A 60,948-nucleotide genomic window follows, 5' to 3' on the forward strand; every position below is an offset into this window, starting at 1 on the left:
ATAATAAAAACTTGCAATCATGATCTGTTTCAGACGGCATCCAGCTGGGTGGCATCATTAATGATGTGATTCCGCTCCAACCTTGAGAATGATTAACTAAGTTGTAGCCAGCAGATGGCTATCTTATTTACATAACAGGGTAATAATCTATCATTAATTTGAGGTAGAATACTTTGTGAGAACACAAAGATAATCTATTTCTCTTCTCTGGATTTTCTTTTTAAACTTATATAGCGGGACAAATCTTTTCTTATTCTGGGGCTCCCTTCATTCAAAGGCTTCAGTTAAGCTGTCCATTATGTTTTTTCTTCAAATATCCTTTTTTGAAACTTGTTCTTTGCAATCTTCTCTCCATAAATGAATCAAAGCAACAAAGGTTCAAACGTTCAGCTGCAGCAGAACCAAACTTTAATCAATCCCCCCCACAGTTTTTTTTTTTGTTTCAGTTGGAGGAAAGAGGAGGAACTCTTCCTTTTTCAGGTCAGAGGTGGAAGAAGATCCTCCTAATGATCCCCTTCAGAACTTCCACAAGGAAAAGATTCCTGACTGGAGACAGAGTCTCAGCATCGCACTGGACCCATTTTCCAGGATTGGATGAGGTGTTCTAACCTGGAGGAGCAGCAGGAAGTGTTTGACAGATAGGAGCCGCTTTCAGCATCTCTGTTTGCTTTATAGGCTGGCGGTGTTTACCCAGCCAACACACACGCACGCACACACGCACGCACGCACGCACGCACGCACACACACACACACACACACACACAGTGAGATCTTTGTTGGAGCTGAACGGGAAGTTATTTGCTGAGTGTGGAAACAGCAGTTACAGGGTTGGATTTAGGAGAACCGGGTTCTATCTGCCTCTCAGATTTAACAGCAAATACATCTTTATAAAGTGCTTTATTTAAAAACTTTAAAAACATAAGTGCTGTAGGAACATGGCAACATTTGTCTTAAGCTCCAAGTCTGCATCAGAACATTTTCAAACTTATGTTTCCAGTTTGCAGGAGAACGTTCCCTTTCTCATGTTCTTAGTCTTCAGGAGAATTGTCCCCGTTTGCATCTGATAGTTCCTCCTCTTATGTTCTTGTTCCTTAATAATTACGACTTTAGAACTTTGGATAAATGTGGAACTGCTTTGATTTTCTTAAACGTTTCAAACAGGGAAAATGTAAGGAGGATGTCTGGAAGCAGAACCTTTAAACATCCAGGAGCAGAACATGCACATTATTCAGAAGAAGCTGTGTTAAAATGATGGATCTTTAAATTAAAAAATCCACAAACATCAAACTCAAGAGTAATAAGATCCAAACTACTGCAGCCATCACTGAAAATGTTCTGTCTCCTTCATTCTTCAGTGTCATGAAATAGCAGGAACCTGCTAAGGCTGGTTGGAAGGAGGAACTAAGAGCTTGAAACATAAACATGATCCCAGAAATCCAGGAGAATACTAAACATGATACAGGTTTCAGATGTTAGAGAACTTATTTTCCAGGACCCCTTGTTTGATTTAAATGCTGGGTTTTATGTTTTTAACATGAGCTTTTTTTCATTGTTTTGAGGATGTTAGGTTAGAGTATTCCTGACTGTTATTTTCACTTCCCTCTGTCGTTTCAATAAGAACTTGGAGATCTTCCATGCTTCCTGTGTTCCTCCAGCAACGACCATGGTGCTGACAGCATGGACCACTGGCGCCCCCTGGTGGTAGATATCTGAACACCTGTCTGTAAGTGGAGGAAAATGATGAGTTCATGGAGGGGAAATAGAATGAAAATGGATTTAAATTGGAAATTAAACTATTTAAACTTGGATTGAAATTTGGATGAAATCTCTGAATGAAACAAAACTGGGATTGAAGCTGGATTTAAAATGGGATTGAGAACTGAAATAAACTGGGAATGTAACTGGCAAGAAAGCTGTAAGTAAACTGGGAATAACATATTACTTTATCTAGGAATAAAGCTAGAATTAAACTGCGAAAGTAATTGGGAAAGAAGCTAGAATTACATAGGGAATACAGCGGGATTTTAATTGGGAATGACGATGGAAATACTGGGAGTAGAGCTGTATTTACACTGGGAATGCAGCTGTATTTTAACCTATTTGAACTGGGAATGGAGCTCTTTACTGAGTATGGAGTTGGATTGAAACAGAGTAGGACTATATTTAAACTGGGAATGGAGTGGCATTTAAACTGGGAATAAAGTGGCATTTAAACTGGGAATTTATCTGGAGTAAAGATGGAAATTAATCCGAAATGAAACTGGGAATGGAACAGGATGACAGCTCGGCAATTAAATAAAACTGGGAATGAAGCTGGATTTAAACTGGGAATCAGAACTGAAATAAACTGGGAATGTAACTGGGAAGAAATCTAAGTAAACTGGGAATAAATTTATCTAGGAATAAAGCTAGTATTAAACTGGTAAAGTAGTGGGGGGAAAGCTAGAATTACACTGGGAATACAACTGGAATGATGATGGAAATACTGGGAGTAGAGCTGTATTTGCACTGGGAATGGAGCTGCATTTTAACTTATTTAAACTGGTAATGTTTAAATAATAACATACTGAGTATGGAGTTGGATTTAAACAGAGTGGGGGTATATTTAAACTGGGTATAAAGCTCTGTTTAAACTGGGAATGGATTTGCATTTAAACTTGGAATAAAGTGACATTTAAACTGGGAATTAATCTGGATTAAAGATGGAAATTAATCTGGAATTAAACTAGGAATAAAAATGGATTAAAACTGGGAATGAAACTGGAATTAAACTGCGAATGATGTGTGAATTACACTGGGAATGTAACTGGGAATAAGTTTCATTTAAACTGGGAATTAATGTGGATTAAAGATGGAAATTAATCTGGAATTAAACTGGGAATAATACTGAATTTAATCAGGGAATGAAGGTCGAATAAAACTGGGAATGAAGCTGGAATGAAGCTGGGAATGGCGGTTGAAATAAACTTTAAATGTAACTGGGAAAGAAGCTGGAATTACACTTTGAATAAAATGAATTTTAATTGGGAATGAAGGTGGAAACAATCTGGGAATGGATGTGTATTTATAATGGAAACAAAGCAGTGGGCGGAAACGTCCTTAAACTGGGAGTTCAGCTGTATTCTGGGGAGTAGAGCTATTTTAGACTACAAATGGAGCTGTATTATAACTGGGAATAGTGATATGTTTAAACTGGGAATGGAATTGTATTTATACGGGGAACAAGGCAATGTTTAAAAGTGGATCAAAGCTGTATTCATACTGGGAATGGAACTCCACTAAACTGGGAGTGGAGCTGTATTTAAACTGTCTATGAAGATTCCCCGTCATCCAGGTCATGGCCAAGCTATAAAAAAAAGTTTATTAGCAGTATTTAAACTGATGGGGATGGAGCTGTGTTTAAACTGAGAATGAAGCTGAATTTAAACAGTGAACGAGGGCTAAAATAAAATGGTAATACAACTGGGAATAAAGCTAAAATTAAGGGGGAAATAAAACTGACTTTAATCTGTGAATGAAGGCTGAATAAAACAGGATTTAAACTTTGAAAAAGCTGCAATAAACCTGGGAATGTAACTGGTAAAGAACTGGGAATTATGCTGGGAATGATACTGGATTTTAACTGGGAATGACAGTGGAAATAAACCGGGAATGGTAATGAACCAGTGTTTAAACTGGGATTCGAGCTGTATTTAAACTGGGAATGGAGCTGTGTTTAAATGGGGAATGAAACTGGAAAATAAGCTGGGAAAGAAAACCCATTAAACTGGGAATTAAACTGGATTTAAAATGGGAATAAAACTGGAATTACACTGGCAGTAAAACTGGATTCAAACTGGGAATTAAATTGGATTCAAGCTGGGAATCAAACTGGATTTATACTGGGAATGACGGTTTTAAACTGGGAATGAGGGTTGAAATAAACTGGGAATTTAACTGGGAAAGAAGCTGGAATTACACTGGGAACAAATAGGATTTTAACAGAATGAACATGTAAAGCTGCCTGAGAACCAGGTTGTAGTGTATTGCAGATCTCTGCCCAGGTCCCCCTTGAAAATGAGATCCAGATCTCAACGGGGTTTACCTGGTTAAATAAAGGGGAAAAAAATAAATGAATAAATAAACTGGGAATGGAAGTGTATTTAAACTGGGAGCCAAGCAGTGTTTAAACTTGGATTGAAGCTGTATTTAAACTGAGGATGAATTTGTACTGAACTGGGAGTGGAACTGTATTTAAACTGAGAATAGAGCTGGATTTAAACTGGAAATGGAGCTGTGATTGCTGGGAATGGAGCAGTTTTTAAATTGGGAAAGGAGCTGGAAATAAACTGGGAATAGAGATGTTGTCATGACTCAGAAATGAGGACCAAGAATTTGAAGCAGACAGATAAAGACAGATGTGATTCACAAAAGCATTTATTAACGTACGTTGGATCTGCAACTCAAACAAAGCAGGATTTAAACTGGGAATGGATCTGTATTTAATCTGGGGTTTGAGATGGATTTAAATTTGGGAATGGAGCTGAATTTCAACTGGCATGGGGCGGTATTTAAATTGGAAATATGGATGATTTAAACTGGGAATGTAGCAGTGTTTAAACATGGAATGGAGCTGGAATTGCACTCTGAATAAAACTGCATTTTAACTGGGAACGACAGTGAAAATAAACTTTGAGTAGGGCTGCATGTACACTGGGAGTGGAGCTGTATTTAAACTGGGAATGGAACTATGTTTAAACTCGGAATAGCGCTATATTTAAATAGTAAGGTAAACTGAATTTATGATGGAAATGAAACTGGAATTACTGTGAATAAAACGGGATTTTGATTGGGAATTAACCTGGATTTAAGCAGGGAATTAAACTGGATTCAAGATGGCAATGTAACTGGATTTAAGCAGGGAATGAAGCTAAAATCAAACTGGAGATGAGGGTTAATATAAATAAATTAGAATGTTACTGTGAATAAGGCTAAAATTAAACTGGAATGATATTTAATATAACAGGGAATGGATGTGCCGTGTTTAAACTAAGAATGGGGCAGGATTTACTCTGGGAACGGAGCTGCATTTAAACTAGGATTGCAGCTGGATTTACACTGAGAATTGTTCTGGAAGTAAAGGAGGAATGATGTAGGAATGGAGCAGAATTTAAACTGGCAATGGAGCTGTAATTAAACTGGGAATGTAGCTGTGTTTAAACATGGAATGAAGCACTGTTTAAACTGAGAATTGAGCTGTATTTAAACTGGGAATGTAGCAGTGTTTAAATGTGGAATGAAGCACTGTTTAAACTGAGAATTGAGCTGTATCTAAACTGGGAATGTAGCAGTGTTTAAACGTGGAATGAAGCACTGTTTAAACTGGCAATGGAGCTGTATTTAAACTGGAAATGTAGCAGTGTTTAAACATGGAATGAAGCGGTTTAAACTGGCAATGGAGCTGTATTTAAACTGGAAATGTAGCAGTGTTTAAACATGGAATGAAGCAGTTTAAACTGGCAATGGAGCTGTATTTAAACTGGAAATGTAGCAGTGTTTAAACATGGAATGAAGCGGTTTAAACTGGCAATGGAGCTGTATTTAAACTGGAAATGTAGCAGTGTTTAAACATGGAATGAAGCAGTTTAAACTGGCAATGGAGCTGTATTTAAACTGGGAATGTAGCAGTGTTTAAACATGGAATGAAGCAGTTTAAACTGGCAATGGAGCTGTATTTAAACTGGAAATGTAGCAGTGTTTAAACATGGAATGAAGCGGTTTAAACTGGCAATGGAGCTGTATTTAAACTGGAAATGTAGCAGTGTTTAAACATGGAATGAAGCAGTTTAAACTGGCAATGGAGCTGTATTTAAACTGGGAATGTAGCAGTGTTTAAACATGGAATGAAGCGGTTTAAACTGGCAATGGAGCTGTATTTAAACTGGAAATGTAGCAGTGTTTAAACATGGAATGAAGCAGTTTAAACTGGCAATGGAGCTGTATTTAAACTGGGAATGTAGCAGTGTTTAAACATGGAATGAAGCAGTTTAAACTGGCAATTGAGCTGTATTTAAACTGGGAATGTAGCAGTGTTTAAACATGGAATGAAGCCGTTTAAATTGGCAGTGGAGCTGTATTTAAACTGGGAATGTAGCAGTGTTTAAACGTGGAATGAAGCACTGTTTAATCTGAGAATGGAGCTGTATTTAAACTGGAAATGTAGCAGTGTTTAAACGTGGAACAAAGCAATGTTTAATCTGAGAATGGAGCTGTATTTAAACTGGGAATGTAGCAGTGTTTAAACATGGAATGAAGCGGTTTAAACTGGCAATGGAGCTGTATTTAAACTGGAAATGTAGCAGTGTTTAAACATGGAATGAAGCAGTTTAAACTGGCAATGGAGCTGTATTTAAACTGGGAATGTAGCAGTGTTTAAACATGGAATGAAGCAGTTTAAACTGGCAATTGAGCTGTATTTAAACTGGGAATGTATGAGTGTTTAAACATGGAATGAAGCCGTTTAAATTGGCAATGGAGCTGTATTTAAACTGGGAATGTAGCAGTGTTTAAACGTGGAATGAAGCACTGTTTAATCTGAGAATGGAGCTGTATTTAAACTGGAAATGTAGCAGTGTTTAAACGTGGAATGAAGCAATGTTTAATCTGAGAATGGAGCTGTATTTAAACTGGGAATGTAGCAGTGTTTAAACATGGAATGAAGCAGTTTAAACTGGCAATTGAGCTGTATTTAAACTGGGAATGTAGCAGTGTTTAAACATGGAATGAAGCCGTTTAAATTGGCAATGGAGCTGTATTTAAACTGGGAATGTAGCAGTGTTTAAACATGGAATGAAGCCGTTTAAATTGGCAATGGAGCTGTATTTAAACTGGGAATGTAGCAGTGTTTAAACGTGGAATGAAGCACTGTTTAATCTGAGAATGGAGCTGTATTTAAACTGGGAATGTAGCAGTGTTTAAACATGGAATGAAGCACTGTTTAAACTGAGAATTGAGCTGTATTTAAACTGGGAATGTAGCAGTGTTTAAACGTGGAATGAAGCACTGTTTAAACTGAGAATGGAGCTGTATTTAAACTGGGAATGTAGCAGTGTTTAAACGTGGAATGAAGCACTGTTTAAACTGAGAATGGAGCTGTATTTAAACTGGGAATGTAGCAGTGTTTAAACATGGAATGAAGCACTGTTTAAACTGAGAATTGAGCTGTATTTAAACTGGGAATGTAGCAGTGTTTAAACGTGGAATGAAGCACTGTTTAAACTGAGAATGGAGCTGTATTTAAACTGGGAATGTAGCAGTGTTTAAACATGGAATGAAGCAGTTTAAACTGGCAATTGAGCTGTATTTAAACTGGGAATGTAGCAGTGTTTAAACATGGAATGAAGCCGTTTAAATTGGCAATGGAGCTGTATTTAAACTGGGAATGTAGCAGTGTTTAAACGTGGAATGAAGCACTGTTTAATCTGAGAATGGAGCTGTATTTAAACTGGGAATGTAGCAGTGTTTAAACGTGGAATGAAGCACTGTTTAAACTGAGAATGGAGCTGTATTTAAACTGGGAATGTAGCAGTGTTTAAACGTGGAATGAAGCACTGTTTAAACTGAGAATGGAGCTGTATTTAAACTGGGAATGTAGCAGTGTTTAAACATGGAATGAAGCACTGTTTAAACTGAGAATTGAGCTGTATTTAAACTGGGAATGTAGCAGTGTTTAAACATGGAATGAAGCACTGTTTAAACTGAGAATTGAGCTGTATTTAAACTGGGAATGTAGCAGTGTTTAAACGTGGAATGAAGCACTGTTTAAACTGAGAATGGAGCTGTATTTAAACTGGGAATGTAGCAGTGTTTAAACATGGAATGAAGCAGTTTAAACTGGCAATTGAGCTGTATTTAAACTGGGAATGTAGCAGTGTTTAAACATGGAATGAAGCCGTTTAAATTGGCAATGGAGCTGTATTTAAACTGGGAATGTAGCAGTGTTTAAACGTGGAATGAAGCACTGTTTAATCTGAGAATGGAGCTGTATTTAAACTGGGAATGTAGCAGTGTTTAAACATGAAATGAAGCACTGTTTAAACTGAGAATTGAGCTGTATTTAAACTGGGAATGTAGCAGTGTTTAAACGTGGAATGAAGCACTGTTTAAACTGAGAATGGAGCTGTATTTAAACTGGGAATGTAGCAGTGTTTAAACATGGAATGAAGCACTGTTTAAACTGAGAATTGAGCTGTATTTAAACTGGGAATGTAGCAGTGTTTAAACATGGAATGAAGCACTGTTTAAACTGAGAATTGAGCTGTATTTAAACTGGGAATGTAGCAGTGTTTAAACGTGGAATGAAGCACTGTTTAAACTGAGAATGGAGCTGTATTTAAACTGGGAATGTAGCAGTGTTTAAACGTGGAATGAAGTACTGTTTACACTGAGAATTGAGCTGTATTTAAACTAGGAATGTAGCAGTGTTTAAACGTGGAATGAAGCACTGTTTACACTGAGAATTGAGCTGTATTGAAACTGGGAATGGAGCTGTTTTCAAACTAGGACTGCAGCTGAAAACCATGGAAGCAACATAACATCCAGGGAGGAGACACTGTGACTCAGGCTGCAGGAATGAAACCGTTTGTTTGGGATGCCAGCAGGAACACCCTTCCTGCTCAAGGCTCAAACGGTGCAGCCTTCACAATAAAAGCATCAGAATGAGTTCGGGCTTTTGGGTCAGGACCTGGTGGAGCTGAGGTCCATTATTTTTCTTTTTAATTCCCTTTAAAAATAGTTTTCTCTCCTTTCTTATCGTTCTTGTTGTCGGACTATTTTATGACTGGTGGTTTCTTTTATGAAAGTGGTTGCTGCAGGTCTCTAATTCAGATCTCCGGTAATCTGTTAGTTCTGTCCTATCCGCATAAAGGTGAGGTTAGTTCTTGTTTTGAAGGTGGGGCTGAGGTCTCACCTGGCAGCAGCTCTGATGCAGAGCCCCGCCCTCCTGCTTTAACTCACCTGTAACCTGAGCTGCCTCTCCTAAAGCAGCTGCACCATGTCGGGCATCGCGGCCACCCTGCAGCACCAGCGGAACCAGGCCCAGGGAATCGGAACCAACAGCCATGCTGTCAAGTACCTGAACCAGGATTACGAGGTTCTGAAGCAGCACTGCTTAGAGACTGGCCAGCTGTTCCAAGATGACACCTTCCCGGCTCTGGTCTCCTCTCTGGGCTTCAATGAACTGGGCCCGAACTCTTACAAGGTCCGGGGGGTGTCCTGGAAGCGGCCCACGGTGAGCTCACATTAAGTTCTGTTTGTTTTCACACCTTTTGATCCGAGGAGACTTTCAGGTGTAGGTTGTGATGTCAGCTCTGCTCCTATTGGCTGATAATCAATTTAACCTTTGATTTGATTGGCTGACTGTAGATCAGAAATGTGACATTAAAGTGTTTAATGGCACATTAAGCATGCAGTCAGGTCAGAATCAGGTGTGTTAACTGAACCTCATAGACGGAACTGTGATGAAGGAGATCCGATTCTAACAAGGCCTTCTAGAGTTCCTGGTTCCAGTTGGATGGAGAGAGGCTGACAGATCTGAGATCAGGTCTTGTGATCTGCAGTGACGCTTCTAGTCAGACTCCTTTAAACCAACCTGTGACCTGAGTGGGGTTACTGAGCCAACATTTCCACACTGGGTCCAGATCTATCGAGGGAAAATTGTTCCAATATATTAGAAAGTAAAGAACACTGTTCAGGAAAGGAACTTTGACAAAACTTCTCAGTCAAAATAAACTCGGATGTTAATTTAATTTTCTCTTTTCAAATATTCTTTGTAGATTTGCTTGCATTTTAGGGATTTTTTTTTATTTCATAATTAGGCTATCTTTTTACTTTTTTTGTGAGACTGGGTTTAAAGAATTTTTTAAAATTTGTGAAACTTAGTCACCCCCCCCCCCCAAAAAAAAAAAAAAAAAAAAAAAACAGGGGGAAAAAAAAGAAAAAATTGGACTTTTTAAAAAATAAATCTGAAAAAGGATTTATTTAAAATGGACGTAAACCCTTTGTAAAATATTATGTTGAGCTTTTGCACCCACATTTGAATTAGATTTAGACAAACTTTGTCATTTAAATTAGTCTAAACTTTTTTCTTTTTTAATTAAGAAGTTTTTCAAAATTCCATTCTGTTCAAAAATGCATTTTATTTTTTTTTTGCTTTTGTTTTCTGCTTTTATTAATTTTGGAGCAAATTTTACAGCATAGTGATTTTTCTAGAACCGAACCAACCCTTCGGATCTGCTTGTTTAGTCTTTAAGATCATCTCTATTACTTTAAACTAAAGGCACATAAACGGACCAGACAGAACCGATCTTATTGGACCAACTCAGATCTGTCTGGATCAGACTACTGATGTGGTTTGGGTTTGATCCGGTTTCCCTAAAATTTCGTAGAGTTGATCAAAAATCAGCTGATATTCCAGATGGAACAGGGTGAATCTGGAACTATAGAACCTAGGGGAATGAGTTAGATGGATTGGTTCAGGTGGGAAATGGCTGTACAGATGATGGAGATCCCACAGAACATCCATGACCTTTGACCTTGTTAAAACCCAGTTTAACCCACTGATACACTGACAGTAAGGTTGAATGGTTCTGATTAGAAGAACATGACCTACATGAGAACTAACTCTATTATTATGTGAGGAGGATGCTACCAACCTACCTGAAAACTCAGAAATTGTTTTCTTTTCTGTATCTGGGATCTGAAGGAGAGCAAATAGAACCTGTCCTGCAACAGACCTTTCTGCTCTTTAAAGAATTAAAGCAGTCTTTTTTTTCCTCCTGTTTGGGCTTCAGATTAATGTTACTCTGGTCCTTTTCCTGGTAATGGATCTGTTTCTGGACGTTTCTGTTATTGAACTTTAAGGCCATCATTGGGCTGAACCGGGTCTGGTGGGTTGGTTCATCTTCCTCTCAGCCTCGCTACAAAATTTCTGCTTAATTGATGAACAATCTGGTTCCTGGCGGCCACAGTTAAACTGGTAGGAATTCCTCACTGTCTCCTTCTGGTTCTGAGCAGAAGGTCTTCCTCCCTCTGAAGCAGAAACCATCCTCATCATCCTCATGGTGTTTGTGTTTGCAGGAGCTGACATCGGGGCCAGAGTTCATCGTGTCTGGAGCCAGCAGAACCGATATCTGTCAGGGAGCTCTTGGTGAGAACTGTTCTTTAGGAATAAGACTGGAAAAACTGGTTCCAGGGGAGGGAACGCCCTGACAGCACAGAAAGCGTTGATTCCTGGACGCAATCCAGGAAGTACTGCAGGTTTTTTAGTCAAAGGTGGTTAAAGTCATCTGGATCTGGGTTTGGTTTTGAATCTGGATTATAATCTGGACCTTAGCTGTGGTTTGGATCTGGGTTTGGTTTTGAATCTGGACCTGGATCATGTTTTTTTATTTAGTTATATCTATTTTTATTCCCAGTCTGGATTTAGGTATGGATCTGGATCCTGATTTGAGTTCGGGTCTAGATCTTGACCCGCATCTTAGTTTGGATCTTAGTTTTGATTTAGGTCCAGATATGGATCTTTGTGTGGATATGGGTCTGGACTTGGATCCTAGTTTTGGTCTATTCTGGGACTGAATCTGGGTTTTGGTCTGAACTTTGATCTAGGTTTGTGTCTTGGACTAAGTGTGGATCTGGGTTTTTCCTTGCCTGGATGTTAGAGAAATCTGTTTTTACATGATAATCAGAATCTGTTGCCACGGAGATTCAGAGGCGTTTAAAAGCGTTAGTGTTATATGGCTCCATTTGTGGACAAATGTGTGCATTATGTCCTCAGTCCAATGCTAAAGGGCACATTAGCTTTACCCATTGCTGAGCAGAACAATCAGAACATGCAGCTGAGTTTTGAATAGGTTTAACAGCTAGGTGAGCTCTAATAAAAGAAAATGAGCTCCTCAGCAGTATTATATGTTAGCTTTATTAGAATGAAAACTAAAATCAGAACCTCAAAACAAGATCAGATCTACATGTTCTACATCTAATAAACAGAACTAACCGAAGAGAGATTGATCCGTTTTATCAGACACCACACAGAGTAGCTTGATTTTGAGAGTCATTTATCCCATGAAGGCAAAAGATTTTTTTTTTTTTTTTATCTTGAAAATGTTTTTTCAGATATTTTTACAATGTTTTTCAAATTCTGTTTTTCTATACCTTTTAGTTTCATTTTATTTTTATTTTTTTAACTTCGGTTGGTTCCCTGCAGGGATATTAGTAACAAGTGTAGCAACGAGTGAAATCTGTAATACAAGATTTGGAAATAATGCATTTTCTAAAACTCTGTTTCCTCCCTAAAAATGTAATCTGAGAAATTAATTTAATAAAAATGACATCTTAAATATACTAGATAAAAAAAATTAGACTTTAGAAATTAAAATCAGAGAAAAATCAGAGAAAAATAGAATAACAAACTAAAATACTGGTTGAACTTTTGAATACACATAAAGCAATTTTTTTTTATAAAGACATTTTTTCAATGTTCTATTTTTTAAATGCATTTTCTTTTAATTTCCTTTTTTGAAACATTTTCTATGCTTTCAATACCAATACCAACATTCAGAACTTCTGCAGGTCATTTTTGTAATATGGTGTGGAGTGGGTCACCACCACTAATATGGAGCAGAACCAAGTTAGACTGTTGGAGCGGATGGAGTCTGTGAAAGCAGCACATCAGAGCAGCTGCTCTTTCCTTCAGGTTTCAGATCCAACTGCTTCTCCACTAGCTTAACTGAGGCAATCTGATCTGAGGAGGTCCAACAGAACTGAGAGGGTCCAATTCACAAGGTCTGACTAGACTGAGGTGGTTCTGAGTTCAGACTAGAATCAGCTGACTGGATCACCTTGTGTGACTCCTGAGCTGTAAGTTTCCTCTCAGACAGGTGTGTCTGTGTCGCCCATATGAACAGTTGAGCAGGTAGGTGGCAGATGACTCATTCTGGTTTCTATAGTAACGGAGAAAAACAGAACAGCCATTCAGAGCTCAGAGCAGCCTCCCCGTGTATAAAGATGAGATGATCAGTAACATGACAATTTGTGTTGACGGTGTGATTGAAATCATACCTTTGGAAAATTAATAAAAAAGGAAAAACGTCTTAATCAGCTATGGTGGACTCCACTTTAGTGTGCATATTTTCGACGTGTGTCTGTTCCAGCATGTTAGATTGAAAAGATTATAGGAGCTCCTCAGCAGCTATCAAGTAGTAGCTATAAAAAGTGATCAAGTATAAAGTAAGCAATACAATAAAAAGAAACATCAGCAGATGAACTAGACTTGCAGTCAATATTGGTGAGGTGTTTAAATTGCTTAAAGAAAGCACAGAAATGAAACAAAATACTTTCTGGAAAAACGATCCGGAAATAAGTAAAACTTTCTTAAATTAGGTGTATTTGCCCTTAATTTGAGTAGGTAAATGAGGTAGTTTGCCAATGGAATAAGTATTTTATTCTTAAAATAAGATAGTTAGATAATATGCACTTGAAATAAGACAATGAAATTGAGTTTTTTTATTTTAAGTGTAAATTGTCTTGTTCCATTGGCAAAATTTCTCTTTTACCTCCTCAATCCAAGAACAAATGCACTTATTTTAAGAAAAAATGGCTTATCTATATTTCAATTTTTTCCAGTGTGTCAACTAATGCCTGTTAATTCAGTTACTAAACTGATACAGAGAAATTTTCAGAAGATACCAGTAAGACTAAACGGAGTCCAGCAAAGCTGCTCTGTTTCACTCTTAAACTTTTAATGCATGTTATTTTAGAAAAAAAAAAAGAATGAACACAAAGATGGTGGTTTGACCAATAATAGCCATGCTAGCTGCTCATTTGCGATGCTAAACAAAGTTGGCAAAATCCTGGTTTGCAGTGATTGGTCTCTCATAGATTGTGGTCTGTGCTCCTGATATAAGATAAAAATATATATATTTTCGATGTAAATTATACAGATAATTTCAGTTTAACAATAAACAAGTAAAGAGTAGAGTGTTGGGAACCTAAGGCTCCCAGCTATTAGTCTTTGGCTGGATTTAAATACCACAAATTGTAGATCCTGGCTTCTTTTCATCACCTTTTGTGCGGTCAACAGTAAGAGGACTATCAAGGCCAGAAAGGAGTGCCATACTGCTGTGGTGAATCCATACAGCCTTAGTGTTACTTGCTTCATGATGCAACAGAATGATGCTGGCCAACTTAGGACTACAGCCCTTTGGAAAAAAAACTACAAAAAACCCCCCAAAGCTACATAAATGTAAAACCCAAAACATATGAAGGTGAGCACATTAGCATGTGTTACACTGAGAACAGGTGGAGAAATGATGTATTTTTGGTAGAGGTGGGTTAAGCCGAGATGGTCTGTCACTCAAAGGATTGTGGACAACTTTATTGCTCCAAGCATCGGCTAGGAACGTCAGGAGGTCACTATGCCAACTCCAACTCTTGGCTCCTCTCGGCGTCACTGAACCAACAGAAGGAAACCGTCCCACTCAGTCACCCTAAACCATCCGTTTATTTTTACACATTTCTGCCCGTCTTCCAGGCGACTGCTGGCTGCTTGCTGCCATCGCCTCACTGACCCTAAACGAGGAGGTTCTGGCCCGAGTCGTCCCTCATGGACAGAGCTTCAGCGACGGAGAGTACGCTGGAATCTTCCACTTCCAGGTAGGGAAAGGTGGGATGGGACTAGAGTTGGAGGCTGGCTTTACTCCTGTTAATCGGTCCCTTCTCTGTATATTCTTCTGTTGGTCCGTCTGTCTGTCCTTTCATCTGTCCTTGGTCTGTCTGTCCATCTGTAGTTCTGGCAGTACGGAGAGTGGGTGGATGTGGTTATTGATGACCAGCTTCCATGCAGAGATGGAGAGCTGCTGTTCGTTCACTCTGCAGAGGGAAGAGAGTTCTGGAGCGCCCTGCTGGAGAAAGCCTACGCTAAGTAAGAGCCCCCCAGGTTGATCTTCTCGGAACATTCTTCATGATGATGATTTAGAAGTCAGAACAGAACCAGAACCAGCATGTCGCTCTCTGACTGCTGTGTTCCACAAGGTTTTGTTCTGTAGGAGACCCTGTTGAGTTCAGTAGTTTATGGTCAGGTGGATGCTCTTATTCTGTGGATTTTGATGATCCGGTCCAGTTCAATAAGTCAGAGGTTCTTCTATCAACCGCCACAGGACCGAGCTGATGTCATACGTTCTATGGTTGCAGGTTGAACGGGTGCTATGAGGCTCTGTCTGGAGGAAGCACCACTGAGGGCTTTGAGGATTTCACCGGAGGAATCGCTGAGGTCCACGAGCTGAACCAACCCGATCCGCACCTGTTCCACATCATCCAGAAAGCTCTGAAGCGTGGATCACTGATGGGCTGCTCTATTGATGTTAGTGACCTACAACACAATAACCCAAATCATAGAACCCGAGATGGACCTGGCTCAAAGCTGGTTGATGCTTCACTTCATGATGCTTTATACTCGCGTAATATTTTTAATCACTTCCTGGTTGCTCTGGTTCTGTCACTGGATGAAGTTCAAACCGGTTTCAACCAAAGATGAAACTGAAGCTTTATGTTTGGGTATCTCTTTTGTTAAGTAGGAGGTTCAAACAGAAACCTTAAATCCTGGAAGTTCTGGTTTAAAAAGCTTGATGTTCTGAATAGGTTGGATCCAGAAAGGTTATTCTGCCTGAATCTGGTTCTATTAGTAATTTTTATTCTTTGATTTTTATCAGGTTTTATAACCAGTTCTTCAGTACTTGGGTTCTTCTTTTAGCTTTTCTGCCCAGAACCCAGAGACATATTACACAACACTGAACCAGAACCAGATAATGGGCCCACTGACCATCTAACCCTGGTTCTGTTTCAGATCACCAGCTCAGCCGACTCTGAGGCCATCACCTCCCAGAAGCTGGTTAAAGGCCACGCCTACTCTGTGACAGGTGCAGCTCAGGTGAGGACACGCCCACATCAACAACCAAACTCTGATTGGTTCTGCCTGTTAGAGTAACTCTGATTGATGATTGGTTGTAGGTGGAATACCAGGGAGACATGGAGAAGCTGATCCGTATCCGAAACCCCTGGGGTCAGGTGGAGTGGACCGGCGCCTGGAGCGATAAGTAAATAAACCCCAAACTTATTAGCGCCTGATTTATGGAGGGTTAACGGGGACAAGATGAAATAAATACATATAGAATATACACGTAAATGTGTAGTGAAATAAATTAATAAATGCGTCAATAGATAATTAAACGTACAGTTAATTGAATCATTAAATTGTAAAATGTCCAATTAAATTATGAAATGTAAAATAATTAAATGTGCCGGTAAATAATTAAATATACATTTTGAATTATGACATTTATAAAAGATAAATTCATTCACATATACATTTTGTCATTTAATTCCTTGCATATTTCATGGCGTTTGGCAACTACTTATTAAACTCAGTGATTTAACGACTATAGCTCTCTCCATAGAAAATCTGATTGGTTTTTCTCATTGAGCAGGATTAGGCAACTTCTTCCTGTGTTATTTTATTTTTTTACTCTGAAGACAATATCATTAAAATGTTGGACAAAATTTCAAAAAGGTTGTTCCGTATTTTTCCAGCACATTTGGTGAACAACTTCAGCTTTTATATCTCTTGTTTGGGCTGAAATATAACGAATAACTCTGGCTCACTTTCTCTCATGAACTTTTCAGAGACCAAACCAATGATGCAGAAGCTGGATTTTCTCACTCGGTGTGCTGTAAAGCAGTTGAAACAACCTTTGTAAAGTTATTTACAATTTTTCTCACGAAAATGTTGTCTATAGAGTTAAAAAAATAAAATAAAAACGGGAAGAAGTTGTCTTATGTTGCTCATTGAGAAGCAGCCAATCAGATGTCAGGGATTCTATCAAAGTGGCCCAGGTCCCGCCCACTGATTTGGGTGAAGTTTAAATAATTTCATGAGTTTTCTGTGCAGGTGCCATTAAAATAATACACAGTGAAATAATTAAATGTTTATGTGGATGGATTCAATAAAAAAAATTACCCTTAATATTAACTGTAATAATGTAAACTGTGTATTTATTTTAATTTTAGTTTTGCATTTCATAATTTAATTATACATATCCTTATTTATTAAAGAAATTGGTACATTTAAATGTGTAATGTATGTTTATTTCACAGTACATTTGATGATATATGTATTCAATAGTGAATGAAATTATAGTACATTGAACAATTTATTCGTACATGTATTTTATAATACATTTACACCTATTTATTATTTAATGCTTTGTTTATTTATTTTACTTTGTCCTGTTTAACCCTCCATACAATTAGCAAACCTAGGTGGTGGGAGGGAAGTTTTCACATGGCGCTCAGGACCCTGAAATCATATGCGAAATTTCCTTAAAACCGGTTTCCCTGACTCTGTGTGTGATACCTGTGTAACCATGACGACCTTCTGTCCACAGCTCAATGCAGTGGCGTTACATCAGCGATGAGGACCGAGAACGTCTGAGCCATCGCTCAGAGGACGGAGAGTTCTGGTAAGACCTGCCGTCTTTCCTGTCCCACCTGGACTAATGTTCCCCAGTCCAACCCTCAGCGCTGTCTTACAGGATGTCGTTCTCCGACTTCCTGCGTCACTATTCCCGCGTGGAGATCTGCAACCTGACGCCGGACGCTCTGAATGATGATGATGTTTCAAAGTGGGCTTTGTCCAAGTTTGAAGGTAGCTGGAGGAGAGGGTCCACAGCCGGCGGCTGCAGGAACTACCCCGGTAATTGGCTACGCCTGCAACGCCCCCTGCACTCTGACAGTTGTAACCAGCTTGAGGGTGCTGAGCTCCAAAATTTTCACATCTGATGCCAGCTTATTGTCTGTGACCCACAGACTCTTTCTGGATGAACCCTCAGTTTGTGATCCGGCTGGAGGAAGAGGACGATGATCCGGATGATGGCGAGGAGGGCTGCAGCTTTGTGGTGGGTCTAATCCAGAAGAACCGCCGACAGCTGAGGAAAGTTGGGGAAGACATGCACACCATTGGCTTCGCCATCTACGAGGTGAATACACTGGTATCCAGAGCAAGGATAAAAACCCTAAGGTTCTGGTTTGTTACTGAACTGGATCAGCATTGGTTCAGACAAGTTTGAAGGACTGAATTATTAATAAAATGGATTAAAATCAGATGTTTCAGGTAGATCTTTAACCACATTCCACAGTTTTTTGGTTTCAACCCATTTTCTACTTTTGCAGGTCCCTGATGAGGTACGAGCTGGATGCTGACCTTCAGCAGGAAGCCCTTGTTCTCCACCATGAGTTTTTATTTTTTATTTTTTTTTTATGTTATCTTAATCTGACCTGCTGTCCCTGTCAGTTTTCCGGTCGGAGGAACGTCCACCTGGACAAAAACTTCTTTCTGCGCCACGCCTCCGCCGCACGATCTGAAACCTTCATCAACCTGCGGGAAGTCTGCAGCCGCTTCGTTTTGCCACCAGGAGAGTACCTCATTGTCCCGTCCACCTTTCAACCAAACGAGAATGGGGACTTCTGTGTCCGAGTGTTCTCTGAGAAGCAGGCGGACTTCCAGTACGTTCCACTGTCTGAATGTGGTGTGCCCCACCTGCTGACTGGTAAAGGAAACACTTTTAATGTGGTTCTGTTTGTTACTGTAGAGTGCTGGAGGATCCTGTCGAGTCCCGAGTGGAGAAGGTGAGACTTGTTCTTTATCTGCTTCCATCTTCTCCCTGGAGAATTGATTTCAGGACGGAAAAACAGCAGAACTGATGCCATCTGTGAAAACATGTTTAGACTGGACAGAATACCTTTGGGCTTTCTTTGTCTCGCTGAACATGAAGGCTGATCAAATTTCTTCTCTGATTCAGATCGAGATCAGCGAGGACGACGTGGACGACCGGTTCAGACAACTGTTTAAACAGCTAGCAGGAGGGGTGAGGCGATGAGATCTGCTGATTGGCTGATTAGAATTCCTGCAGTCTGACGTAGAACTGATCAAACTGATGGACTCTCCCTGCAGGACAGTGAGATCTCCGTCTGGGAGCTGCAGAAGATCCTCAACAAGGTGGTGACCAAACGTAAGAAACCCATCCAATCCATGCCTGCGCTTTGGTCCTCCACCATCTTGTTCATAACCTGCAGTTATTAATGAGGGTTCAGCCTGGCCCACCACTGTAAAAATTTATCTAAGTCAAAATTGAATTGAATAAGTATTTTCTTTTAATATGAGTAGGCTTAATAAGATGATCTACTGACGGAATTAGTAAGTTTGACCTTAAAATAAGATGATTATTGTATCTAATCCTATAGGTGTTGGTTACAATTTGCAATACCCATGATTTATAAATGACAAAGAGTCCACTTATTAATGATTAACAGATGGTTTATTGATGTTTGATTCATTTATAAACTGTATCTAAACCATTTACAAAAGGTAAATACATATTTTACAGATTTAAGGTAAGCCCAATGGTGTAAAGTGAAAAAAAAAAAAAGAAATATTAAGATTAGGTTCAGGTCTTAAGACAACTAATGTTAGCATTAGGGCTAAACTAATAATGCAGAGCAATATAAATTAAAGTCAGATTAGGGTTAGGCAATAAGCCCGCTGATGTTAGGGTTATGGACAAACGAACATGGCAAGGCTATATTATCAGTTTTTATAAATGGTTTAGATGTAGTTTATAAATGTTTATCAACCATAAGCAATCTGCTTCAATAAAATGTCTTTTTACCATTTATAAGTGATAAGTATTTTCAAGTGTTGCCTATTTATTATATAGATAATTATGTTTTACAAAATGTAGTTTATTACACTTCAATAAGGTTATACAGACCAATTAAGAGGTTCTATCTTTCTATCCTAGGAAACCAGCTGATTTCATCCAGTCATTAACTTGGCAGGATTCTCTTCTCCTAGATGTGAATTTAGAGAGGGGAGATATTAGCTTGCATTGTATTAATTCTACAGTGAACCCTCGCGTCAAGTATGCATGCAGCGACAGTAAAGAGAAAAATCAGCTTTAACACAAAGAAACATCCAGGATAACCTTACTATGTCATAGAATGTAACGGTAAACTAGCTGCATATGTGACTGTCTAGGAAAGGTTTTCCTGTTAAAAGGATACAAAGAGAGCACATCTATTTAGTCTCTGTAAAATCTGAGCCCTTAACACTATAAAACAGGCCTAACACCATCATCTGTAATCAAAGGTGTTGATGGCAGCAGAGCGGTTGATATTTTGCTCCAGGGTAGAGTCACGGCCAAGAGAATATCAAGTTAGGGGTTGATCTACTGTACCAAAAACAGCAGAATGGGAGAATAGGGATATAAAGAAGCAAAATGATGAAAAGTGGTCCCTATGTCCTCTAGCAGTTTAAGCCTATAGTAGCATAACTACAGCGATGGCTCAGCCTATCCTGAACCATTGTAATTATAAGGTTTATCAAAAAGGAAAGTTTTGGCCTAGTCTTAAATGTAGTTTTATGATTAATGAGAGAAATAAGTACTTCCATTATTGTAATTCAATTATTTGAAACTTGGAGTCATTTCTGGTCGCACATACACAAATAATTTTTATAGTATGGATTACACCATCTCAGTATCCTTCTATGTCGTACCACATCCCCTGCGTTCTTCCCCATATCTATGAAGCCTTACTGTGTTTTTTTTTGTTCCTCTTCAGATCCTGGTAGTTCTGATCGCATCATTAGTCCAATATGTCCCTTATATCTTATAGTTTAAAATAAAATCTTCGGTTTTCTGTGAATCAGATGAAGCTGATTTTCATCTGTTGTTAAAGGAACTATATCTTTTTTTTTTTCCTGTTAGGGTTAAGCAAAAGCTCTTCCACAGTGTATTAGCTGTTGAAGAAAACAAACTAATAAACATTTGACTAATTGATTAAGTGACTGAGGGAACTTTTCTTTAGTTGGAACAAGCAGACAGCTTTTCTCTGCCCATGGCACAATGAGGGGTGGATTATTTTCTTGGCAGCAGATCCTCCAGTGCATGCAGAAAACCATGGCTGCCTAAATACCAGGGAAAATGACAATATCTCCACTGCCTCCCATCCAAAACTGCATTGGAGTAGAAAATCTGATGTAGATGGGCCTGATGTGTAACGGTTATCACCTCTTACTCCAGGTGGAGAATTTTGCAGCATCCCTTTGGAGTTGATTTGGACTGGAAACTAACTAGTAGTTATGCTAGATTAAAAAATTTTGGTATTTGTTGTTAGCAACTCATAGTTGTTAGTTACTTTCTGCTTTAATAGCATTTTATCTAACTGTTGGATGCATGAAATGTTGCTACAGAGGATTGTTACTATGCTTGTGAGTTTAGAACATAAAAAACATAAAAAAAAAACGGTTGGGGGTTAGGGTTACATGATCATAGTCTTGAACGTTACTTAACATACTTTACCTTTAAACAGCAGCTGTTTCAAAATGTATAGTTTATAGTTGTGGTTTTCACATTGAACAGCAGATTGTAAACTACAATTACTTTGCATAACCACTAGAAGAACCAGTTTAACGAGGACAAAGGTTTTTGCTAACACCCCTACTGGCTGTTTGATGGGATCTAATTAACAACCCAGCCTGTTGAATACTGCATTGTTTCCAGTTTTTTTTTTTTTTTTCACTACTTAACTGATGTAATAAATGTAAAATAATTAAATCCTTCTCAAATTAAAACCTTTTAAAAATATATAAAGTTCAAAGTAGAAACAGATGTAGTTAATTACAGTAATGTGAGTTAATATAACCAGTTTCTTTCCACCCCTGACGGTCCGTCTCCTTTTTCCACAGGGTCCGACATTGTAACCAGTGGATTCAGCGTGCAGACCTGTCGCAACATGGTCAACATGTTGGACGTATCCTTATAGGTCTTATAGATGGAGGAGTCAGTAACAGGGCTCTTATTCTGAAATCAACCTGCTACTAATGGGGGCTTTTAATATTAACAATATTTAATTAAGGCTCTTATTAACATTGTTTTTAATATAATGGGGCTCTTCTAAAATCACACACCGTTATTAAGTTGTCCCTTATTCTGAAAACACTGTCATATATCTGACTCTTATTTGGAAAGTACTCTATCAAAGTTTATTACAGAACCTTTATTGTGAGATGAATGAATTTCCTCCATGTTAAACAGGAAACAGATGCGTGTGTGTTTGTGATGCACTTGTATAAGAGGGAGGACCATTTTTCCAATTTCACCATCACAATGAGGACCAGCTGTTGTAAAGTGAAGACATTTTACTGGTCCTCTCAAGGTATTTTGCTAATGGTTAGGTGCAGGGTTAGGTCGCTGGGTTCAATACTTTTCTAAGCAGATCCTAAACCTGGACCACAGAAAGATGGCAGTGGGAAACTAGGTCTGGTGGAGTTTAAAATCCTGTGGACCAAAATCGAGAACTACCTGGTGAGTTTGTCGCAGTTTCTCGGACACATCTGAGCTGGGTCCTTTCAGACTAAACTGTCACCCGTTTGGTTGTTGTAGAAAATTTACAGGGAGCGGGACGTGGATAACTCCGGGTCCATGAGCTCTGTGGAGATGCGGACGGCGGTGGAAGAAGCTGGTAAATCTTCTTTGTTTCTGACATGTTTGCTTTTATGTCGTACAGTTTATCCCAGTTTATTTATTTTTTAACAAGCTGTTGAGTTTGATTCTGATCAGAAAATGAGAACACTTTTTCAAATAATGTTAGGGTAAAGTCTCTGGAAAGCTGCTCATTGTGGCCAAGCAGATCCAGATGATGTTCTAGATGCCTGCTGTGCCGGTCCAGGTTCTGATCCTGCTGGTCTCTGTTACAGGGTTCAGCCTGAACAGTCCTCTCCATCAGGTCTTGGTGGCCCGTTACGGCGAGCAGGATCTCACCATTGACTTCGACAACTTTGTGGGCTGTCTGGTTCGTCTAGAAACCATGTTTGGTGAGTTCTGGACTAGCTGAGAATGTTTTTTTTTTTTTTTTTTATAGTGAGTCTTTCCCCTCATTTTGTCCTCCTCTGTGCACAGACATGTTCAACACACTGGAAAAAGACGAATCTGGACGCGCGGAGCTGAACTTAATGGAGGTAAGCTTCAGCTTTGAATATATAAATATAAAATCCGGAGGTTTTCTGAGTGGGACAAAACCGATCCGGTTGTAAAATAGCTTTTAGGGCTTTACTCAATTTCGGCCTTTTCGTGGTTCTGCTCTGGATACAGAAAACTGGGTGTCCAACAGCTGCTATTAGCTTGTGGGTTAAGCCGATCAGCAGAAACTCTTACCTTAATTAGACTGGTGTTGGCGCTGCTTTAGGATTCAAAGCATGACTTTTGTAAAAACTGGGCAGAGAAAGCTGCTTTGCATTTCCCTACATAAAGAATAAATTCATTCTTTATATAGGGAAACGTACAGCGGCTTTCTTTACTCGGATAAGAAGCAGCTTGCAGCAACGGATGGAGGAGAGGCAGCTTTGTGTTACCTTATGGAGTCAGTTTCATTTAAAAGATTAATAAATAATCCATACCAATGGTGGAATGACTTCCAAGCGGTTATTTAATTTTTCTGTTTAAAGGGGTGAGGAGGGGTAAAGCTGGTTGGGGCCGTGGCCTCTCAGAGTGATGCCTGTGCCCACCCTGGACTGGAAAGTGTTTATTTGATCAGGATTTAGTTTTTCTCACTGTAGAGTGACCAACTTTTCATCATTCCTATCTTTGATCTGTCAATCACACCATTCAACCAATCTAAACAAAAAACGAAGCCAGCGTGGAAACCAACTACACATAGAGGGCGCGGGTCTTTGAGGCAGCAGTGGTCACCATAGCTGGTGTGACACGAAATTGCAGACTGTTATCACAAAAGCTAATGGAAATAAGAAGTGAGGAGGAAGTAGCACAGTTAATTTCTGTTGGAAGCTAAGAAGTCAACAGAGTAAGCATTCATGCTTGAAGAGTTAGCTGCATTACTGAGGCACTAATAGAATAATTCAGCCAAATGGAAGAAACGTGATAATATCACAGTTACAGCAACTTACAATAACAAAAAAAGTTCATGGTTTGTATTTATACTTCTGTCTCTGACGGAACTTTGGGAAATAAACTTTTCTATTTGTTTCTGATAGAGCTGGGTGGAGTATTCAAAAAATGCACTTAAGTCAGAGTAGCACTATTTCATCATATGTTTACTCGGGTAAGAGTAAAAAATGGCCTCTAAAGAAATTACTCAGGCGAACAGGTATTTAGTAAAAACGCTGCTGAAGTATTGAGTAACTGGTCTATTTGCTATACAGACCATAACAACTGATTTAATACTTTACATTATGTAAAGATGTACAATTTAACAAAATATTAAATTATACAATTTTTTTTTCAAAGAATAAAATAAAAATAAACATAGTGTACAGTAATTACAAAAAGAAAGAAATTAAGTGAGATGAATACTCTTCAAAGTATTTTTTTTTCTTAATTTATAAAATTTACAAAATTGTGCATATTTCTTTCATACAAGCCTGTTTTAATCAAGGGAAGTTACTTCCAATGGATCGAGCAGCCAAAAGTTTTACTCGCGCAGAAAATTATATTTTATCATATTTTTACTGGAGTAAAAGGTACAATGCTGTAAAACTTCTCATAAAAGTACTTTTTTTTTGTTTTTCTCAAAAAGTTACCCAAGTAAATGTAACTAGTTACTACCCACTTGCTTCTAATGCAATAATCCTTAATAGATTTCCTGATGGAAGAGAGACAAACAGTGCATTGCCCAGGTGATGCTGCAGTCATTGTGGTCATTTTTATCAATGTATGTGTTTAGGCTGATTTTTTTAACTTTTGAGTGACTAGAATGAATGCAGCAAGTTGTTTTTAAGTGTTTTTTTTCTTCTTTTTTTGAATGTTATTGATAGTAGGAGAGGCCGGGAAAGCCATTTTTAAGCCATTTTAAATATTAGGTGAGGAAGTGTGCCCTCCTGAAAACATGGAATGTCCCCACTTTAATTAGTTCCTGTAGCCGGGTCTGGGTAAAGCCCTCCATCGCAACAGAACTACCTGCATTCTAAAGATGCGTTCAGGGCCAATGGGAACGTGGTGAATTTTCTGCATAGTTTCCCTGCTTGACATTTATTTATTTTATTTATTTGAATGCACATTAATGAACATCAGTATAAAAACAAATGTAAATATGCCGGATTTTAGCTACAAAGCTAGTTTTCATCTGTAGTCCCTAGGCAGGCAAATACATAAGAAAGAACATATAATATGCAATACAAGCATTTTAGCTCCCTGTTGCAAAGGATCTGCAGGTATTAGCGTTGGGTCGGTCATGAACTGATTTTGTTAAATGAGCCCAAAAGTTGTTTGAACAAACAGAATCAGTTCACTATTATTAATTGATCCGGTACTTTAGTTTAGTTAACATCGACCTGAGCCGGTAGGGAGGAAACTTCTGCACACAAGTGTCTGTTACTCAAAACTAACAGCTAAAGTTTTTCATTCTAGTGATTCAGTTCACTCAAATAACTTTTTCTCCCAATTCTGGCTAGTATGGCAAGCTGTTTTAACATTTAGCCATAAGTTGAATATCTATGTAACAGTAAAAACTGAAGTTACAGATAAAAGTAATTCCCTGTTAACTAGGAAAGATGCTTTCGCTGAAATCGGTAATGAATATCCAGTTTGATTATTATATCTAAAAAAGCTTACCATACATGAAGATGCCACAGTAAACTGGTGCTGAATAGCTTGTTGGTTCCTCTTGTGTGTTCAGCTCAGCTGACCTGGAGTTTATCGAGCAAAACACTGAGCTTTATTTCAAGTGGAAAGCTGAACAAAGCTGTTGGTTTCCCTGATGCACCAGTACCGCTCCCAGTTCCTCCAGCTGCTCCAACCTTGTCGATTTCTAAAATAAAAATCTTTGCATCCATTGCGTTCCTTCAGCCTACATTACAACCACATCAAGTCATCTGATTGGTTTGAATTACCAAAATGCTCTGCGGAATTTTTTGCAAACTTTCCCTTAACCCACTCAGTGCGTCCACTGCACCTATACTCTTCATGCAGCTTTGCTCTAAACACCAGATGAGCTTGAAAGGCATCCTTCAGATCGCCAACTGTTCCATGACTCCTGAACTCGCCTTTACATCAGATGAACACACCTTTAAAAATGCTTAATTGTTTCTGCAGATGGGTTTATTGATTGATAACTGATGTTTGTTTCCTACAGTGGCTCAACATGTCCATGCTCTGAAGAACAGCCGGGTTCTGGTTCTGATCCAGGATGGATGACGCAGACCCAGATGGATGTTTTCTTCAGTTTTTTTTGTAAACGCTCATGTAACCAATAGTGAATAAATAATCAATAAAATGATCAGTAATTCCAAGTTCAGCTTTTATTTCTTCTATAACAAAGAAATTTTCTCAACAGTTCATAAGTTTGTGATCAGCTTCTTGTCCAAGCTGTGGGCGGAGCCTCTGTGACATCACTGTTTTGTCTTCTGGCGGGCGAAGTCTTCAGCCCACCGCAGTGCCTCTTTGATGTCACCAAAGCTTCCTGTTCCCTTGGCGACAAGAGCTGAGCCTCCGGCACTTCCTCCAAGTTGGCGGCAAACTGCCACCGCCCAATCAGAGGCAGGTAGGGTGGAAGACTCCTGCAGAGGAAACGGACAGCCAATCAGAATCCTCCCTTTCCAAGAAGAACTCCACCCCCCAGTGATACCAGCAGTGTTACCTTAGGAACTTGACAGGCACAGAGAATTTTCCCAGAATCCTTCTGGTGAGAAAGCAGCATCACATGACTGAGAGGAGTGGCGGCACTCAGCTGGTTGACGGTCTTCATTAGAACCTGGAACAGAACCAGAACTAGTCAGTCGGTGTGGACAGAAAAATCTGGAGACGGCAAATCCAGATTGTATGGAGGGAAATTTGTTCAACTAGACCTTATAAATGGAAACTGAAATGGAAAAAAAAAAGGAATCCAAATATTTTACTTTGAAACATTTTTTTAATTAAAGGTTTTGAGTAATTAAGCTGTTTTCTCAAATAGTTTTCATTTTTGCAAAATGTATTTTCATCTTATTTTTTTCATTTTTTGTAAATATAGTTTTACATATTTTAAGGACATTGTTAGGTGTGCCTCATGCCAAGAAGCAATTCATTAAAAGTTGGTAATGATACAGATCATGAGCAAGTTTTATCTATAGGCGTAAGTCACAATATGGGGCAACATTTGCTGCTTGGCAGAGCTCTGCACTCTCAGAGGGCTTTTCTAATTCTATATTTTTCCTGTAAAAGTTCCTTTTTTACATGTTATTGTCTTCACCTTAAGCTCTTACAAAAAGCTCGTTCTTGACGAGCAAATTGACAAAAATGGTTTGCTAACGACCAGCAGACAATAGAAAAGTGTCTTTGCTCCTCACTCCAGAGGAAAGCTCCCACCCGGAAGTGATAAGTGTGATTTGAAAAGAATACAATGCATAAAACTGAATCTCGAAACACAAAGAAATGTATTCTCTAAAAATTAATTTTGAAAAATAGAAAACAGTAAAGCTACTGTGAAAAAATGTTTCCATTTTAATTTACTTTTAATTTCTAAATAGCTTTTTTTTGTTGCAAATTTCCATTTACAAAATGTGTTCTTTGCAAAAACAAGTGAATAAAATTCCCTCCATACCAAGTCGCCCCTTATGGGTCACAGATCTGACCTGGCTGGCTAAGAGATCTGACCCCTATAGGCCCGTCTGGACTATAACATTTGATAATCAGGACCTTCTCAAATGCCGACTGGTAATAGTTTCTAGTGGTAGCAGGATGCAGGAGCTTGTCCTCCAACCAAGAGGTTGCTGGTTTAAACCCCAGCTCCAGCTTTTATGTCAGTGGGCTAGACACTTTGCTAATGGTGATCGGAAGGCCCCAGAAAGCCTTGCTTCTGAGAGGAGCCCCAGGGCGACTGCCGCCATCAGTGTGTACACAAATGACTGAATGTGGTGTGGTCCAGTCTCCCGATGTAAATAAATGTCCTAAGTACAGCCCATCTACCATTTTCATTAATAATAGCCTGTAATTAATCAGTTTAATTTATCAGTTTAGGCCCGGTTCTACCCACCGACAGCGAGTCCGTCTCCACACAGTCTACCAGCAGCTCCTTCTTGCCATTCTTCTGAAACAGGACCGCTGCGTTCTTTGCAGCCTGAGCGAAGCATGATGGAACAGAGTGAGAGAGCAGCCCGTGTCTTCAGGTATGGCTGATGACACCAGCTGGTGCGTTCTCACCTGTTGGGTCTCCAGTTTCCTGATGAGCGTGTTGATGGCTCTGAGCATGGCTCGCAGTCGGGCCTGCATCTCTCTGCGCTGCCACTGTGGAATGGGGGTGTTGTCTACAGACTGCCAGACACAGCACAGGATTTAGCAAACATAACATCTTTAGCAGCAATGCATTATTGGCCGAGACCTACATCAGACAGGGTGCTAGCCTCCTTGGAGAAGTGATGGGCGGAGCCTAGGCTGGAGGGGGCGGAGTCGGAGAGTCTTGCTGATAGGGAGTCCACTTCCTGAGATAAAACTCGTCCCATGTCCCTCGCCTGGAGAAACATCAGAATTTCATTTCTATGTCGTACAGATTCGGCTAGAATCCACGTACAGCAGCGGTTCAGTCCAAACAGATCAGCTGCTATACAGACCACTGGATATACAGGCCTACAAACTGCAAGCAGACTTCATATCAATACATACCTCTGCTTCATATCAGTTGGACTGAGGTGTTTGCTGCTACATTTAATCTGGTTGGGAGGATATTAACAAAAAACCTCTGATTGGTTTTATATGAGGGTTCCTGGAGTGCCCTAGCCTCGTGAGACCATCCTGATCTCGCAAGCTTTCAAGATTTCACTCGCTAATCAGTCTGGAGACTCTCCGATGAAGAAAATTTGGAGCCGTTCACCAAACGAACGTCCAATCAGCGTTGGCTTTGAGGCGGGTTGAAGTGTGACACAACGAGAAGCGCGACAGTTCAGTCTAAATGGCGGCTTCAGCCGATGAGACTAGCGTTAGCGTGGCCGTCGAGCAAGTTTTATCGGAATTACAGAGTATTTCTTCACTGAAAGAAGAGCAAAACACTGCTCTGGAGGCTTTTCTCAGAGAAAAAATATGTTTTTGCTCTTCTCCCGATCGGTTTCGCCAAGATTAGCCTGGCTGTTAGTACGTCATATGCTTTGTTGATCTGATTGGTTTATTTGGCCCGTCTATCACCAACATAGGCCAATCAGCTAACCAGTATTTTCGCCCCTTCCCAAAATTACTTCTACGGAAGGTTTCCAGATGGAAATGCAGAGCAAATCCATCTGGAAAGGAGGCCACCAATGTCCAATGCAGGCTGAGGAACAATATGGTGATCAAAAGCTTGTACCTATTGGCTAATACCTGACTGTCTGTGTTTACAGGCGCAGCTTGGAGGTATAAGTTTGATGAACCATGAAGCATCCTATAGGTAACCACTAGCCTCACTGCTAGGCCATCCTGCTACAGATCCAAGCTTCGCTTTCCAAAACAGAGATAATCACTTTTAAATTAAACTCCTCATATGGTTTTTTATTATGTATGTGAACTTGAACTGGGACAGAAGAAGGTGCAGGGATACTGATGGAGGTTTAGGAGGACTTTGCTTAGGAAAATAATGTTTAAATTCTTGTTAACCCGACAGAGGAAAATACGAGGAAACTAAATGTTGGAGATTAGGATTTCCAGATGAAATTTTCTTTATTTTCTTTATTGCAAATGATGCTGATCATTGTGGAGAAAGTCCTGGCACTAAATATTATTTGACTATATTTAATCCTATATTTGGAGGAAGTAAATGCAAACCTAAAGTCTTTTAGAGACAGACGTGTAGAAAAATGATGTCAATGCTGTAGGTCTGGAGAATATACCAGTCAGAGACCTTTTATTGCTAACTAATGCCAACATAACCATTTTACAGGACTAGGAAATGACTGGTGAAAAACCCAAAGGAATCAAAACAGAAAAGGTGAAGAGAGATAAGATCTTTAAGTAGATTGTTTACATATAGAGTGTGCACAATAGAGAGTAAACGATGGAGTAGAGTAAGTGGTTGGATGACAGACTGAAGAGGCTCAGATGCTGACAATGTTCATCAGATAAACTAGATGCTTGTTTTTTTCCTGCAGCAGACATAATGACTTCTGGAGTGGAAACTGAGATCTTATCTTCTTTAGAGACCAAACGGCTGAAGAATTTTCTGCCGTTTGGTATTTTTCATCTATTTATGGATTATTTTATTCTGGTACAAAGGGCCTTTTTTGATTTATAGGAACAAAGTGAAACAAAGTTATAAGTTTCTCCTAAATAGGACATGAACCAACCAGCCCATCAGTCAGGATGTTCGGGGGCCATATTTTATGGAGGATTAAAAGTGCCAAAATTAAATAAATAAATACAGCATTAAATAAATAATTAAATGTGTCAATAGTTAATTGAATGTGTAATTAAATAAATAAATGTGTCATTTATTAATTAAAACCACGTCACTAATATAAAGTGCCACAATTAAATAAATAAATGCAGCGATAAACAATTAATTAAATGTGTAATTCATTAAATAAATAAGGAATTAAATATATAAATGTGTCATTAGTTTAATAAAATACATCTTCATTTTATAAAAAAAAATATATATAATTATTTCAGTGTGCATTTAATTATTTCATGGTCCTGTGTCGCAGTGCATCGAAACCATTAAAAGAATCTGTCAAACTCACCCATCAAAGTTAGGGGGCGGTTATCTAACACCTGATTGGTCACCCTGTACATTAAGGCGAAGCAAATCTATACAGAGACTCGATTCGCGTTAACTTCAACGGAGAGTCTCCAGACTGATCTGCGAGTGAAATCTTGAAAGCTCGCGAGATCAGGATGTTCTCACGAGGCTAAGTGCGGACAGGGCGTATGGTCAACTCTGGAAGCAATGTGAGGAAGATGAATGATAAATGATTTAACAATGAAAAAACTTGGACAAACTTTATTGTCATTTTGTATACACAGAGTGTATACAAAACGAAATTTTGTTTACATTAAGGGCTAAATTACAGAGGTAATACATAACATTCCTTACTTCTTCAAGATTTTGTCTTTGATTGTAAAAAGCTTTGTTTCCACACCACTCTTTTTCTAATTTATTCATTATTTTATTGCGGTTTTTAATGTAGATCGATTGTGTATTTAATATATCATAAAACATTTTCTATTTTAAAAATTCAAACAACAGAAACTAACTCATAAATAAATAAACAAAAACTACAGCTGGTAGAGGACATCGCGTCCAAATATGGTATGGGTCGGCCAAGTGGTCAGTCTCCGCCTCTTTCTATTGGCTGCACAGACGTCCACCTCTTCCATATAACAAAATAACCTCCATGTGGTATATGTTCTTGTAACTGGCTGAAAACAATGAAATTATCTAACTTGTTGCAGATCCACACATAAATGATTATTTCAACAGAATATCTAGCCCTTTCTAACAGTAAAGTGTGTCTGATGTGTTTAAAAGCAGCAGTGAGATCTAACATAACCAGAACAGAGACGCGCCTCCACTTACTGATTCCCACTAATGATGTATGAAGTCAGAGGGTGATCTCACCTGGACAGCATCCTGACCCGTCACAGCCACGATGCGGCTGATTCCTTTCACCAGCTGCTTCTCTGAGACGATCACAAGATCCTGGATGGTGCTGGTCTGCAGCAGGTGTCTAAACAGAGAGAGACCTGGGATCAGAGATTACAACTCTAGATTAAGACTCAATAAATAAACCCCGAAATTAAAGACTTTAGACTCAGATTTAAACCAACTATAATGGAGAGAACAATGTGATGGTAAACTGCTGTCAGTAACTGCAAAGACAGGAAATCTGGAATTTGATATTTACCGCTTTTAATCTCATCTTTTAGATATATTTTATCCAAATAATAGAAGTAGAAGTAAAGTAAAGGTTTTCTAGTTTTTGAGGGATTAAAAAACTAGAAAAAAAATACAGCTGGTAATAAATATCAGAAAAGTTGAGAGATGATTAAATGTTCCTGTTATAATTCATGGCTGAGGACAAACAGTCCAGGTCTGGATTTTAAACCACAGCAATGAAGACATAGAGGAGACCTGACCAGGAATGAAATACTTTACAACATCCCAGTTAAACTCCCAACGACAGATTTGTGAGAAACCCAGACTGAACCTTTAAAAGTATCTGATGCTTAGCAAGTAGCTTCAGTCCAGCTAGAAAGCAGCAAACAGGCTCTAAATCTGGGTGTAGAGATGGTGTCAGACCTGAACCTTCAGAGGCTCATAAAGACAGGAACAAAGTCGGCTTTCTATTACGTAAAGAGCATCTCCAGGATTAAAGGACTAATGTTGAAAAACTACTTCATTCATCTTTAGTAGAATTAATCCCTGCAGTGGTGTCTTCAAAAGTCTGCAAAATAAGTGGATCAGAAAGCTGCAGCTGATCCAGAATTCTGCTGCCTGCATCCTCACTAGAACTAGGAAAGTAGAGAACATGAGCCCAGTTCTAAAGTCCTTCCTATTTTGGAAAAATAATACAAAAAAATGAAAATCTACAAAAAAGACAAAATGTAAAATATTTGTTGAACTTTTGCACTGACATTAATAAAACATAAATTACTCTTGGAACATTTTTTGTTATTGAGACATTTTTAAGCATTTTATTTTTTAACATATTTTGATCTACTTGTTTTACTATCAAAAATACTGGAACAACTTTCTTTTCATCCAACCAGGAAGAACACAGCAATGTGTCATAATGTGGGATTTCCTGAAAAGCAGCCAATCACAGGTTACTTCCTCCCTCAAAATGATAAAAGATGATGTGAGCCACAGAAACCTGATCAGAGAAGATGGATACCGTCATTAATATAAAATATTTGGGTCTGGTTTTTCTGAATCAGCACTTAAAAAACATGCAAAATGAGCATGGAGAATAAGTTAATGTTGCAATAAGACGGTTGTTTCCTTAAATTTAAACTGTCTGACTCAGTGGTTGTGTCTATGAGCAGGAAACCTCATTGGCTTTGCTTCCTGATGGTGTTAGAGGCCGTTTGCTAACAGTGGACAGCAGCTTAGCGTCTTACGTTCCACAGCAGAGTTCCACAGACGTCTCTCTCTCTGTTCCACCGTCCAACAGTTCCGACACTGGAACCTGGAGCGACACCACCCGAACTGGGTCCGGATACACCTGCAGAATGAGGAGGGGCCGAGCATCAGCACCCCTGAGGAGGCAGCTGAGTCCAGGAGGAGGTCTCTGCTTACCTCATCCACCGTCCTCAGGCCCTGGATGGTTCTGGCTTTCTGCAGCGGAACCTCCAGGCTGTAGACCACCTGATCAGCGGAGATTATGTCATTGACACACGTTTCTACCTGCTGCAGCTGGGAGGAACTGAGAGAACCCTGAGGAGAACCCAAAGAACACTTCAGGAAAGGCAGATCCGCTACCGCTCAGTCGGTCACTCAGCTGATTAAATGGGTCAGAACCTTCATGCTGAAGTCGAAGCGCAGGCGGTCGGCTGATATGTGAGAACCTCTCTGTTGCACAGATTGACCCAGAACTTTCCTCAGAGCGAAATTCAGGATGTGAGTCGCTGTGTGTTTTGCCATGCAGGACAGCCGGTGGGCCTGACGGAGAGACGGGACCGGGTCGGATCAAAACGAGGTTCCATATTAGCCTAATGAATACGTTGGGTTTTGTTGTGGTACCTGGTCGAGGTGCAGGTGGACCTGGTCTCCGGTCCGCAGCTTGTCTGCAGCAGTGATCTGATGGACCACGTATCCTCCGGCCCGGGTCACCGCCTCCACCGAATACAGAACATCCTGTGCAACAGAAAGGCTTGAGTCATCCAGAACCTCATACCGGATCGTTCCCATAATGCTCTGCTCACCTGCAGCCCGTCCCGTGTCAGGTAGCCCTGGTCATGTGACTGCCCCCCCTGCTCTGAGTAAAAACGGGTTCGGTCCAGAATGACTCCGCAGCGCTGACCCTCGCTGACCTCCGGAACGAGCGCCTGACCATTATACAGAGCCAGGACTGTGGCTCGGCATGCTGGGAACACTGGGAGGACGAAGGAGAGGCGTTACGGCCGTCAACCAATCACAGACCATGTCCCGCCCAGCGGCGTACCGTATCGCCCGTCCTCCAGCTGGTACCGGTACTTCGGTGTGTCGTCGGTGTTGGGGACGCCGCTGCGTTGCAGCTCGGCCAGGCTCAGGACGTCCGGCAGGAGACGGGGCCTAACACCCGCCTGCTGCTCCAACAGCATCTGAGACAATGGCATCATCAGTCACAACATCACTGATCTCCTTCACAATAAAAGCTCAGACGAAAGCCCTCCATGATGGAGGCTGATTCAGTCCGACCCAGAGCTGGTCGGCAGGGAGTCTTCCACCGAACCGCAGCGTCACCTTCTGGTTCTCAGAGATAAGTCGGTCCAACTCCAGACGGTCCACCTGGACGCCTCTCTCCTCCAACATCAGGTCCACCAGGTCCAGAGGAAAGCCCAAGTCACGGTGCAGAGACCAGGCCACCAAGGCTGAGGAAGAGCCAACAGGACGGTTTGTGGAGGAAATGGGTGCAGATTATTAATCAATAATCGCTAACTAACCAGGAAAGGGGCTTCCTGCGGCCCCCATCCGGCTGACGGTTCTCTGGATCAGCCGGCTGCCGTGCTGCAGAGACGACAGGAAGTGAGCCTCGTTCTCGTTGATGACATCAACAATCTGAAAGAGAGGATCCTGATGACTACTTCCTGTTTGAGGGTCCGCATGCTGATGGTGAAGGAAGACTCACCCGGTCCGCCTCCCGGGTCAGGTCTGGGTTTGTGTCGCCCTGCCGGCAGAGCGAATGGTTCAGTCAACCAGCAGACAGTAAACCCACCACATGGTTGTGGTTCTGGCTAGATCAGTCTCGATGTTGATTCTGATCAAACTGAAATCTCCTCAACCCAAAGGCATGATGGGAAATGTATTTTACCAGGATATGAACGACTGTAGGAGCCAGGCTGGCCAACGCCCCCTGTGGAGCCTTCAGAACCTCAACAGAGAACCGGACCGCCCGCCTCAAGATCCTCCTCAGCACCAACCTGAGCACCAACAGGAAGACGGGTGAACGACACTGATGTTAGACATCATCAGCGCTGCCAGCTGATTGGCTGGACACTCACTCGGCTCCGGACATCCCAGGATGGATCCCGTCAGCGATGCAGACTGATAAGGTACGGATGTGGTCTGCTACCACCCTGTAGGCCCGATCCACCTGGCCCTCGTCCGCCTCCCCCGTCCTACCGCCGTAAGGCCCCACCCCCGACCTCTGATAACACAGATACATGTCACCATGGTGATGGGCCGGCCTTGTAATGCGCCTCTGGGTCTGCGTGTACCTGGTGGATGGCGTCCAGCAGCGGTGTGAAGAGGTCGGTGTCGTAGTTGGACCGTTTGCCCTGCAGGATGCTGACCAGTCTCTCCAGTCCCATCCCAGTATCCACGCTGAACTGGGGCAGCAAGCGCAGACTGTGGTCCGCCTCCCTGAAACAGACCAGGACCTGAGCTAAACGGAACTCAAACATGAACCGGGTCCTGGGCTAAGTGAGTGCTAACTAGTCTGAAGGAACTGGTCTGAACTGGTCTGAGGTGATTTCAGCTGAAGGAATTCAGTCTTATCAGTATGGAGTGAACTTCGTTCCACTATTGTTGTTTTCAATATGGAAAATTACCAAAAAAACTGCAATCCAAAAATGAAACTTTGAAAAACCTTCAGAATCATAAATGTTGAGAGAAACTTTTTTTATTCATTTTTGCCGATATTTTGATCTTTTTTTTTTATATATATACAGGTGCTGGTCATAAAATTAGAATATCATGAAAAAGTAGATTGATTTCAGTAATTCCATTTAAAAAGTGAAACTTGTATATTATATTCATACATTACATACAAACTCATATATTTCAGATGTTTATTTTGTTTAATTTTGATGATTACAAATGACAACAAATGAAAATCTCAAATTCATCATATCAGAAAATTAGAATATTGTGAAAAGGTTCAAAATTGATGGCCCCTGGTGCCACACTCTAATCAGCTAATTAACTCAAACCACCTGCAAAAGCCTTTAAATGGTCTTTCAGTCTAGTTCTATAGGCTACACAATCATGGGGAAGACTGCTGACTTGACAGTTGTCCAAAAGACGACCATCGACACCTTGCACAAGGAGGGCAAGACACAAAAGGTCATCGCTAAAGAGGCTGGCTGTTCACAGAGCTCAGTGTCCAAGCACATTAATAGAGAGGCGAAGGGAAGGAAAAGATGTGGTCGAAAAAAGTGTACAAGCAAGAGAGATAACCGCACCCTGGAGAGGATTGTGAAACAAAACCCATTCAAAAATGTGGAGGAGATTCACAAAGAGTGGACTGCAGCTGGAGTGAGTGCTTCAAGAACCACCACACACAGACGTATGAAAGACATGGGTTTCTGCTGTCGCATTCCTTGTGTCAAGCCACTCTTGAACCACAGACAGCGTCAGAAGCGTCTTGCCTGGGCTAAAGAGAAACAGGACTGGACTGCTGGTGAGTGGTCCAAAGTCATGTTCTCTGATGAAAGTAAATTTTGCATTTCCTTTGGAAATCAAGGTCCCAGAGTCTGGAGGAAAAGAAGAGAGGCACTTCATCCACGTTGCTTGAAGTCCAGTGTAACGTTTCCACAGTCAGTGATGGTTTGGGGTGCCATGTCATCTGCTGGTGTTGGTCCATTGTGTTTTCTGAGGTCCAGGGTCAACGCAGCCACATACCAGGAAGTTTTAGAGCACTTCATGCTTCCTGCAGCTGACCAACTTTTTGGAGATGCAGATTTCATTTTCCAACAGGACTTGGCACCTGCACACAGTGCCAAAGCTACCAGTACCTGGTTGAAGGACCATGGTATCCCTGTTCTTAATTGGCCAGCAAACTCTCCTGACCTTAACCCCATAGAAAATCTATGGGGTATTGTGAAGAAGAAGATGCAATACACCAGACCCAACAATTCAGAAGAGCTAAAAGCCACTATTAGAGCAACCTGGGCTATCATAACACCTGAGCAGTGCCACAGACTGATCGACTCCATGCCACGCCGCATTGCTGCAGTAATACAGGCCAAAGGAGGCCCAACTAAATACTGAGTGCTGTACATGCTCATACTTTTCATGTTCATACTTTTCAGTTGGCCAACATTTCTATAAATCCTTTGTTTTTATTGGTCTTCAGTAATATTCTAATTTTCTGATATGATGAATTTGAGATTTTCATTTGTTGTCATTTGTAATCATCAAAATTAAACAAAATAAACATCTGAAATATATGAGTTTGTATGTAATGTATGAATATAATATACAAGTTTCCCTTTTTAAATGGAATTACTGAAATCAATCTACTTTTTCATGATATTCTAATTTTATGACCAGCACCTGTATATATATATATATTTAACATTAACCTACATGGCCTATAGAAAATGTTTTATTGGGCTTGAAGGGAAGAAAACATCTGTAAAGCCGAATTTGAAAAGAATGTCATTGGTAAAATTCCTTTATAAAATAAAAGTTGAAACTTTAAAATCTGTAAGAAAATTTTTTTATAAATGTGAAAGAATAAGAATAAAAAAAAAGGTGTTTTAAAAAATTTAATCTGAAGAGCAGATTTACCTATTCTTTACCTTTTTTTTAAATTAAGATTTTTTTTGTTTCATTTTTAGAATTAATTTTTTTCATATTTTATTTCCAAAACATGTTCTTTACAACAATAATTGAACACAATTCACTCCATAAATTAATCCAAGAAGGAAGCAAAAGGCTGGTCCTCTATGGGGCCAAGTTGGGAATGTAACATTTCATCCAAAATACATTTCTTTTTAACAGAAAAGTTATTTGGAAAGTGGAAAAAAGTTTTTTCCCCCCTGTAATGCAAAATGTTTAAATAGTTTGTAGAATGTTGGCATATTTACTGCTCTGAGTGGGTTGCTTTTTCAGCTAATGGCTTGTGTTAAAGTCTGTATACCCCAGTTAACCAAAAACTAACCAGAAACTGGACGCGCTGCATCATCAGTGTTGGGCATGTTACTTTGAAAAAGTAATTAGTTATAGTTACTAGTTACCTCTCCCAAAAAGTAACAGAGTTAGTAACTGAGTTACTCCACAATAAAAGTAACTAGTTAGTAGTAAAAGTAACTATTGCGTTACTTTTGCGAGTGTATAAAATTCCTTCCACTCCTTAGAAAGCTTCCTGAACCGATTTTACTAACAATCCTCTGGACACTGCAGTCCTTTCATGTAACGCTTTTTCCTTCCACTCAACTTTCCATAAATATGCTTGGATACAGGAACAACCAGTAAAAAATTCTGAGCTTTTTAAAAATATTTTGTTTTGTTTTAGATTTGATGGTTTGTGTGACCTGCACCTGGTCTCCAGCTGCTGGGGGTGAAAACAGACCTGTTGTATTGGATGAAGACCAGGTTCCAGATCTCCACCACCTCTGGACTGTCCGCGTTGACGAGCCGAGCAGCGTCTCGGCCCCCGACGTGGTCGTAGTGGATCTCGGTGCAGGGGCCGCAGGGCCCCGTGTCACCCATCTCCCAGAAGTTATCTTTCAAACCAAACGGCAGGACGCGAGCAGGAGGAACCCTAGAAGGAGGAGCCGGGTCAGAGGATTCAGAACCGGGTCTGGGCCCAGCTGCAGACAGAGGTGGACCTACCCCAGGTCCAGCCAGATGTTCCGCGTTTCCTCATCAGCCAGCAGACCCGATGCAGCATCTCCACCAAAATACGACACGTAGAGTCTTTCAGGTGGTATCCCGTAATGCTCTGTGAGGAGGCTCCAAGCCATCTGACAAGCCTCTTCCTGTAACACACACAGAAACACACTGAAGCTCCGCCTACTGCACACAGAAAGCCACCTGGCGAAGGAAAAAGCCTCTCCCACCTTGAAGTAGTCTCCAAAGGACCAGTTCCCAAGCATCTCGAAGAAAGTGTGGTGATACACGTCCCGACCCACGTCATCCAGATCGTTGTGCTTGCCGCCGGCTCGGACACATCTCTGACTGTTGGCCACGCGGCGGTATGACGCCATCGGGCTGCGGGGGTCCACCGTCCCCAGGAAGATCGGCTTGAACTGGAAACACAAGAATCAGAGCTGTTCAGACGGATCAATTCCTCAGGAGGGGTTCTGGCAGTGTTCTGGTGCTCTCGGGCCCAACGTCTAAAAACCAAAGTCTAAATGACGTTAGGTGTTTAGGGAGGTAGAGTAAATCTAAAGATATTTTTACATTTTTTTTTCCATAGACTTTCAATGATGGAAAGAAAAGCTTAATAACTATATGACTTGGATTCATCTCTTAATCTTGCATTGAAGAAAACGCTTACTGACAGACTGACTCCTATTACATGACATTTTATGTCTGGGAAAGCATCTGAAGGCGGCGATAACTTATGTTCTGAAGTGTTGGGCTGGTGATCTTTCACTGCTAAAAGATGATTGCTTTAGGGTCAGTACTTACTTACTTACTTACTTACTTACTTACTTCCTTACTTCCATCCATCCATCCATCCATCCATCCATCCCACTTATCCCAAACAGGACAAACGACCATTCACTCATACCTAAGGAGAATTTAGAGAAGCCAGTTAACTTAACACCTTCTTGCAAGGCAGAAACCATAGTAATCAGGACTAAAATAGCAGCTAAATCAAAGCTAAAGTAGATTTAACCTTTTTTACAACAGTTAAAGCTCTCTGCTGGGACTGAGACATAAAAGGGGATTAGAATTCTTTCCACCTGAGAACCCCAGAACGGTTTATTGGCTGGAGGTAAATTATCTGTGAATGAAATTGAATAAAAAGCACATCATTTTACTTATGACTCAATTAAAAGAGGTTCTTTAAGGATTGCCAAATGCACAGCGTTCCAGGAATCTACCAGGAAACCCCCTGAGTGAGAAAGAGAAAAGGGGCCCCAAGATTTTCATGCATTTAGTTCTGATCACCTATATTCAGGATATTTTGTTTGTGTGTTTCTGTCTGTCTTTTTTGTTTTCCCATTTGTGAAATCCCAATTTAGCTACTTCTTTCTTGGGAAAAGTAGAGGTGAGCGAGCAGATCAGTTTGAACTCTAAAACAGGACGGTGTCTGGTTACCATGGCTACGCTCACCCTTTCCCTGAACTGTTTTCAAAACATAAACAGGGAGTTAAAAGTGTTAAAGAGTTAATGTGCTATTATTCAACACTGGATTAAGGTAATTGATATGATATTAAATCCCAATAAGGTAAATCCAACAGTAGGAAAACGTTAAAAGAATTTTGCTTTGTTTAGTTGGGCATTTCTTTTAATAATTTAGTAATGTATTTATTATTCAATGCTAAATCCAAATTTGTTAAACTCATGACTTTAAAATTACTAATACCTCAGTAATAATTTAAATTAAATTCAGTTTACTTATATAGGGCCAATTCACACCTTACAATTTAACCAGATCATACATTCAAATTGATTCAAAGTTTTCTATCTAAGGAAGCAGACATACAGAAAGAAGCAGAGATACAAAAGACGACAGTAAACCAGCTCCACAGGCTGCCCTGTCCAGGAAACACAGCCAGGAAGATGACTAACTGGATGTAAAGAGAGCAAATCCAGTTAGTCACAGTCAGAGAAACAGGCCTACACTGAAAAAATAGAACCTTTTTAGGTAAAAAAATAAATAAATAAAAAATCCATACATGTGTAAAGCAAAATTACTTGTGACTTACTTATGACAAATAAATAAAATATATTTTTATATTTATCTGGAGTTATTTAAGGTTTAAAATCCAGATTAGTGAAGCACCACTACCCTTTCTACAAAGTTAAAGAAGAATTTTATTTTGATCAGACAGTAAGTTGATATTTTTATAGTGAGTATTTTCTATAATAAAATTTAGTCCATAAGTCTGGTGGGAGAAAATTGACTTGATGTGCCTCTTCAATAAACACCTGCAAAGAGACACCTGAGACATCCAGAGCTTCCAGGACCAAAACCAATAAGTATATATTTTTTATTAGTGACAGTCTCTGACCCAACTGCAGGGAAATCTAGGTTTCTGGGCTGAAATAGATCTGTACATAAAAAAAAACTAAAAAGTAATTCATTCCAACTGGACTGACCTGGTTCATGCCGGCGTTCACGAACAACAGGCTGGGATCTCCTCTGGGCCGGACCGGAGCGGAGGGAACCACCAAATGTCGGTGTTTGTCCCGGAAGAAGTCCAAGAAGGTTTTGCGGACCTGTGCGGAGGGCAGGCTGCTCAAAGAGCGCTCCGACCCGGGCGAGAGCCGCCGGAGCCTCTGGAGCTTCTGGAGCAGCAGCCGGGACATCTGGATCACAGTGTCACCGCACCAGAACCGCCCGGGATTATGATCAGCCTCAAGGACTACAGGTTGAGTCAGTGCGCATGCGCAGTCAAACTCCATTCTTCTTTTACTGATAATATGAAAGATGAGCGCCGTGTCGACACCTTGTGTTGAAATGGAGCTACTGCAGCAGATGAAGAAAAGGGTTTTTACAAAAAATTACATAAAAGATTAAGTTCTACTGTTTTGGGGTTAATAAAATCAGGATCCACAAATCAGCCACTTTTAAACAAATTCCTCTTAAATAATTTTAGGTTTAAATATTTATAACAAAATTAGATTAGATTAGATTCAACTTTATTGCCATTGCACAGGTACAAGGCAACGCAATGCAGTTTAGGTCTAACTAGAGGTGTGCAGCAACATTCCCGAGTTTGCAAATACATTGTCCTCCGATCACATGGGATTTTTTTTCCTCTAAAAAAATATTTTATCATTCAATGTGAAAAAATCGGTATGAGGAAGGAAATACAAATTCTGAACTATTTTAGAAAAACAAAAATAAAAGAAATTTGATGTCAGATAAAAAAAATATTATTTTTCCTCCCATGGTCAGAGTTCCATCAGTGAAGGAAAAGTCTGGTGGAGACATGCCTCCCACCAGATGAGTCTCTGTGTCTCTCTGCTCTGGTTTCCTCTGGAAGGAGGTTCACCTGTCATTAAGCAGGCTCTCTTATTATTCTGATCTGTCACAGCCATAACGGGATCTTCAATATCTCTAAACCAATCAAAATGCTGAAAAATAAGATATAAGAGTCAGACATGATATTCCGAAATGATTTCACAAAGAAAAAATATTCATCAAATGAAGAACATGATGGAGAACCCTTAATTTAACCTCAGGATCATAAAATGTTTTTTTTCTTCAGTGGAATTGAAATGAAGAGTTTCCATCAACAGTTTTTCCTTCATAGGGTTGCCAAGTTTGAACATTAAAATCCAACATTGATTAACAGGTTCTGATTTTACTGTTTCTCCACCACAGACTATTCTATTCTATTCTATTCTATTCTATTCTATTCTATTCTATTCTATTCTATTCTATTCTATTATGAATGATGAACGTTGAAGATGATGATGAAAGAACCAGCAGGAACAATTATGACAACGTTAGAAATGATGAAGGTGTAAAATGTTTATAATTTTTCTTATTATTTCATTAAATTAGTACAGCCATTCATTTGATCCAGTTAACTGATCCGTTCATTCGATCCAGTTATTTGATAATTCATTCGATCCAGTTAATTGATCGGTTCATCCGATCCAGATAATTGATCGGTTCATTCGATCCAGTTAATTGATCGGTTCATTCGATCCAGTTAATTGATTGGTTCATCTGATCCAGTTAATTGATCGATTAATTCGATCCAGTTAATTGATTGGTTCATCTGATCCAGTTAATTGATCGGTTAATTCGATCCAGTTAATTGATTGGTTCATCTTATCCAGTTAACTGATCCGTTCATTTGATCCAGTTAATTGACTGGTTCATCTGATCCAGTTAACTGATCCGTTCATCTGATCCAGTTAATTGATTGGTTCATTCTATCCAGTTAATTGATCGGTTCCTGTGAACATTTCAGCCTCTCGGTTCCAGTCTGATATCCATCTAGTTGAAGCTGCCCTGAGCGTGTCGACCCTCATCAAATTTAATTCAAATCATTTAAATTAAATGTGTTGGTTTCGTCCCATTTCTAACGCAAAAATGTTCCCATTCGGGTGTTTCCGATCCTCTCTTGGTCCTTGAACGTCTCGGAAACAAGACCTTGCAGAACCTCATCAGACCTGATTAAAGCCACCTGGAGGCGCGCGCGGCCCCCTGAGCGGAAGTCTCCGAGGTCAGGAATTGTTTCGTGTGCGTGGAGTTTGGTTCGGTTTGTTTCGGCGGGATGCAGAAAGGCCTGAAGAAATATTTTGTAAATATGGACGAGTACCTGTCCAGTCTGGGTCTGTATCGGAAGATGGTTGCGCGCGACGCGTCCAGTCTGTTCCGGGCCGTTTCCGAGCAGGTGAGTCTGCGTAAACCTGGGAGGGTTCTGGTCGGAGGATCTTCTGGGTATCTGCTTCTGATAAATGTATGGGGCGCCGTTTGTAAAGTTAAGCTACGGAAGAGGTTCAGGGCCACTGGAAAAAATAAAAAAAGTTAACATCTTAATTTTTTTCAAACATTATTTCTTAATATGACTGTCTCTTTTTTTCCTCCAAATTCTGACTTTTTTCTTCCGAATTCTGACCTTTTTTCCTCCGAATTGTGACCTTTTTTCCTCCGAATTGTGACCTTTTTTCCTCCGAATTGTGACCTTTTTTCCTCCGAATTGTGACCTTTTTTCCTCCGAATTGTGACCTTTTTTCCTCCGAATTGTGACCTTTTTCTTCCGAATTCTGACCCTTTTCCTCCGAATTCTGACCTTTTTCCTCCGAATTCTGACCTTTTTTCCCCTTCGAATTCTGACCCTTTTTTCCCCCTCCGAATTCTGACCCTTTTTTCCCTCTCCGAATTCTGACCCTTTTTTCCCTCTCCGAATTCTGACCCTTTTTTTTCACCTCCGAATTCTGACCCTTTTTTTCCCCTCCGAATTCTGACCCTTTTTTTTTCCCTCCGAATTTTGACTCTTTTTCCTCAGAATTTTGACTTAGAATTCGGACTCCTCAGAATTCAGACTTTTTTTCCCCCCCTCAGCATTCGGACTTTTTTTTTCCCCCTCAGAATTCTGACTTTTCTTTTCCCCCTCAGAATTCAGACTTTTTTCCCCCTCAGAATTCAGACTTTTTTTCCCCCTCAGAATTCGGACTTTTCTTTTCCCCCTCAGAATTCGGACTTTTTTTTCCCCTCAGAATTCTGGACTTTTTTTACCCCTCAGAATTCTGGACTTTTTTCCCCCTCAGAATTCCGGACTTTTTTCTCCCTCAGAATTCCGGACTTTTTTCCCCCTCAGAATTCCGGACTTTTTCCCCCCTCAGAATTCCGGACTTTTTCCCCCCTCAGAATTCCGGACTTTTTCCCCCCTCAGAATTCCCGACTTTTTTCCCCCTCAGAATTCCGGACTTTTTTCTCCCTCAGAATTCCGGACTTTTTCCCCCCTCAGAATTCCGGACTTTTTTCCCCCCTCAGAATTCCGGACTTTTTCCCCCCTCAGAATTCCCGACTTTTTTCCCCCTCAGACTTTCGGACTTTTTTCCCCCTCAGACTTTCGGACTTTTTTCCCCCTCAGACTTTCGGACTTTTTTCCCCCTCAGACTTTCGGACTTTTTTCCCCCTCAGAATTCGGACTTTGTTTCTCTGAATTCGGACTTTGTTTCTCTGAATTCGGACTTTGTTTCTCTGAATTCTGGCATTCATTTTTTATTTTTTTTTAAGATCTCTTTTTATTAAACACAAAACAAATGGTTACATTATTGGCTCAATATACGTTTTTTTTAACATTACAAATCACACACCCTCCCCCCACCCCTCAGAACTACTGTGCGTCTACCTACAAGATCAAAAAGTAATAAAACAGTCAGAATCATTTATATACACATATATATCTTAGACCAAAAAACAGAGGAAAACAAAAAAGCATCAAGCCGTAGCCATGTCTCTTTTAGAGACTAAACATTCCCTAGCCCTATTCTGACTAAAGTCATAATTCTGAGATTAAAGGTTTTTTTTTATTTTCTTCAGTGACTCTAATCCTCTTCCGTTTTAAGCAGTCAAAAATTTTAGGCAATATTTATGGTTATTTGGCGTGTTTCAAGAGAAAAATAAGGGATTTATTTTCTTTGCAAAAAATATTTAGTTTGGAGCTAAATATTTAGTTTGCAAATCAAGGTTTTTAAAACAGTCGTGTGTGTGTGTGTTTGTATTTATGTATAATTTTTTTTGTTAAATACTTAGCTTCAAACGAAATATTTAGTTTGCAAGTTAAATGTTTAATTTTTAGCAATATATTTATTTGACAAAGTAAGATTTTTTATAAATGAATGAATGACTTGGAAAAAAATAAACCCCTTATTTATCTCCTAAAACATGCTTAATAACCATAAATATTGCTCCTTATTTTTCACTGCTTAAAGGAATAGTACACCCAAAACATGATTAGCCTTCATTTTCTACTCACCTCCATGCTGAACAACACTCTGGAGTACTTTTTTGATATCTCAAATGCATCTGGAGATCTGGGAGGCTTCTTGCTGTCTGCTGACATTCAAATAATGGAGGTCCATGGCGCCCGAGACAGAAAGGTCCATAAAAGTCCACAAAAACGTGTCAATATTCCTCCATACTGCTCGTCCAATGTAATCCAAGTGTCCTGAGTGGGTAGCATCCAGAATTTACTCGAAACGAAGTCATTTAGAATGTTTTTAGAGCATAAACAGTAGTGTATAGGATTTCCTAATAGCGCCCCCATGCGCGCTCACGATTCTACGGAAGCCGGCAGACCAAACCGGAAGAAAGTGCGCATTCAGCGTCTGGTCTGCCGATAATGCAAGCGTAGAAGAAGAAATGTGCTGTTTACCTGTGCAAAGAAAGAAACAACGAAAGAAAAATGTCTGAGGACTTCAGTGTTGAGGAAGAGCATGAGTTCTTTGCCGAGCTGAATGCGCTGGTTTGGTCTGCCGGCTTCCGTAGAATCGTGAGCGCGCATGGGGGCGCTATTAGGAAATCCTATACACTACTGTTTATGCTCTAAAAACATTCTAAATGACTTCGTTTCGAGTAAATTCTGGATGCTACCCACTCAGGACACTTGGATTACATTGGACGAGCAGTATGGAGGAATATTGACACGTTTTTGTGGACTTTTATGGACCTTTCTGTCTCGGGCGCCATGGACCTCCATTATTTGAATGTCAGCAGACAGCAAGAAGCCTCCCAGATCTCCAGATGCATTTGAGATATCAAAAAAGTACTCCAGAGTGTTGTTCAGCATGGAGGTGAGTAGAAAATGAAGGCTAATCATGTTTTGGGTGTACTATTCCTTTAACTTTACAAATGGTGCCCATTATGTTAGACCTGGCTTTTTAATTGAAGACTAAGCAGAACGAGGGTCAGAGGTCACCTGCTGGAGCCGAATGGGTCAGCTGCTCTGGTCAGAACAGGACCACCCTTACGCTTTTGGGCCCGGTCTTACCTGTTCTGTTCTTTTCTGTCTACAGCTTTATTACTCTCAGAACTATCATCAGAAGATCCGACAGGATTGCGCAAACTTCATGAGAGCCAACAGGTGTGACTTTGAGCCGGTAAGTTCATCACTAATGGCTCTATCAGAACCGGGGAAGTCCTAATACAAACTTTATTTAATCATAAATAATTCCACAAACTGTGTTTGGAGGAAGGAGGAGTACATCCCAAGAACACCATCCCTACGAAGCGTGGGGGTGATAGCATGATGCTTTGGGGCTGGTTTTCTCCACATGGGACAGGGCAACTGCACTGTATTAAGGAGAGGATGACCAGGGTCATGTATTGTGAGATTTTAGAGAACAACCTCCTTCCCTCAGTTAGAGCACTGAAGATGGGTCAAGGCTGGATCTTCCAACATGACAACATGGCACTTAGCCAGGATAACCAAATAGTGGCTCTGGAAGAAGCATATCAAGGTCTCCAGACTTAAACCCAATAGAGAAACTTTGGAGGGAGCTCAAACTTTTGTGTCTCATCGACAGCGCTGAAACCTGACTGTTGTAAAGAGGATCTGTTTGGAAGAATAGGCCAAAATCCCTCCTGCACTGTGTGCAAAACCGGTGAAAAACTAAAGGAAAACGTTTGACCTATGTAATTGCAAACAAAGCCTACTGTACCAAATGTTAACATTGATTTTCTCAGGTGTTCATACATATCATACATAGGGATTTCTGGATTTATTTATTTTTTTTTTAAGATTGTGTCTCACAGTTGACATACACATAAAATGATAATTTCAGACCTCTCCATGATTTCTAAGTGGGAAAACTTGCAAAATAGCAGGGTGTTGAAATACTTATTTTCCTCACTGTACATTTTTACTTTGAGAAAAAAGCAGAGAAAAAGTTGGGGGATTATTTAACAAATCCTGAAGAATAGGAGAATGGATGTCCTCCAGCAGTCTAAGCCTATAGCAGCATAACCGTAGAGATGGCTCAGGATAACCTGAGCCACTCTAACTATAAGCTTTATCACAAAGGAAAGTTTTAAGTCTACACTTAAAAGTTGAAAGGGTGTCTGTCTCAAGGACTAAAGGGCCTGTCAGACCTTGACGATTTAGACCAGCATATGCCTGGTGTACGAAAAACCTGGTGAAAACGCTGGCATACATTGTATAAGTTATGGGTACTTTGGACAAGTCATGAGCATGCTGAATTACGCTGGCATACAGTTAAGTTATTTGATCGTTGACGTAAGTTAAAGGGGTCATAGAATGATTATATAGGGCATTTGGTGCTGGTTCTTAAGGTCTCTGAATAGTGTGTAACATTGGTTGGGCTGAAAATGGCTTATTTGCTGTTCTATGAGCCGTACTGCAAGCCTGGTTAAAAGCCCCAGAATGAAACGACTGGTTTTCTTCCTTTTATGGTATGCTCATGAATATTTAGATGACCTGTGCGCTGATTTACAACGAACAAAGCTGCTGAGCAAAGACGCATCATAGCAACAAGCACTCACTCGCTGAAACATCAAATTGTTGATATGGTAGGGTGACCAGACGTCCTCTCTCTCCCAGACATGTCCTTCTTTTCATACCTAAATGTCTGGGGGAATTTCAAAATCTTCCAGGATTTTGGTTGACTACAGTGCACCACGTAGTCGAAACACACCTGGCATTCGAACCAAGCAGTCAGCTCCGGGGAAGTTCCGGGAACCTCGGCGCAGAGGGGGAGGGAGCCGGCGGGTGATGGAGCGACCAGACCTGAGCGGGTGACAGTAGCTGTGGCACGCTAAGGCAGGTGGGTGGAAGCCTACCATCACCGGGTCGGGTTCAGACGTTCCGTCCCCGGTTGGCTCCGGTCCCGGACCAGGCTTGGAGCTGATGGCTCGGTTCGAGTGCCCAGTCCGGTCCAGTCCATGGCCCAGCAGCCCCTCAGGACAATGGCTTGTGCTTCATTTCATGGGCATTACGCTGCCGTGTGTTATGCATAAGTTGGGCCGTCGTTGGACATAAGTTCTGGACTTGTTATGAATATGCAATGTATACGCCCAAGATTGAAAAAAACATAGAAAGTTCCCCATATGCCAGCATTTTAGGAGATTCTAGCACGTCCGACATCTAACTCACCAAGGTGTGACAGGGCCCTAAAGCTGGTAATTGGTTCCACAGGAGAGGAGCCTGATAACTTAAAGATCTGCCTCCCATTCTACTTTTAGAAATACTAGGAACCCCTAATAAACCTGCAGATTGAGAGCGAAGTGCTCTGTTAGGAACATAAGGAACAGTCAGATCTTTCATATAAGACGGAGCTTGGATATTTAGGGCTTTATATGTGAGAGGTAGGGGTAGATGAAAGACCAAGTCCTGCCAGATGTCTTATCTTTCGGTCTGTCTAAATCTGTTCTCGCTGCAGTTTGTGGAAGGGTCCTTTGAGAAGTACTTGGAACGTTTGGAAGATCCAAAGGTGAGTCCCCAGGCCTCTGTCACACGTATACTCTGGATTAGATGAGCTCAGTGTGTGTGGGGGGGGTTTGTGTTTGCAGGAGACGGTGGGTCAGGTGGAGATCAAGGCTCTCTCTCAGCTCTACAGGTGAGGACCAGTCTCATGAGTAAAGCAAATCACATGGTTCCAGCCTATTCAAGGTAACCTTTTGTCTTTGACCTCCAGGCGGTGCTTCCTGATCTATCGTTACCCCGGGAAACCAGCTACGGTCATCTCGGAGAACGACTTTGTGGATAAGGTGAGAGCGCTGAAGAAACACTTTCAGACTGGTCACTAATTGGCTGCCGTTGACACCAGTTTACTGTGTTGCCTAGGTAACCCTGTGCTGCTCCATCAATGGTCACTATGATATAATCTATGGGAGGAGCTACCCAGCTTCAGCAGCGCTCTGCCAGTGTGAGTGGGTGTGGCAAGGGGGTGAGTCAGAGATGATTCCGGGGGTGTATCTACCTGCTCAGGTGTGTGTCTGTGTGCAGCTCTACTCTACGAGCTCCTCTACACTCGGGTATTTGGAGTGGAGGGGGCGGAGCTCTGCCAGGCCATGGAGGCCTTTAGGGCAGGAGGGCGTCGGTATAGAAACAGCCCATCTGTCTGCAGTGACGTTGATGTAGGCTACGACGCACCGGAGGACCGAGCGCTTAGGTGACGATACATTACACCTCCGGCTTTCTGACTGGATCCCTGTGGTTATGTGATTTCAGCATGTGTTGGTTTTACCTGCAGAGAGGACGTGGAGGCGGGGGGAGCGGCAGAGGAGGGCAAGGTAAGAATTGGCCGGCAATGGGCTCTGACCGCAGGAAGCATTAGCAGAGATCAGCTGATTGAGTTCTCTTTAAGAACTGTGAAGTTATGTTGATGCTTGTTCTCTGTAGTTATACTGGTTTCCATGACTGGAAGTACATATATATATTCAGCTTTTAGTGAATATTTTTAAAAGAAAGCAGCTGGAAGTCGTCTGAATATGGACCGTCAAACTGGGACAGCAAAGATCTGCCTGAACTTAATTTGCTTGCAGAAGATACTAAACCTGGAAGTTACAGGTCTAGCGACCCTAGTGGCTAAAAAATAATGTCAAGTAGATATTTATTATTTTTTTTAATGTAATTTCTTAAATATTTATAACATTTGGGGCTGCAAAGAAGTTTTAACTGGACTGAGGGCAACAATAATTTTTGGATCGTAAATTGCAGACCCTTGGCCCATCACTGTGATATTGGTCCTTTAATACCCTAAAGTTGATGTAATTTCTGTTGTTTTTTTTTTGTTGGCCGCTGAGGCTCCTCCGACCTGCAGATTGTCTTTGCCCTACAAGGTTCTGAAGTCTCTGGATGGAGACGTTTACAGGAACCTAGAGTTTGACGTGTGGCAGGACACCTGCAAAGGTAACAGGAAGTTGCATGACTTCTGAAAACAAACCCTAGTTTGGCTGGTGATTGATTATTGAGGACTTCTGTCTACTTATGGATCTTAGTTTGAACCTCCTCCTAGTGAACACAGTCATGTCCCTCATAAACATGGAAACAGAATAGTTCATACAAGACTGGAACTAGATATAACGGACTCAGAAATGCTCCATATTTTTAGGATGTCGGGTAGGAGTGAACAACAGTTGTAATCCAGTTACTTTGCTGTGACAGAGATGCAGAAGACAGACTACATGGTGTTTGCGGGACGGCAGTACTTCCTGGGAGACAAGTGCCAGGTAACGCCTCATTTTCTGTGGGTCTTAGAATTGAGTTTGTTTTTTGGCTGTAGATCATCAGACAACTTTCTTTCAGTCACAGATTCCCTCTGCAATGCAGCCCCGGGTAATTTCCACAAGACAAAAAAAAGATCTGATGATGGGATTATAAAATAAAAATTTGATGTAAGGAAATTGTTCTTTGAAGAAAATTTTGGCAAAATGAGCCATGTTAATTGCCCGGATAAAGACCTGAAGGTCCCTCCGGTAAAAGAGCTTTTATTAGTTAGTTTTTAAGTAATTGTAGTCTTGATTTTTGGTATCAAATTTAAAATCTGGTATCATGACAACCATGTCATAAACTTTAAATCAAGTTTTGATTTGGTCAGCCTAGACTTAATCATTAATATGGTGCTGTATCAACAGCTTTTCAGGCTTCCTGGAGGATTCTTAAAATGGTTTGGGCTAAAACTGAACAACAAAGCAGTTTAATTTCCGTTTGAGAACAGTAAGTTACTTCAAAGAAGAATCTGATCAAGACGAGTTTTACAGACGAGTGGACTGGGTCTTAGGAAGAAAAATTAATGGACAAGGAATAAATAAATCTATACACTCTGTATTGGGGGCTTGTCCGGGATACACTATCTTAGTTTCTTTTCCTGAAAGTTTGGCTTTTCAATAAAGGTTCTGAATGAACCAAAACAGACTGTACATCAAGCTTCAATCTAATGGGTTTCAGGTCCGTTTGGAACCAAAGGGAAAGTACTACAACGCCTTCATCCAGGAAGTAGGAACGCACTCAGCAGCAGTTACTGTGTTCATCGAGGAGCTAGGAGAAAAGTAGGAATTAGTTGGTTATGAACCCAGACACCGGTTCCATATAATGCTTTTGGCTCCAGAATTTAAGTTCTTGGTTGTGGTAATTTTTTGCAGACACCTAGTTCCACTGACGGATCTCAAACCAGTAAACCCAGTTCCTGCGTGGAACGTGGCAGCTCCTGTTAGGAAGGGAGAGCTGGGTAAGCTTAAGGTTCTCAAAGTGTTTGGCTATTTTCTGACCGATCCCGGCCTGTTGACATCATCCTCTCTCTACTAGACCCGGAGTCTCGAGGTCAGCGACATCAACGCCATCGATACTTTAGAAAGTCTCGAGGCAGCAATGGCATGAAGGGGGCAGAGTTACTAATGCCACCACCGGTCTCTTATGGAGGCGCTGTCCCCTCCTCTCTGCCCCCCCGCTTCCAGCCCGCAGGTCATCCACGTCCACCTCTTCCTCCCTCACCAGGGGCTGTAACATTTGATCCCTATGCCCCCCCACACCACCACCCTCCAGGGGCAAGAGCCTCACGCTATGGAGTGTCAAGGTAAGTCTGATGTCGTCCAGCACACACTTCATTTCACCAAGGATGATCCTGCTGATTGCTTTACGTTTTTGTGCTTTTGTGTTTCTTCGGCCACCTGACTTGTTGGTTTGGGTTTGAAGTTCTGCACGTTTCCTGAACCGACAACTGATTGGTCCCCAGCTGTCATATTATCACCCATCCAGGAGATATTACCATGACTATGATAACTATGCCTTCAGGTCCCGGTAAACAGACACAACCAATCTTCAATGTTAATGTTCTCTTCCAGTTTGAATAGTTGTTTGATCTTGACCTGCTGATTGGAACAAGAACACATCTGTTCTGCAGAACAGATTGTTTAATGACTTCTAACGTTTATACAGTCGCAGTCGGCGCCACTTGGTGGCTGTCAATAAGGAATGCCAGTTTGGGTTTCCAGCTGAGGCAGTGGACGAATCGGCTGATATGGACCCCCCTGTTGCTTACTACCAGCTGGAAGATTCCAATGAAGGAGTCTTCCCTGCCTTGCCGGTGAGGAACCAGAAATAACTGACACTTCTAAACAGGTTGCTTTCCAGCCTAGAACCATCGATTGGTTGATGTCGAAGCTGCCGTGTTGGTTTTCTCTTGAAGACACAAAGTCCTCAACAGAACCAGCTTCCCCAAGAAAGGTGGTGATGGGGGAGTTCTTATGTAGTTGGGCAATAAAATAGTTTAGCAATCACCTTTGTCCATCACTCCACATGAGTGAAGCAGCAAGTCTCCTCCACTCCTGGATCCAGTGTTTTCCTTTGGGATCTGACGACCTGGGTCATAGAATTAGCCAAGACCTGAAGGTGGTCTTCTTCAGCTTGAAGTAAGTCTTGATAGTGGCCCAATTAAACATGTAGGGCAGAATGAGAAAATGATTTAAAATCTGTGTGATCGATAATCTACAAGACGCTGAGCCCACCTCCACATCGGATCTGACTGTCCACTTAGAGGTAATGCTGCAGGTGTGATGATATAATAAACATTTGGCCTCACTTTCTGCTAATGCATGTTTTTTTATTTAGACTTGGACAACCTAATTGTCATTATGTATACAAAGAGTGTATACAGAACCAAATTTAGTTTTGCACAGCTTTCAGAAAGTGAATTAGCGGCAGCTTAGCAGTGAAATTAACATTTCCATTTCATAAAGTGTAGCAATGATCAAATGTAAACGGAAGAAGAATATGGTGCAAAGGGCATTGATGTGGAAGTTCAGAGCAGTGCAAAAACAAATATATATGGTGCAAAAATGCAATAAAAAAAAAATTTTGAGTTGTTCTATTTATGTCAGTGTGATGCAGAGTCTTGATTTGTGACTTAAGTTTTTTTTGTTCTTTTTTTATTTTTTTTCCAGCAGTTCAGCAGTGGGGAAAAGCTGTTACTGGACCTGCAGTGGATGCCTCTTCTCAGAGGGCAGCAGGGAGAACAGTCCATGGTGGGGGTGTAAGGGGTCGCTGATGATGTTACGGGCTCTGTGCGCTGGGATTACATTTCTTTAATGGAGGGAAGAGGAGCCCTGATGATTCTCCCTGCTGTTCTCACTACTCTTCTCGAATTCTTCCGGTCTGCGTCACTGAGGCAGCTAGTGAGAATGCCCTCTATGGTGCTTCTGTAGAAGGTGGTGAGGATGGGCGAGGGCAGGTGGGCTCTCCTCATCCTCCGCAGGAAGAACAAGCACTTCTGTGCCCTTTTGACCTGTGAGGTGGTGTGAGTGAGGAGGTTTTCTGTGATGTGCACCCCCAGGGATTTGGTGCTGCTGACCAGCTCTACAGCTGAGCTGTTGATGAGCAGTGGAAACTTCACGATGTGATTGATGGTTAACCAGGGGACGCAGTCGTGTGTCATCAGAGTGAACAGGACTGTGCTCAGGACACAGCCGTGAGGGGGCCTGTGGTCAGGGTGATGACATGAGAGGTGTTTTGTCCAACCTAGACTGACTGAGGTCTGTTTGTGAGGAAGTCTAGCAGCCAATTGCAAAGGCGCATGTTAAAGCTGAGATGTTACAGTTTACCTATCAAATGCAGTGGGATGATGGTGTTGAAAGCTGAACTGAAGTCCAGGAACAGCATCTGCACGTGGGTGTTCTCTCCCAAGGGTGCCAGGCTGAGGTGAAGAGCAGAGGAGATGGCATCTTAAGTGCAGTGGTGTCGGGAGGCGAACTGGAATGGGTCAAATGCTAGGTGAGACTGGAGACAATGTGTTCTTTAACCATTTCAAAGCACTTGATCTCAATGGGAGTAGGTGCAAAAGGCCGGTGGTCATTAAATGAGGTGACGTGAGGCTTCTTTGGGACCGGAATGATCGAGGCAGACTTGAAGCTTGCTGGAACTATCGCTTGGTCCAGTGAGGTGTTAGAAATCTTTGTGAGGGCACCTGCCCGCTGACCTGCCTACTCCTTGGAACACCTGCCGGTATGTTATCGGGGCTGGGGCCTTTCTTGGGATGACTCTAAGATTTTTCCTCACATCAGCTGTGTCAAGGTAGAGTCTTGACCGGTGTTTAAGGAGTGTGGTCTTCTATCTATATACTTACGCTGGAATTTGTGTAATGTCCACACGCCTAACTCACCAATTCAAGATTTCCATCCCAGTCATACCCCTAAAGTTACATTCACCGTAAACACGGAAAATGTTCTTAGTGGTTTGTCTGGCGTTGGTTGCTTTGCGTTCTGCCTCCATCATATAATCTGCATGGACACCGCTGACACTGGCTTGAACTTTGGTCTATGGCTGAATGTGCTTCTAGCTGTATTTCCAGGACCTGCAATACTGCTATGAATTAGTCTTCATGGAGTTTTTGACTGGAAAAGCTTAGTCTCAGCTGTGCTCTTTAATCCTATGTTATATCCGCATGCTGTCCCTGATTGTTTAAGGGAGACAAATTGATAGTTTTTTCAACCTTGTTAAATTACACCATGCTCCATCAAAGTGTCCACAGGACCGATCCCTATGCAGTTTCTCATCAATCGCCCGATACATGCCATTCATATATCTTGAAACTCATCCTTAGCATTGCCAACGATTTAGTCGCATTGTCTATACAGAAAACATGGAAATTACTCGATCCATTACCTGCATCGATCTAATGCACCTTATGGCTGATTGTCACTGCAGTCTGATAGCACTTCCTACACCGCTCTTCAACCAGAACTGGCACCTTCCTGTTGTTGGCAGCCATATTACCTGCATCATTTGGTAGACACTTTGGAACCAAAAGTGGTAAACCTGACAGAAACCAGACGTTCTTAGAACCTGCTGAGTTTGACCTACTGTTTTTAATGGCTCTTAAACTCCTCGGTGTCCCCCCCTCTTCTCTGCAGGGCAATGCTGTAGCTCCTAACACCATTGGAGAGTCATCTCCTCCCATTGGCTCTTCCTATAGAGTTCAGAGGGCCTCAGGGGCCCTTCACCCGACATCCCCCCCAGGAAACACCCTTTTATGCTCCTCTGAGGAGGACCAGGAGGATGTGAGCACATTGGAGGACCAGAGTAAGTAACTTACTGAACTTGGAAAAGAAACAAAAGGGAGAAAAAATCCTTAATTGGAGCTGGATACAGATTGTGCTTAATGATATGTACTCTTATTTTGTCAGCTGAGTACACAGAGGAGTATGTATACGGCGCTCAGGGTAAGTACCACTAGAACACGGTCATTGTTCTGCTATGTTTCCTGCTAAAACCTGAAGTGACACTAAGTTGATCTCTTTTAGATCAGCGCTACCAAACGTCAAGTGTTTACACAGCTGCTGAGGCCTCCTCCACCCAGGTAACCAAGGTGACATCTGGCTTTTCATTCCTCATCATGTTACAGTTGGTCAGCAGGGGGCACTGTGGATCCAGCACCACTATGGTGAAGGCAAAACAAATCAAGCACAGCGTTCCCATGGATCCTTGAAACCCTGGAGAGTTTTTAAATTGAATTAACTTTAAGTCCTGAAGAGTTGTTTAAAATGGCCATAAAAACACCCAACTTCGAAAGTCCTTTATTTTGAGGTTTTCCATTTGGAGATCACTTGATGCCTTCGTGAGGTTATGAGAATAAACCTTTTTGCTAGCCTAGTAAACTAGCCCCACCCGCCAGCGGCAAAAATAATTTTTGCCTTCGAGTTGGTCTAGCCTCAATAAATGCCCGAAGCCCTAAATCTGGCGGACCAATCACAAAGCAGAAATGTGTTTTGAATGTCTGGATGCGGAGATGTCTAACCATCTCACCATCCCTCAAAATATCCAAGTATTATGAATATAAATGTATACTATATTATCAAGAATATAGGGTTTATATTGAATACCTCTTTTTAAATTCATCAGCTCAACCTTATTCCAGTTAGTTATTTTTTTTTATCAAATGTAGTGATACAAAAATCACCTGTTAGATGTGTTAGCAATCAATATACACGTGTTCTACTCTACATACAAAAACATCATTGGATTGTATTGTATCGTTTACACAAGTAATTAACATAAACAGCTGATCAGGTTAAAAATGTCTTGTAGACATGCCAGTCGAAAATGTCTGACGGAGCATCTAGTCGCTCAAATCAGAATGTCATGTGTACGTGATATTTTCCTCCCGTTTTAATGCAGAAAGAACAGGGATAGTCAATTGAAAGTTCAGCCTCAGCGCTCCGCACCGAACACGGTGTGATTAAAGACCACAAAGCATGTGAGAAACCAGGGTTCTGCTTGGGACCTTTATGTGTTACTAAATCCGTTTAGTAGACTCTTAAAAACGGTGCCAGGACTGGTTGTCCTTAACTGGAGCCAGCTTTTGGTCTTTGAAAAGGTTCTGCAGGCAGCTGAAGCTCATCCTAAATGCTGCTGTCAGAGTCCTGACCAATGCCAGAAAATTATAATCCTTTGTGGCATTTACTCTGTTCTGTAAAAAAAAGTTTATGATGTTAAGAACCTGTTGGTTCCTTTAAATCTGGACTGACAAAATGATAATTTACTGCACCTTTAGATCAGCAGAGCCTGACTGATTGTCGCTGAATCTGTTAATTCAGAGATTAGATTTAAATTTTAATGCAAGTTATTTAATATCTTATGTTTCATTTATCTTTTTTTTTTATGTGCAGTAAAACACTTTGGATACCTTTTTGTATGGAAAGTTCCATAAAATAATTAATCTTGTTCATAAACAAACATTTGTTTTCCTGAAGCTGACAGTCGTCAGCAAGGCTGTAAACATCCCTGATCGATAACGTAGAACTGAACTCAGTTCAATGTTATCAATATGGCTACTTCCAGGTTATGTCTTGGTAGCATTTCTTTAAAAAATTTATTTTATAAAACTTGCTTTTTTTAAATTTTATTATTAATTTATTTTTTTATTTTTTTACAAATGTTTTCCTTGGGTTAGTACTATATTAACTCCATATATGTCCAGGAATACCAGCGGGTGTTTGATGGCATGAATTTGTCTGTTCAAAGGATGACAAGGACAGGGGCTCAACAGACTCTCCAAGCAGGTCGGACATAGCCTACTGCTACCCGCCACAGGTAAATGCCCACTCTGTCCCCTGTTGGCTGCTTTGGGTACATCATTTTGCCTCGTTTGCAAGTTCAGGGATGGCATCTGTCATGTTAACTCTCAGGTTCCTGTCTGAGGAAACGTTTTATACTCCGTTTTCCAGAGGAACCTCCTTAGATGCGTTTGTTTCAGGTTGTGAAGCCGCTGCCGGTCATCTGTTCCTCTCCTTCCTCATCTTCCTCCTCCTCACCACCGTCGCCGTCTCGGGTCCCTGTTGCTCCTCACCTGCCACCAGCTGCCCACGCTCAGACACGCCAAGGTAGACTCAAGATCTGTGGAGAACAAGAACATCAGACGTAAACTCTGACCGGTTGTTTTGTCCTTAGTTTCCATGACGATCTCTGCTGCTGCTCCCTGGTTGGTCAACGAGTTGGGCGAGCCTGTCTGCTCTGTGGTGACTCAGCCATCTTACTCCTACGACCCAAACGGCAGTGATTTACCCCGAGGTTAGAGATCGCATGAGGCCAGTTTTCATCTGAAGTCATGCTGGTCAGTTTGAGATCTGATGTTTGTTTTCAGACTGCAGGGTTCTCCAGTACTACTACAACCTTGGAGTTCAGGTACCGCTGCACACTGAGCAAATGTTTGGGTAAGGATTGTCCAGTTTCAGCCTCACTCTGAATGTCGGCTTTCTTTCAGTGGTACCATCAGAGCTTTTGGCAACAGCAACAGCAGCAGGTGTATGCCCCCACCTCACCAGACCCGTCTTATCCCTACCAGCACTACCCCCCCTACCTGAGCCAAGAGCCCCCTCCCCATGGTGAGCTTCTAGAGGATGGGTTTACCTTAGAAGAAAGAAGGAACCATGTTTACTGATTGTTCTGATCCAAAGTGAAAAATCAGATGGTTTAAAATGATCCAGTAACAGCAGAAAAACTCCTGATTCTGATGGAGTGCTGAACCACTTGAATTAATACTGTTCTATAGATGGAAATTATTGCTCTATCTATAGATATTGTTCTGTAAATAAGTAAATATTGTCAATAATGCCACTGTTCAGTGAGGGGTGAATGAGAACACAATTTTTATTTAAAAGAAATGACTCAAGGAAGAGTGAAAAAGTATTTAGTAAAAAGCTACTCAAGTACTAAGTAGCGCTGACACCTGATTTAATGTTTTACAAAATTATGTAAAAATTACCAAAAGATTTTAATATTAAAATCCTGGTGTTTCAAAGAATGAGCATTTGAAATAAGCATATAAAATACAGTAATTGCACAATAAAAAAATTAGGTAGATAAAAATAAATGTGAGTTATAAAACATAAATCAATGGTTGGAGTACATGGGAATATGTTAATATGTATAAATAAATACTCTTTACTCAATTTCTACTCAACCTCCAAATGACACAGCAGACTGAGCAGATGGAAAATGGCATTTCACCGTTAAGCACAAATTAGCACAAGAAAAAATATCACTGTTGCATATTTGTTAAAAGCAATCTTTTTTCTTTAAGTAAATTTACCCACAATGTAGAAAGCAGCCTCAAGAAATAGAAGTGATTCTCTGTGACATCTTTCCTCAAGTAAAAGTAAAAACTACAGTGCTCTAAAACTACTCCTTAAAGTACTTTTTTTTTCAAAAAGTTACTGAAGTTAATTGAGTAAATGTAACTAGTTATTACCCACCTCTGTGTGTAACCAATCAAAAAGCATTTCCTGAGGTTGCAAACAATTGACCAGCTTGGCAAGTCGATCTTCTGCGCCCACTGTCTTTCTATTTATAGAACCTGTTCCGTCTCCATTGCTGCTTTCTCGTTTGCAACATTTATTTACTCTGATCTTTAATCTTGAAGTTTTATGCAATATCCATGACTGACCTCTAACTGTTCCTGAACGAGATCTGCTAATGTGGCTATACGGTACACACTTCTGGACCACACCTGTTTATATCTAAAGTTTTTTTATGCCCATGTGGGGAATCTTAGGTCTTAAAATCACCTGATTGACCAGAATTTTGAATAACTGAGCATCCTAGCAGCTCTTCCACCATCGCTTTGAAGACTCTTAACGACTTTCAGCCATTTTAAGTGTACACTGAGATCAGCAGGGCTAACACTAATTGTGCACCGCCATCAAGAGATCACATCAAAGATTAGCACTTTGGACAATGTAGAAGTTGATCTTCTGGAACTAGAAGCTTAAAGTTTTTTACTGTTGTAGAAGTTGAGACCTGATAATCCCTTCTTGTACATCTTATGCCCCCAGTTGTGCCCCCATCTTTCTCTGAGTCTGGCCGTGGAGCCCACCAACCCCCATCCTCCTACCCAGACTCCTCTAGGGCAGCAGACGGACCGCTGGAGGGTCATGGCAACGGTCAGTACCAACTACTCAACCTATCTGAACGCAATGTGGCCATTTCACTTGTGCTGAATTCAGAAAAGTAGAGACTCTTGATTTGGTTAGAGACAATGAAATAAGAATGATGAACCTGAAACACATTGGTCTCTCTCCTCAGGACCCGCCCCCTCAGTGGAAGGACCTTCCATGAACCAGGCCTCTCCAGGCTCCACACCTTCAGGACTCTACCCAGATCAGACGCTCCCTCCCCCTACACTGCTGCATATCCCTTTCGAAGCGCCGCCCCCTGCTGGCTACTTACCTGCAGCTCCTCATCCTCCCCTCCATCACCCTCCCCATCATCCCCCGTACCATCCTTGTCTTCCCACTTCAGCCCACTGGGGAACACTCCCGACATCAGGCCACGCCCCGCGGGTCTACTGCCCGGCCCCCAATCCTACTCATGTGGTTGGTTACATCACTGCGCCGCACACACCAACGCACTACATCCCCCCCACCATGTAAAGAGCTTGTGGCCAACAGCACCAGTTACAGTCAGTGAGGCCATGTCCTCATATTTTCTGCCCATGAGGCAATTTTCACAAAGTCCTGAAAATGTTATTTTGAAAAATATGTGCAGCGCTGACATGTTGGCATCAGATTCAAATGATGCCATGGTTAGCTGTTAGCATGCAGCTAAGCATTCCTGCTTATTAGATGTTTTCACTTGTTAAAAATAACTTGAATAAGATTTATATAAACGTTGCTAAAAGAATGCCAGTTATCCCAGGGCTAACTTTTAGCATGTTTTCTGTTTCAGGCACTTGTTCACCTCCAAAATGTCTGCCTCACTTCCTGTTTATAATGGTCACTCTTAGAAAATTGAGTTATAGTTGCAAGGTTGTTGGGTTTTGTTTCAAAGGAGAAGTTAATACTTTGTTCTGATCTTCAGCCAGTCAGAGTGTGGGAGGTGGGGCCAATGT

General features: G+C 40.9%; 3 protein-coding genes across 3 annotated transcripts; 2 read left to right on the plus strand and 1 right to left on the minus strand.

Moving 5' to 3' along the window:
* The first annotated feature begins 8,939 nt into the window (after positions 1-8,939).
* On the plus strand, positions 8,940-26,965 carry LOC119785494 (calpain-2 catalytic subunit-like). Its single transcript, XM_038288198.1, has 21 exons — positions 8,940-9,268; positions 11,116-11,185; positions 14,567-14,688; positions 14,823-14,956; positions 15,226-15,394; positions 15,878-15,961; positions 16,042-16,127; positions 17,475-17,549; positions 17,622-17,782; positions 17,896-18,065; positions 18,259-18,270; positions 18,380-18,591; positions 18,678-18,714; positions 18,888-18,953; positions 19,040-19,097; positions 21,833-21,897; positions 22,383-22,451; positions 22,530-22,608; positions 22,844-22,960; positions 23,046-23,104; positions 26,233-26,965. Exons 1-21 carry the CDS (start codon positions 9,032-9,034, stop codon positions 26,254-26,256), a joined length of 2,106 nt encoding a protein of 701 aa, XP_038144126.1. The 5' UTR covers positions 8,940-9,031; the 3' UTR covers positions 26,257-26,965.
* Positions 26,377-41,509, minus strand: aars2 (alanyl-tRNA synthetase 2, mitochondrial (putative)). The gene is made up of 22 exons (XM_038288196.1): positions 41,242-41,509; positions 39,027-39,215; positions 38,800-38,945; positions 38,537-38,728; positions 35,457-35,601; positions 35,241-35,386; positions 35,051-35,159; positions 34,868-34,906; positions 34,683-34,797; positions 34,483-34,610; positions 34,202-34,340; positions 33,963-34,132; positions 33,781-33,894; positions 33,559-33,699; positions 33,337-33,474; positions 33,159-33,262; positions 31,657-31,765; positions 28,460-28,585; positions 28,278-28,388; positions 28,111-28,194; positions 26,737-26,850; positions 26,377-26,656 (listed from the first exon to the last, which is right to left on the minus strand). Exons 1-22 carry the CDS (start codon positions 41,449-41,451, stop codon positions 26,489-26,491), a joined length of 2,937 nt encoding a protein of 978 aa, XP_038144124.1. The 5' UTR covers positions 41,452-41,509; the 3' UTR covers positions 26,377-26,488.
* A 1,798-nt stretch (positions 41,510-43,307) lies between these two features.
* Positions 43,308-60,663, plus strand: alg13 (ALG13 UDP-N-acetylglucosaminyltransferase subunit). The gene is given in 25 exon segments (XM_038288179.1): positions 43,308-43,496; positions 46,627-46,710; positions 49,009-49,059; positions 49,139-49,185; positions 49,264-49,336; positions 49,413-49,494; positions 49,575-49,861; positions 50,363-50,480; positions 50,736-50,800; positions 51,519-51,619; positions 51,713-51,798; positions 51,876-52,143; positions 52,263-52,367; positions 52,506-52,653; positions 55,269-55,373; positions 55,475-55,643; positions 55,748-55,783; positions 55,865-55,920; positions 57,585-57,653; positions 57,817-57,943; positions 58,011-58,130; positions 58,204-58,244; positions 58,324-58,444; positions 59,894-60,001; positions 60,144-60,663. Coding segments are annotated over 25 exon segments (2,934 nt in total). The 5' UTR covers positions 43,308-43,376; the 3' UTR covers positions 60,491-60,663.
* Positions 60,664-60,948: the final 285 nt, after the last annotated feature.

The sequence above is a fragment of the Cyprinodon tularosa genome, unplaced genomic scaffold (assembly GCF_016077235.1).
Source record: "Cyprinodon tularosa strain WSP-4 unplaced genomic scaffold, ASM1607723v1 ctg25, whole genome shotgun sequence".
Classification (NCBI taxonomy): Eukaryota; Metazoa; Chordata; class Actinopteri; order Cyprinodontiformes; family Cyprinodontidae; genus Cyprinodon; species Cyprinodon tularosa.

What these genes read in the sequence shown, in the direction of transcription:
- aars2 (XM_038288196.1), bottom strand. Translation starts at nt 41,451, where the DNA reads ATGTCCCGGCTGCTGCTCCAGAAGCTCCAGAGGCTCCGGCGGCTCTCG. An exon ending in GGAAACTGGAGACCCAACAG is followed by an intron (nt 28,195 to 28,277) that starts GTGAGAACGCAC and finishes TGCTTCGCTCAG; the next exon opens with GCTGCAAAGAACGCAGCGGT. An exon ending in GTGCCTGTCAAGTTCCTAAG is followed by an intron (nt 26,657 to 26,736) that starts GTAACACTGCTG and finishes TTTCCTCTGCAG; the next exon opens with GAGTCTTCCACCCTACCTGC.
- LOC119785494 (XM_038288198.1), top strand. Translation starts at nt 9,032, where the DNA reads ATGTCGGGCATCGCGGCCACCCTGCAGCACCAGCGGAACCAGGCCCAG. An exon ending in CTGTGACAGGTGCAGCTCAG is followed by an intron (nt 15,962 to 16,041) that starts GTGAGGACACGC and finishes GATTGGTTGTAG; the next exon opens with GTGGAATACCAGGGAGACAT. An exon ending in GACGGCGGTGGAAGAAGCTG is followed by an intron (nt 22,609 to 22,843) that starts GTAAATCTTCTT and finishes TCTCTGTTACAG; the next exon opens with GGTTCAGCCTGAACAGTCCT.